The following is a 70,324-nucleotide window of genomic DNA, read 5'->3' on the forward strand; positions in this document are numbered from 1 at the left end:
ACAGTCAACGTTAATCCCCTCGTTAAACTCCAAACATCGTTCCTTAGACTCCGGCCAACTCCTCTCTCCCCTAGCCTCTCTTCCTTTATTCAAACTTCTCCTCTAGAGGGCACGCAAGCTCTATCTCTTTCGCGCCTCATTTTTGTTCGCCTTCACGCTTCATTCTGCGCACGTGCAAACTTCGCTTCCCTGCTGCCCGTACCTTCGTTTAGCAGGCTTGCACCCACTACGCCTGCGCACCCTCAGCCCCGCCCCTCCACCGCCGTCCCCGGAAACGCTTCCTTCCTACGCAGCCGCTACTGCCGCCGCCGTCGCTGGATCTTTGCCTCTCTAGGCCGGTAGGGCTTCTTCTCCATGGTCCTGTCTGTCAGCGCTGTTTTGGGGGTCTATCGGTGAGGCCGGGCCGCGCTCGGAGGCGTCAATCTTCGAGTCCGTCGCCCGTAAGTGAACTTCAGAGGAGCTTGAGTACGGGCGGGGGCCCAGCGGCTGGGACGGGCAGGCCATCCGCTCACCCTGGGAATGGGTCTGTCTGCCCTGCCCCCCCCCGAAATGGGCTCGCCCCTCCGTCCCTGTCCCTCCTCCCGGGCGGGGCGGCGTTGCCATGGTGACGACGGGCTGGCTGAGGCCGGGCGCTTGTCCCCGCAGGTCCCGGGGCGGCCCGGGGCCCATGGCGCGGCAGCTCTGACGGAGGCCCGGGTGGCGGCCGTGCCCCGTGGGCCGGCATGGCAGGCCAGTTCCGCAGCTACGTGTGGGACCCGTTGCTGATCCTGTCGCAGATCGTCCTCATGCAGACCGTCTATTATGGCTCGTTGGGCCTGTGGCTGGCGCTGGTAGACGGGTTGGTGCGCAGCAGCCCTTCGCTGGACCAGATGTTCGACGCCGAGGTAGGGACCCCGGGCCGGCGCGAGCGGGTCTCGGCCTTACCAAGTGGGCTTTGTTGTCCGACACTGGTGAGCTTTAGCCTCAGCTGGGCCACCTCGCTTTGTGGCTCTGAGAAAATGATTTTAGCTTTTCGAACTTCATTTCCTCCACCCACAAAGTTGGATGACTGATAACAGAAAGGCAGATTGGAACAAAGGAAAGGGCCTGGAGGTTATAGTAAAACAGGCCTGCATTCCAAGCATCTCTGATGCATCTTCCTGAGACTCTGGGAAAGTGACTTCACTTCACCGAGCCTCAGATTCTCGCGTGCCAAATTGGGGACTCGTTGCCATCGAGTCAGTTCTGATTTATAGCAGAGTTTATAGCGATTTATAGAAGAGTAGAACTGCCCCACGGGGCTGCTCCAGAGCAGCTAGGTTCAAACCACTGACCTTTTGGTTAGCAGGTGAGTGCTTTAACCACGGTGCCACTAGAGGGCAGGGGTAAATAAAAGAGCATTCATGGGGGTACAGTGGAAATAACCTGGACTTTGCAGTCAGTTGAAGTTTAACTTACTGTCTGTGTGACCTGCTGTCACCCTCTCAACCCCAGTTTCTGCATCTGCAAGATCCTGAGACCAGAAGCAGAGAAGTTGTTGGGTGCAATATGGAGAGCCTGCACTTTGCATTCAGAAGGCAGAGGGTCCAGGCTAGGCCCACACATAGCTGTGGGACATAGTAGCTTGTAGGTCTGTCTGGAAACAGAGTAATCCTACCTTGCTGTCATCAGCAAAATGTTATGAGACTCAGAGAGATCTAGAAATGTGAAAGTACTTTATAAAGGGTAGTGAGAGGCAGCTGTAGTGTGTGGTAATGAGCACAGTTCCTGGAGTCAGGAGATGGGATGGAGTCTTTGCTCCTGCTGCTTATTCTTTGTGTAGCCCTTGTGTGTTATTATCCAAAGAGAGATAATAATAATGAGTTTGGGAGGTTGTTGTGAAGATAATAAGAGATAATAAATGTCTAAGGTCTTTGTAAGGAGAAAATACTGTGCAAATATTTAGCATTCAGTAGTATTGTGTGAAGGGTGGTATAAAGTTGTATACTTAACAGGTGCCTTTTAGGAGTCTTTTTTCTTCTGGGAAGGGCATATGAAAATCCCTGGCTTTGTTAAGAGCCATCTGATGCTTGCAACCTGAATCCTAGAACAAGAGTCTGCAAACCTTTTCTTGAAGAGTGAGGTAGAAAAGATTTTAGGTCATAACTGCTCAACTCTCCTGTTGTAGCACAAAAGTAGTTGCAGACAATTTATAAACAAATAGATGTGGTTCTTTCAATAAGACATTATTTACAAAAACATGTTCTTGGCCCTCAGGGCCATAGTTTGTTGAACCCTATTCTAGACTTTACTATTGTTTCCCACTTACTGTATCATTTTGGACAAGTTATTTCACTTCTCTGAGTTTTTATTTCTTCTTCTATGAAATGATGATAATGTTTTTTGTCCTGCTGTGAGGGTCAAATGAGATACCATAATGATGCCTATGAAAGCTGACAGTAAGCTGCCATTCAGATGAAGAGGGTATTGTGTTTTGTGCTCTCGGAAGAATGCTCATTTCTTAGGAGCCCTGCTGGGATCCTACAGCTGGGGACTCTACCAAGTCACTTCTCTAGCATATTTCCGTTTGTGATTCCCCCTCAGATCCTGGGCTTCTCCACCCCTCCAGGCCGGCTCTCCATGATGTCTTTCATCCTCAACGCCCTCACCTGGTGAGTATCACCAGTTTTGCTGTTTGGCTTTTGGGATCTTAGCACTGTGACTCACTTCCTAAATGGGGAAATGAGACAGCCTGGGCACTTCTTCCTGGGGAGTGGTGGACTATAGTGGGTGGGAGAGGCCAATTCTAGGGCTGGCTCTATTATTGGGCTCCCTTCATAGCTGTCTTGGCTTAGCTGGAAAGGTCTTACGTCACTATGTGTGTGCTGCTGGTGGCACAGCTTCTGTCTTGGATCACTTGCATGATGTGGAGTGCGACGAGGAAAGGATTGGACTGGGAGTCAGGACAACTGGGTTCTATTCTTGATCTGTGTGTCATTGGCCAAGTTACTTCCCTCCTTTTTGGGTGTCAGGCTCCTCATCTGTACACTGGGGGGGGTGGGGGGGGAGTGTTGATGGGTCACCTCTCAGGTCACTTATGACCATTGCCTGTCTCTTGAGAAGCAATTTAGCACGGTGATTAAGGTCTCAGGCTCTGGAAACAGACTTACTTGGCTTTGAATCCCAGCCTTAGTACTAGTTTAGTGACTTAGGATGAGTTACTTAATCCGTCTAAGTCCCAGTTTCCTCATCAGTAAAGCAGGGCTAATAATTTTACTCACCTCTTAGTTGTAAGAATTAAATGAGTTAATTCATAGGAGGTACTTAAAGCAATGCTTTGCACATTATTACTATTCTTAACCTTACACAAGGGGTTGAAAGCTGGTGCTCTGACTTGGACCTAAATTTGGATCCTAGATATGTTCCATTTGGCTTACACAGATGTCAGCCCACATGTGATATTTAGAACATTTTTTTACTTAGTTGAAAATCGGCATATTTCATACAAAAATCTACATCTCTGGCTTCTCTTGAAAAATGGAAAGATCTGTTGATTGCAGGCCAGCCTTCCAGCTTGATAATATTTGCCTAGAGGCAAGTAGCTGCAGTCTCTCACTTTAGAAGTAACCTGTATACTTCAGGTTGCCACAGTCTCCACCAGGCCCTAGGACCCCCTGAGTGACAGTTGCTTGTACTTTTTACTTCTATCTGGCTGGATCAATTCTTGGCATCTGCTAGGTTCTCCAGCCATCTAACATTGTAACCATTGCTTTACACTTAAACCTTGCTCATTTCTGATCACTGTGCTGTCATCGTAATTGTCTCCACCCCCCAAATAAGCTAATCTTAGACCAGGACAACTCAGTGACAACTCGCTGCTGTCCTCTCCCCACAGTGCCCTGGGCTTGCTGTACTTCATTCGGCGAGGGAAGCAGTGCCTGGATTTCACTGTCACTGTCCATTTCTTTCACCTCCTGGGCTGCTGGTTCTACAGCTCCCGTTTCCCCTCGGCGCTGACCTGGTGGCTGGTCCAAGCCGTGTGCATTGCCCTCATGGCTGTCATCGGGGAGTACCTGTGCATGCGGACGGAGCTCAAGGAGATCCCCCTCAACTCAGCCCCTAAATCCAATGTCTAGGATGGGGCCCTTTGGATACCCTGCTGGGCACTTGGCCCCCCAACACCTTGGGTTACTCAGACTTTTCCAGATGAGGGCCAGCCCAGGTCTGAGAGGAACCCTGGCAATGTGAAGTCTCTGTTGGTGTGGGAGAGCTAGTGAGGCCCCATGAAGAAGGCAGGGAGCAGTCAGGATCACAGCTGCAAGAATGGTTTCTGTTTGCTGAAGCTTTCGTGTCTGAGAGGCCAGGAAGGGGACCTCTTTGAGGGTAATAACAGAATTGGAACCATGTCACTTTTGAGCCGCCATACCTGTCACCAGCCTGTTGTTTTAAAAAAGAAAAAAAATCAAGGATACGTGATTGGAGCAGATCACTCTCTTAGTCATCTGTCTTACCTCTCTGGGAGAGCTGTTACCTTCACCATCTTGCTGAACCACAGCTATTCTGTTTGGTGAAACACTTGATTTCTGGATCCACAGAAAGAGATGTAGATGCAGGTAGTAGGCTGCTGTCAGGGAGAGGACAGCAGATGGAGGCGTGAAGCACAAGGAAAATGCTCAGCCTGCGCCCCGCCACACGCATGTGCACATCCATGAACTCTTGACTAACTTTCTTTAGTTTCCTCTACTGAGTCCCCACCCTGCTGCCGGCTCTCAGTAAAGCAGGTCACAGAACCCAGAGAAGAATCCGAGCATCACTCCCAGTTTAACCCTCATAATAGAATCAAGGCCCGTTCCCAGGCACCGCAACTCCTGCTAGACCCCAGTTCTGGCAGCAGTTCCTTTTTCTAGTGGGAAGGGGTCTGATGGGTGGCCAGAGACAAGAAGTCCCACCCTCCAGCTCGGGCCGCTCTGGTAGCGCCAAGGGAGACAGGAATTTGCTGCTAAGGTTTTTCTGTGGGGTGGTGTTTTCTCTATAAGGGACTTGGAGCTGTCCTTCTTAACCTGCATAAATACAGTATTTTCCATGGTCTGCCTGTACTCATTTTGTAATGCCACAGTTGGGACCGTGAGAGATCAGCTGAGCCAGGCAAGGGAACTGTAAAGAGTGGGCCACCTTCTCCTTTCCTGGACCCCAGAGTTATTCCTCTGTTTGTTTAAAATAAATACTAAGTGCGGGGACTCTTGTGTCCAACCCCTGCACCTGCAGCCTCCTATCCTGCCCCTTGGGTAGACCAGCATGACCCTCTGGGTTCCTTTTGCACTTGCCTGTGGTTTCTGAACATGTTCGAATGGAGTGCACTGGTCTAGACCCACTTCTGCATTGAAACCGTCAGAGTTCCTCTTTGGTTCCTCCAGAACCTGCCCGAGAGAGCTGTCCTTTTTCAGCTTTCAGTGTGATGGCTGCACAGAAGAGTTTTGCTGCCTCCCCAGGAAGCTTTTTTTAGCCTCATGATTTTCAGCACTGCAGAGAAGGGAGTTGAGGCTGACAGATGAAGGTTTGCGTGAACATGCCATGTGCTAGGGTGAGGCACCTAAGTAATGCACAGTGTTCCGGCCAAGCTGGGAAGAAGCAAGTTATTAATGAGACCCCAGGGTTGGCTGCAGGGCCCAAGAAGCACAGCTGGGTTGAAGTCCCCTGGGTCAGTGGATTTCTCCCGAACACCACATACCCTGAAGGCATCAGCACACCGTCAGATGGATGCTGTCTCTTGACCAGCTGTGATGGCTGTTTTTGAGTTTCTTTCTTCACCTCTTTTCACTTGAAGGGCTGGTGCCTATTCTTTTGCGTATCTTTTGTGATGATAAATCTCTCTCCCTTGAGTGTTAATTTGATTTTTTTGAAATGCCCAAAGTCAGGGGAGCACTTTTTTTTTTTTTTTCCCCAGTAATGTAGTGACTGAGCTGAGTAACACTTGTGGGTCAAAATTATGTGACATTAATGAGATTTATATGACTTTTAACAATGAAAGCAGTTTCTAGAGGAGAGTTCCAGTGAGGACTGGGCAATGGCAGTGACATAAATGTATGTTTGCCATTTTAGTAACATCTATTGAGTGCTTAATAGGCGTCTAGCACTGGCCTAAGTGCTTTACGTCTCTTTTTTCATTCAATCCTCACAACAATCCTCTGAAGTAGGAAGTACCATCGTCTGTGTGTTACACATGAGGAAACTAAGGAACTGGCCCAGGGTTACATGTTAGGAGCTGGCAGTCAGGATTTGGGCTCCAGTAGTCATTACAAGAGCCCTGGTGGCTCAGTGGTTAAGGGTTTGGCTGCTAAGCAAAAGACTGGCAGTTCGAATCCACCAGCTGCTCCTCGGAAACCCTATGGGGGCAGTTCTGCTCTGTCCTACAGGGTTGCTATGAGTCAGAATCAACAGCACCTGTTTTTTGTTTTTTTTTTTTAGTGACATTGTAAGTTCATCCTGAAGAGGTCAGTGTTTTAGGAATGTGTGAGACCTGATTGGTTAAGGAGCCCAGAATCACCTTATACTTTCTTACCTTACTGTGTCGCTGGTTGCTGTTGAGTCGATTCCAACTCGTGGTGACCGCGTGTGTGTCAGAATGGAGCTGCTCCATAGGGTTTTCAGGACTGATCCTTTGGAAGCAGATTGTCTGGTCTGTCTCCTGAGTGCCTCTGGGTGGGTTCAAACCACCAGTCTTTTCAGCTAGTAGGTTCATGTGCGCAACCATTTGGAATACCCAGGGTATTTAAAAAAAAAAAATACTGAGGATATATGGCAATTTATACACACTACAGGCTTTTGAAAAAAGCTGATAAAGCATTTCATTAAATTTGGCCACAAGTTTCCAAGTGAAGGTAGGACTGTAGGAAATGTTTTCCTTTCTAAAGGGTAAAGGATGGTACCTAGGTCAGGAAGCTATCTCTAGTACACTTCTGAGTTGGCATATCTCTGAATTTTCTTGGGATCTGAAGTCTGCACTTCCCTTCATTCCACCCACCCCCTGAACTCGGACCGTTTGGGGAGACAAGTGGAGGCTAGTTTGCATAGCTGGTGCTCAGGAGCGCTCATAATTCCGAAGGAGGAAAGGAGAAAGCGATGTCTGACTGAGGGCATCTTTAACCCCTCGTTCTAGGCAGCCGGATGAAGGCCAGGCAGCAGGCACCAGCGGGTGAAATGGGAAGCTCCAGGTCTCCCTGGGAGGTGCACAGCTCAAATGGGCTCCCCTGGAAGCTGAGTTTCCTGGATTCCCTCAGCGACTTTTGGCCACCCCAGAGGGTGCTCAGTGGGCAGGCTTGGATTTCCCAATTACTTGCAGCCTGGTGACCACAGAGCCTCAGGGGTGTGGCCCCTGGGAACCTTGGGGCAGGGGGGCTGTGGTAGAGGCAGGGCACAGGAGAGGCCATCTGTGAAGAGGGATTTAAAAACCACTGTCTTGCTTGAGGTTTTCTGTAGCAGAGTGGTGAAAGTAGCATTGAGCCATGAGGAGTAGATGACGCTGAGAGTTTTAATACCTGTCCTGCTGCTACCTAGGCAAGTCAGTGAGAATTATAGGGGTCCAGTGCTGGAAGGCTTTAGAGAGTTGCTGTGGATTGCAGCTAAGTCATACAGCCCCCATTAATAGCTGCGAGCCTTTGGGTAAGCTACTTAACCTCCCCATACCCTTGTGTCCTCATTTATAAAATGAGGGTAATAATAGTACTTATTTTTCTGGGTTCTTGTGAGGATTCAGTGAGATGTCATGGGTAAAGCACTTAGCACAGTGCCTGGCATGTAGGAAGTGTTCCATAAATCTAAGCAGTACCATTATTAGGCCACTTCCCCATTTTACAGGGAAGAGGGGACCTTCCCTCTGCGTCTCAGCATTTTTGGTTGTATGGGGGATATGCTTGCCTGTGATGGAGTTACAGCTACCAAGTGTTGAGCTCCTTTGTGCCAGGCGCTACAAAGTGATATATGAATATTCTCACTTTACCCAGTGAGATTCACAAAACAAAAAAGAGTTCCAACTCATGATGACCCAGTGTGTTTCAGAGTAGAACTGTGCTCCAGAGGGTTTTCAATGTCCGACTTTTTGCCTTTCTTCCAAGGCACCCCTGGTTAGTAGCCAAGCCCTTCGCCACCAATGAGATAAATAGGTACTGTTATCTTCCCCATTTTGCAGGCGAAGAAATTAAGGACTAAGAAGTGAACAACTTTCCCAGCATCACACATTTGAATAGCTAAGCCTGTCAGCCTTCAAGCCTCATACTGTTTCCACTATGGTCATGTGTGAGTGGTACATGATCCAAACAATTGGAGAGGGACCAGTCTTGTAATCCAGATGCCATTTCAGCGAAAGGTTGTGTTTGTGAATGTAAGCTCAGCTTGTTAACAAGTAGCTACTTTCCTAATGATGGACAGTTAGACAGCTGCTCATTAGTGAGGAATGGGGCCAGCACCAGGCTGGGGGCTTTGTCATGGCACAGGGCCAGCCAGGGAGGAGGCGTGGAAAAAGGCCAAACATTTGTTCAGCATCCCACAAACTGGCTTCGCCTGCATCAAGCCTAATTTGAGCCTGATTGGCTCAAAGCCCCCTGGAGTGGATATTACCCCATTTTATAAACAGATGAAGTGGGCTTAGACATTTGTTAAAGTCACTTAGATACAAGCTCAAACACTTCAAAGTTAAGTTTCCTCCCAGGTAACTGTTAGGAAGCTCTTTCTGGGGGTGGTCTCCTCTTACCTCTGAGGTCGGCAGCAGCCTTCTCAAAGTGCAGGATCTTACTGAGCCCAGAAGAGGAGTCTCAGATTGAAGTGTTAAACACAGCAAGGATGGTGGGGGTGATTGTGGGTGCAGGATCTCCCAGCACAAGTGCAGGTGGGATGAGGCTGGGAGGCATGCACCGCTGGAGTGATCTTGCCTGCAGCCCTTGCTCTCTGGTGGCACCAGGATCCCAGTCTCAGCACAAAGGCTGAGAGGCCCGGTGTGCTTGATGGGCTTCTTCGTGGGTGGCAGAGCTGAGGGAGCGTTGCCAGTCTCTTCCAGGCCCACGCTTCTCAGCCCCCCACTTGGGGCTCCTAGGCAGTTGCCCATGATGAAGAAGAAGGGTCCCCCAGAAAGGCTTTGAAGTTGTGGTTGGGAGCGCTCCGCCCTGACTGCCTGCTGATAGCGCGCAGGACTTAAATCCACACCAAGGTTGATGGAGAGGAAGGTGCTCGGAAAGGAAGATCAGGAAGAGGTTGGTTAGGCAGGTTGTTGAGATTGATGATGCTCAGGCAGGGAACCAATATGGAGACTGAGAAATGGGCTGGAGTGCAAAATGAGCAGGAGGACAGCTTTAATGGAGGTTACCAAACCAAACCTGTTGGGGTCAGTGGATTCCAACTCCTAGCGACCCTGTAGGGCAGAGTAGAAGTGTCCCATAGGGTTTACAAGGAGCAGCTGGTAGATTCAAACTGCCGACCTCTTGGTTAGCAGCCGAGTTCTTAACCACTGCTGCACCAGGGCTGGAGGTTAGCAGAGAATGTGGAGGTGGCCTGGGACGCGGAGGCGGTGGAAGGAGCGAGGAGCATACCGCGGGGGCCTAGCGGCTGGCTATAGGGCCGTCCTGAGCAGTCCCCACTGGGCTCTGCGCCGGCGGGTCTGGTGCACGGTCTGTATTCTTTCTGCCCGTGCAGCCTGCGGCTGCCGGGTTACTGTGCGGAGTCCCAGGAGAAAGAGCAGTGCGAATGGGCGGGCTAAGGGGACCCCGTCCATTTTCCTCCTTCCTCCCAGTCTGGGGTCCTTCTTTCATCTCCGCCCGGATTCTCTGGGGGGAGTGGGGGGACTCTGCGCCCCTCGGGGCTCGGCTGCTTTGCCAAGGGCACCCACTTCACGCAGCTGCCTCTAGGGGAGTGCGGAGAATCAGTCTTCGTTAGGAGAAAACCCGGGCATCCCCTGCTTTCCTTTTCCCCGCTTTCCCTCAGATGCAAGATGAAGATGCATGTGACGTGAGCTGCTACCTACCGGGGGTGACCTGGGCCCTCCCAGGAAGAGACGCCCCCGCGTGCCCCTGGAGGGCAAAATGGGGTCGACCGGGGCTTGGGGTTGGAGGGTGGATGTGCCATGTCACACCGGAGTGGTAAGGATGCTGTACAGAGTCCCCTCCTGACTCCGTGTTTTCCCTGGTCCGCAACTCAGGCGGGCGCTGGTGGAGGCCCAGCCAGCTCCTTCATTGACAGGCTTCGCTGCAATAAGCAGGGCCTTTCCGCACGCAGTTTTTTTTCTGCACGCAGGACAGGCTGGACACTCAGGCCGCCTGACCTGGCGGCTTTTAGGCAGGCTCTCGTTGCGCCTTTTTCCTTTGGACAATGGGGTGGGGGGCAGTGGGTTCGCAGACAGGAGACCTAGGTTAGAGTCCGGCTCCGCCACTTTCGAGGAGCTGGGTGAGTCGTTTCCTCGTCTCCTTGGCTCTTAGGGCCATTGTGAGGCGGCTGGCACCCAGGAAGCACACTACAAATGTACGTTTTCTCTGACTTCATAGAGAAGAGTGAGCCATTCAGGAGGCCAGCTCGCGAGGGAGGAGGGATGCAGTTCGCTGGCCTCTTGGTCCGGAATTCTAGGCCGACCCTGGGGCCTGGGAGTGGGGGGTGAGTGAAGGCCGAAGTGGTGAACGCACATGGGCCCTCCCCACCTCCGCCGAGGGGCTCTTTCCTCCATCCTTCCCAGCCCCAGACAAACAGGCAGCAGTAGCAGGAGTAGTGTTCAGTGCCATATGGGAGATTTTATTTGTAGACTTGCGAATTTTCCCGCCCATCCCTCCCATTCAGCTGATTGCGTGATTTCCGCCCTCTGCTCGCCCCTCTGGCTCCCTTCCAGGGTCACACCACCTGCGAGCAGAGACCTCAGGGTTAGGCGCGAAGACTGCCTCCAGGGGGCGCTGCCGTTCGGGATCGGGGCGCAAGGACAAGGGCCCAAGGTGCCTGGTATGTTGGAGATGCTGGCTTTGCTAACTGGGAAGCATTTCAGCTGGATCCTAGGCATCGCCCCTTTCCTTTTCTGGGACCTCAGTTCTCCCATGGAGGGGGCTGGAATATTCTTTTTCCTTTTTTGCTAAGGAACTTTTTGTTTTGAGTAAATCTTGTTTGAAGCATGCATAAATAAAACATAAATGGAGAGCTGATTTGGTCTGAGAAGGCATGGGATGTGGCAGAGCCCTGCTTGACCCCCCACACATACACTTGAATCCACACCCACTTGATGCCCCCCCACATGCACTTGACCCCCAGCACATCTGACCTCTCCCCCACACCTACACACATTTAGAAATCACTAATTCTGTTACTCTACACACATGGGGTTGTCATGAGTAGGAATCCACTCAGTGACAACTAAGAACAACAAACCTGCTTACTTAGACCTCTGACTGTGAGATTGTGAGCCATTGCAGTTGCCACCCCTTCTGAGACCTCCAGACAAGGGATGATCCACCTGGGAACCCACACTTCCATTGCCCTTCCCTTCCCAGAGCCCCAGATGGATCTTGAGAGGCCCCAGGCAAGCCAGTGCCCTGCTGTGTGGCCTTGACCAATGGCTTCCCCCCTCTTTGGGCTGCCCTCTTGGCATGAAGGTGAGACCTCCTAGCCCTGCCAGCCACAGCCCCCCAGACCCTAGGACCCTGAGCCCTCCGAGCCTGGCGCCTGCATCTCACCCTGACCCGGCAGTGTCCATCGTCATGCCCTGTATGGATGGCACATAGGCAGCTCCAGCGTTGCAGAACAGTAGCGGGTGCAGCAGCGCTTGACCAAGCGCAGGGTGGAGGACCTGCACATCACCCGGGGCCCTGGGAGGTGGATGCGTCTGGGCAGCCCCTCAAACCAGATCCACTGGTCAGCTCCATCCCGCTGCTTCACGTCACCCGTGGAAGCTTTGAGGTGGTAGGTCTTCAGGAAGACTACCTGGGGCTCTCCAGTGGTCACTTGGCTCCCCTGGGCCCCAGGGAAAATGGTCAGGCCATGACCCCTTGATGTCCTTGGAACCTCCAGCTTCACCTGCTCTTCTTTCTGGGACACTGCTTCAGGTGACCGCTTTGCTTTGTCCCTTACACCTGACCCCACCTTGAGCTTTGATTTCTTGGGCTTCATCTCCTTAGGCTCTTCTGTGGACTCTAATTTCTTGGACTCCAGCCTCTCCTTGGGGCACCCAGCCTCCTGGAGCTCTTTCTTATTTTGTTTCGCTTTATAGCAGATGTTGTTGTTTCTGGGAGGGAAAGGGGAGGCAGTCAGCAGAGCAGGACTAGAGCCCTGGTCTCCTAGTCCAGTCCTGAGACAGTTGCTATGGAGCCAGCTCGGGGGAGTCTGTTACAGCTAGAGAGGACCTGAAGAGAATGTTCTCTACTACCCAGAGCCTTGTACCTGGTGGTAGGGAATGTGATAAGTATTGGCAGAAGGGTCGAGAGGTTGGGAAGGTAAAAGGCAGCACCTAGTAGTTAGAACACCTAGGCATTTATATTGTCCGCATCTGCTACTAGGTCAGGGTTCTGCCTCTCTGGACTTCCAGTGAGAGCAAGCTAGTCCAGTGTTGTTGTTGTTTTTTTTTTTCCAAGTTATCTTCCAAGAAGCCTTAAGAGTTCTGAGGATGGGCCTCCAATGTCCCTCTGTGGGGTGGGCACAGGATGAAAACAGGATACCTTCTCCCCAAAAACCACAACTGGGTTTTGGGGACAAATATTTGCTGCTTTAAAAAAGCTAGGAGTACCTAATAAATGTTAGCTTATTGTCCTGATCTGACATCTGAGGAAACAGCTTCAACAAGATTAAATTAATCCTCAGACCTCAGGGACTGGATCTACAGGTGAATCTCTGGGTTGTATTGACTTGAGAGGAAGAGGGGCAGGAGGAATGACCCTTCCTGCTCAGTGTCCCAGGTTGTGGTTAGTCCCATAATCAGATGATTATGACTATGGTTATGACCATGACTCTGATGTCACACAGGAATGGCCTCACATCCTACCTCTGTCACTTACCAGTTTCATTAAAAAAAACATTAGCTGGGGCAAATCAGTTTACCTCCTGAGGCTAAACTTCCCCATTGGTAAAGTAAGGCTAATAGATAAATACCTTTCTCACAGAGCCTTTGTGAAAATTAGACCTGTTTTCTAAATTTTTTAGCTTAATGCCTGTCCCAGTGAAGATAGCATTGTCACCATTGAGTCTACGGTGGAGCCAAGGATGGGCCAAGCTTACCCAGAGGAGATGTGGAGGACCCTCGGAACTATAAGCAGTGAATTCCAACACCTTTTGGCCAGGTTATACAGTTCTTGGATCCGGGGGTTTGAGCTCTTGAGTAGCTTCAACAGGGATAAATTTTTTACCACCTACCAGGGCCGAGAAACCAGAGAAACAGAAGTTTCAACTTTCCTGGCATAACCTCTCACTCCCCACCCTGCCTCTGGCTCAGCTCAGCTCTGGGCTGGGTCTGGTGACTCCTTCTGGGTCACTCGGCCTGGGAACCAGTAGCAGCACTTCATGGGTGCTCAGGCTCCCCTCAGCTGGGGCCAAAGTAGGACATCTCACCATTTTCAGTCGATTCCGCTCAATTACTTTGCTGACAGAATGCTGTTTAATGTCATATGCTTCCTCATCTTGCACCTGAGGGACAGAGAAAGAGCTAATGTAGGAGGAAGCCCCTCAAGTGTCTCCACCATGCCTATCCATTTGGCCGAGCATGGTTTGAACAACCCTAGACTGGAGAGTTCTTTCACCTTGGTTTGGGAGCAGAAATGGGGAGACCATTCTAAGTCTCCTGACCTCCCTTCACCCCTCATCTCTTCCTTTCCGCCCAGGCTCAAAGGCCAAACACTTGGTGTGGTTTGACTCTTCATTAAGGCTACCACTAGGAGGCTCATGCCCAGGGTCCAGTTCAAAGTCCAACCTTGGAAGCCACTCTATTCTTGGGCCTCTTCTTTGCTGATGGACTCATGCTGGGGCTGTGAGCCTTCAAAGACAGAGGGAGCAAGACTGGTACCAGGCACTACCTGCGCCCTGCCCCTCTCAGTTCAGCCAGTGCTCAGGCTGGGCATCAGGATGGTGGTGCTCGAGCTCCCAGTGAGGGGAGCTGTGACATCACTGAAATATGTGACAGCAGCAGGGCTGGGTCTCCAAGGAGTATGTGTGTGGCAGGGGTGGAGGGTGGAGGGTGAGGAGGAAACTCCCATCTGTGGAGAAATCCAGTAGGTGCCAGGCAGCAGCATCTATTGTCATAACCTCTCTATGAGGTAAGAGAATTGTTCCTTCTTTTTTAATGAGGAAGCTAGGGCTCAAAGAGGTTAAATAATTTACTCAAGGCCACATAGCTGGGTAATGGTGGAGCTGGAAAACTAACCAAGGTCGGACTGTCAACCTATGAAACCAGGGTTCCCAAACTATGCTCACCTATTTAGTCATGCTTCATATGTTGACTAGGTACCTGGCACTTGTCAGGTGCTGTTATAAGTGCTGGGATTAAAAAAAGTTCTTATCCTTAGGAACTTAGAGTTTTGTGGAGGGGAAACAAAACACTTGTTTAATAATTAGCTTTCTGAAAAAAGTATGTGTGTGTATGTACATTTATATGTTTATTATAAGTTTCACTAATATACATTTATAAACAATAATAAAATATACAGTACTCTTGATTGTAAATTCTGTGTAGTTAATTGATTCTTACAGAATGCTTTACTTGATTTTTGCCTAACTCTTGTATCCATAGCCAATGTATGGGTGTAACTGATAAACGAATACAGCTACAACATGAATGTTGGTATTTTCATTTACATTAACAAGTAAGAAGAGAGTGAAACAACAAAGATGTCAAGTTTACTCATTTTTCAATAACATCGATTTATTTATTGAACTGGATCATAGTTTTAGAATACTGGAAGTGTATTTTCTTTCAGTTTTTTGTGCCATTCACCATATAACAGCTACAGATACAACACATGTAGGTTTAATCTGCATTAACATTTTCTCCATTATTTTCTTAAGTGTAGGCCAAGGGTTGGCAGATTTCTTCTGTGAAGGGCCAGATAGTAAATATGTTAGGCTTTGCAGGCCTTATGGTCTCGACGGCAACGACTCAACTCTACTATTATAGTGTGAAAGCAGCCATGGACAAAATATAAATGAATAGGTGTGGCTGTGCTTCAATAAAACTTTATTTACAAAACAGGTGCTGGGCTGGATTTGGCCTGCTGGTTTTGCAGCGGTTTTGCCAGATTTTGCTGACACTTGGCCTAGACAATCAACAAAACAATAAATCAAACCTGATTAGTTGCGTTTGCCTATTTCACCGCAGCCAATTTCAAGCTACCAATGTGATGTCACCGAACATGGAGCTGAAAAGAGATGCACGGTTGCACGCCGTTATATATTTCCGCCATACAGATATACAGATAAATCATCTCAAGAGAATAAATAGTAGTAAAATGTAGTAAAAAAAAAAAAATTAGGAAGTGATCAGCTTGAACATTTTTTACTTTTTTTTTTTAATATTGTATTTATGGTGAAAATATATGCAGCAAAACGCTCTCCCATTTCAGTTTCTAGACCTAATGGTCAGTGACATTGGTTACATTCTTCACATTGTGTTAACCTTCTCGTTATTACTATTGTAGTTGTTTCACTCCCATTAATTTAAACTCCCCCCCCCGCCCCAATTTCTCAACTTTAAAATAGCTGTTGACCATTTGGTCTTGTATACTATTTTAAAAAGCAGGCAATACTCAAAGGTGATAATATTTACTTTTTGAATGAAACTGTTACTTAGTTTAAAGGTGACTACTTCAGGGAATAATTTCAATTCAGGGTTTCAAGAATAACTCAGGGCCATGGTCTTAGGGACTTCTCCAGCCTCAATGGCCTGGATTCTTTGAGAATTTGAAGTTCTGCTCCACATTTTTCTCCCTATCATTACCCTTGTTTTTAAGATTATTTATTAAATTGTGACTTTATATAATTTATTTTTTAATGGTGGCCGTACTTAACAACTAGCCTGCAGATTTCCTAGAAATGTAACGATTGTCTCTTGCTAACCATTGTGAGGCAGCTTCAGCAGGCCACTGTTTTGTCACCACTGTTTCGTCAGATGGAAATAAGTGCTTGGAGAAAAGTAAACAGGATAAAGAGGATAGGGAGAGCAAAGATGGGGGGTTGGTTTGGGAAAGATTCACCAACACGATGACATTTGAGCAGTGACCGGAAGGAAGCGAGAGCAGGGAGAGTGGTAGTGGTAGGAGATGAGGGCTGTGAGGGAGTTATGCTGAAGGGTTAGGAACAGATCACAGAGACTCTGTAAGGACTCTGGCTGCTCTGGAGCCCTTGTGTCTGGCTGGTTGCATTGGAATAATCTGGAGAGTTTGTGGATAACACAGTTTCTCGGGCAGCACCCCAGTACCCCAGTAGGTCAATCTGATACCCAGTCAACTTTGGGAACCATGCCATACCATACTGCTTCTAAGTGGGAGAAGTGTACATGAGTAGGGAGTGCTTAGTGCTGTCTTTTAGGGGTGACAGACCAAGCGTAGACTGTGGAAGTCTATAATGTGGCTAATATCCTTTATTATTAGGGTGAGAGTGGAGTGGGGAGTAAAGCTGCTGCTGTGGCCCAGGGAAGAAACCAGGGGTGATTTGGGAGGGAAGACATGGAGGATACTCCCTTTCCTTCCTGTCTACTCCAATATTCTTTGGCCTCTGTCTGCTTAGGCATTTCTTTCCTTGCTAGCATAATCTCAGCTCTTACAGCTGGTCTTTCCTGGACTCTGGCTGCTCTGAGGCCCTGTTGCCTAGTGGACTGCATCAGAATTATCTACACCTGCCACTGAGTGCTGGGGACCCACCCTGTGCTAGGCACTGAAGATAGCAACGTTATAGGCAGAGCATACCTCCCCTCGAGAAGTTCACTGGCCCAGGGAAAGGTACCACTAAAATATCAGCTCCTCGAGGACAGGGATTTTTATGTTTTACTTATTTTAAAGCCTAGAACCATGCCTGACACATAATAGATGCTCAATAAATGTTTGTGGGAAAATGATGTAAATAGCTTATTATAAATCTGTGATTAGGTAAAACACTGATGAAAAAAATCAAAGAAGACCTAAAGAAATGGAAAGATATAACGTGTTCAACAATTGGAAAACTCAGTATTTTTAAGATGCTAGTTTTCTCCATTGTCAATTCTCTTACAGTCAAAATTCTAAAAGGATTTTTACAGAAATCAACAAGCTGATTTTAAATCTTATATGGAAAGGTAAATAAAGTAGAATAGCCAAACCAGTTTTGAAAAAGAACAACAGTAAAGTTGGAGAATTTACACTATCTGATTTCAAGTGTTACTATAAAGCTGCAGCAATCAAGACAGATTACAAGACTTACTATAAAGTAATCAAGACAGTGTGGTATTGGCAAAAGGTTAGACATATAGATCACTAAAACAGAGTAGAGTCCAGAAATAGATCCACACGTATAGGGTGAATTGATTTTTGAGAAAAGTGCAAAGATAATTCAATGGGAAGAAAATACAGTCTTTTCAACAGATTATATTGAAACAATTGGCTGTCCATGGGCAAGATAAGAACCTTGATCCATACCTTACACTGTATTAAAAATTTAACTCAAAATTGAACATAGACCTGAATTTAAAAACTATAAAACACCTCGAAGAGAACACAGGAATAAGTCTCTGTGACTTTGGACTAGGCAAGTATTTCTTAGATGAATTATTAATATGAGGAATGCAACAGGGAGTATGCCTACAGACTCTGCAGACATTAAAATGATACTAAGGATCTACTACGAAGATGGTGCGGTCCCAGGCGACATTTCCTTCTGTTTTACGGAAGGTCACCACGAGTCAGCCAGCTCTGTGGCAACTGACAACAACAACAGGAACAGTCCTACACGGGTAAATGCAACAACTCGGATGAAAGTGCCCGGTTCCTCAAAAAGCACAAGCTTCCCCGACTCCCTCACTGTGAAGCGGATCATCTGAATAGCCCTGTAACTGTTAATGAGACTGGATTTGCAATTAAAAAAAAAAATCTTGAAAGAGAAATCTCCAGGCCTAGGTGGTTTCACAGGAGAATTCTACCAACATTTAAAGAAGAATTAACACCAATTCTATACAATCTCTTTAAGAAAATGGAACAGGAGGGAACACTTTCCGACTTAATTTATGCGGCCAGTGTTACCTTGATACCAAAACCAGTCAGTAACAAAACAAGGTTTCAAACTTGTGGGTGTAAAGTTGTTCCTAATCTTTTATTGTCCTTTTGACGTACCTGGGGTCAGTAGCGATGGCCCCCTTCGTTTCTGAGGTTGATGGTTTGGGTCTTCTCTTTTTCCTTAACCTTGCTAGAGGTTTGTCTGTTTTATTGATCCTTTCAAAGAACCAGCTTTTTCTTCATTGATTTTCTCTATTTTCAATTTCATTGATTTTACTTTCTTTTGGGTTTATTTTGCTCTTCTGAGTCTAGTTTCTGAAGGTGGGATTTTATATTTTTGATTGGGGATGTTCCATCTTAATGTAAACATTTAGTGCTATATTTTTCCCTTTCAGCACCAATTTAGTTGTGTCCCACAAATTTTGATGTTTTATTTTCATTCAGTTAAATGTATTTTTAAAAAATTTTCCTCGAGACTTCCACTCTGATTATTGAAACTTCCATGGATTATTTAGAAGTATGCTGTTTAATTTCTAAGTGGTTGGAAATTTTCCTATTATCTTTCTATTACTGATTTCTTGTTTGATTCCATAATGGTAAGGGAACACACTCTGTATGATTTCAGTTTTTTAAAATGTCTTGAGGTTTATTTTATCTTGGGGAATATTCCTTGGGCACTTGAAAAGAAAGTGTATATTGCTGTCATTGAGTGGAATGTTCTCTAAATGTTGATTAGGTTCTTTTGGTTAGTGATTTTGCTTTTATATATGTTTGCTGCTTTTCAGTCTAGTATTTTTATCAACTATTGAGACAGGTGTGTTAACGTCTTCAATTAGGATTCGTCTACTTCTCCTTTTCTCAATTTCTTTTTGCATCATGTATTTGGAAGATCTGTTGTTTGGAGCATACACGTTTAGGATTGCTACGTCTTCTTAATGGTTTGACTCTGTTATGTAATGTCTCCCTTTGTCTCTGGTGATTTTCTTTGCTCTGAAGTCTGTTTTACCTGGTGTTAATATAGCCAACTGTGCTTTCTTTTGATTAATTTTTTTTTGTATCTTTTTCCATCCTTTTACTTTGATTATATTTGAAGTGAGTTTCTTACAAGCAGCATGTTTTTTTAATCCATTCTATCAGTCTCTGATTTTTAATTGATGTACACGTAATCGCCAACTTAGGATGGGGTTCTGTTCCAACAACTCTGTCAAAAGTCGGTTCAGACGTAAGTCGAATACCTCATTTATTTTAATTTTCATTGTTATTGCCTTTTATTATCAGTGTCTTTATAAATCTTATCTTTGTCTTTGGGAGTTGGAAACATTACATATAAACTTACAGATATATTTTAATATATTCATACATACATACATAAAAAAAATACAGGTCCATAAAAAAATGGACAACATTGGAATTTTGTCAGTTACGGTAATAACTCCACCTGTGGAAGGTTCTGGATCATCTGTATTATTGGTGGGAATGGGAATGGGATTTCTAGTCAGAAAATTATCGAGAGCTGCCTATATGGCCTTTTTATGTGCTGCAATATTGTGTGTAGTTCATATTACTAACAAAAAGTTATTAAAGAGAAAGACAGTCATAAGTACAGTTCATTATAGCTCACATATGCAGTAAATCGGGGACTACCCGGATTTAGATCATTTATAGTTAATGTAATTATTGATCTATTAGGCCTTAAGTCTGCCATTTTATTGTTTGCTCCCTCTGTTTTTCACTAATCTGTTTCATTTTTCCAGCATTCCTGTGGGTTACTTCAGCATTTTTTAAAATTACATTTTTATTCGTCTGTGGTGTTTTCTCTTTATATAGTTTTTTTAGTGGTCGTTTTATGTATTACATTATACATACATAGTTTGCTACAGTCTGTTGGTATCAACATTTTGACACTTTGAGGTGTAGAAGCCTTACCTCTATTTAGGTCCCTTTACCCCCCCCCCCACCTTTTATAATGTAATTGTCTTTGAATATTTCTTCTATAAAAAACAAACAAAAAAAACCAAAACCCATACATTGAAAATCATATCAATGTTATAATTTTTGCTTGACCATAAAACATAATTTAGGAGACTCAAGAAGGAAAGGATAATTTACTATATTTATCCATATTTTTACCGTTTCCATTGTTCTTTCTACATTCCTGATGTTTCAAGTTTCCTTTTTCATTTCCTTTATGTTTCAAAACTTCCTTTAGCCATTCTTTTAGTGTAGGTCTGCTTGTGAGAAATTCTCTTAGTTTTTCCTTTATCTGAGAATGTCTTGATTTGATATTCATTCCTGAAGGACTTTTTTGCTGGGTATAGCATTCTGGGTTGACAGTCTTTTATTACTTAAAAAATGTCCAGATGAGAAATCTGCTGCAATTCAAATTGTTGTTCCCCTATAGGAAAGGCGTCATTTTTCTCTAGTTGCTTTCAAGATTCTTTCCTCGAATTTAGTTTTCAAAAGTTGAATTAAGATGTATCTTGTCATGGATTTCTTTGCTTTTATCGTGTGTGGAGTTCAATCAGCTTCTTATATCTATAGGTTTACTTCTTTCATCAAATCCAGGGAAATTTCAGCCATTATTTCTTGAACATTTTTTCGGCCCCTCTTCTCTTTCCTCTCCACTTGGGCCTCTGATAACACAAATGTTAGCTCTTTTGTAATTGTCTCACAGGAAGGGCTGGATTAAGGAATGTGAGGGCCCTAAACACTGATAATCTATGGTGCCCCCTCCCCTGTTTACTCATGTATTGGAATGGGATATGTGAGTTATATATATACATGTATATAATATGTGTGTGTCTTAGCTATCTGTCTTAGTCATCTAGCACTGCTGTAACAGAAATACCACAAGTGGATGGCTTTAACAAAGAGAAATGTATTCTCTCACTGTCTAGTAAGCTACAAGTCCAAATTCAGGGCATCAGCTCCAGGGGAAGGTTTTCTCTCTCTGTCGGCTTTGGAGAAAGGTCCTTGTCATCAATCCTCCCTTGGTCTGGGAGCATCTCAGTGCAGGAACCTCAGGGCCAAAGGATGCACTCCGCTCCCTGCGCTGCTTTCTTGGTGGTATGAGGTTCCCAACTCTGCTTGCTTCCCTTTCCTTTTTATCTCTTGAGAGATAAATAAAAGGTAGTGCAGGCCACACCCCAGGGAAACTCCCTGTACATTGGATCAGGGATGTGACCTGGTAAGGGTGGTGTTACAATCCCATGCTAACCCTTTTTAACATAAAATTACAATCACAAAATGGAGGACAAACACACAATGCTGGAAATCATGGCTCAGCCAAATTGATACACACATTTTTTGGGAGACATAATTCAATCCATGACACTATCTAAGATGTAACTTCTTTTTAAACACAACTATAATGTTAGTTGGAAACCCTGGTGGCATAGTGGTTAAGTGCTACGGCTGCTAACCAAAACGTCCGCAGTTCGAATCCACCAGGTGCTCCTTGGAAACTCTATGGGGCAGTTCTGCTCTGTTCTTTAGGGTCCCTATGAGTCAGAATCGACTTGACAGCAATGGGTCTTTTTGGGTTTATAAAGTTAGTGGCAATGGGCTTGGGTTGTTTTTGATATTAGATTAGCAATTGAATGCAAAAATGGCACATGCCATTTTAGCAGAATGAGATGAACTGGATTATAACATTTTTAGAGAATGTGAATGTCTTAGTCATCAGGTGCTACTATAACAGAAATACCACAAGTGGATGGCTATAACAAAGAGAAATTTATTTCTTCACAGTAAAATAGGCTAAAAGCCCAGATTCAGGGTGTCAGCTCCAGGGGACTGCTTTCTCTCTCTACCGGCCTTTTCGTCAATTCTCCTATGGACTAGGAGCTTCTCAGCATAGGGACCCCAGGTCTGAAGGATGTGCCCTGCTCTCAGCACAGTTTTCTTGGTGGTATGAGGTCCCTACTCTCTGCCTGCTTCCGTTTCCTTTTATCTCTTGTGAGATAAAAGGTGGTGCAGGCCACACCCCAGGGAAGCTCCCTTTACATTGGATCAGGGATGTGACCTGGGTAAGGGTGGTGTTACAATCCCATGCTTATCCTTTTTAACATAAATTACGATCACAAAATGGAGGACAACCACAGAATACTGGGAATCGTGGCCTAACCAAGTCAGCAGGTATTCTGGGGGGACACAATTCAATCCATGACAGTGGGGTACTAAGATTTTTATAGTGTACATTTTCTACAAAAAAATCCTACATATTCTGCAACAATGAAAATGAGTCAGTGAACTTAGTTGTTTCAACAATCAATATAAAATTTTTTTGATCTCCCACAATGAAAAATTAACTTTCACAAATTTTGCTTTAAATGGCTCATACTTTAATTTTGATGCTTGTTTCATAATAAATGCTATAATTATAAAAGAACAAATGAAAAGATGTCATTAAAGAAAATGATCAGAAAACAAGTGTTATAACGAATTACTATATTTTTAGATAGATCTTTCATCTCTAACATATTACAATTAAAAACATTTCTGTTCTTTGCTCTTACAAATTCTTCAATGATTTTATCACAGTTAAACTGCCAAACGACATCTACTTCCACACCTAAGAAGGATAATGAATCAAGTCTTTCTTGAATAGTATGCGGAGGGTTTTTGAGTCTTTTTCGGGATGAAAATGAATATTCTGTTGTACAGTTTGTGTTGTACAGTTAGAAATATCAGTAATGTAATTTCAACATAGGGAAAAACATATTTTATTTTCTGTTATGGAATCACACATGCCTGCATGAGTAAAATTTGTCTTCCCTGAATATGTAAACTTAGTTCTCATGTAAGAATGAAATTGTCTCACTGCTCTGTAAAGGTTTGTACGTAAGTCATCGGGATAAGTCTGCACTAATTTCTTGGATGTCTTCACGCATTCTTTGTGAGGTACGTACACATTGTTTAAGTGGGAAAATCTATTTGAAAGAACTTCATATGCTTTCGCCCTTCTTTTCACGCAAGGTTCAAGTGTGTCAATGATGGCATAATATGTGGTTCCATGAAATTGATCTCTGGCACTCAATACTTTTGGAGAACTTTTGGCATTTACTTTTTTCTCTCTAAGGCTTCTGTGACAGTGAGCTGCTTGATAATCAGTATTTGGCAATATTTGTTTTGTTGTGTTTTCAACATTTAAAAAATCTTCAAGTATATAAATACTCTGTTAATGACTGATTGAGACCTGTGCACATCTTTGAATTTACTTCTGAATCTTGGAGGCCTTGACTCGTCCGATGAAAAAGCTGCAATATATTATTCCACGCAACTGACATAAATTCATACTCTAGTGTTTGCATTTTGTTAGTGGTTTTCAGCTTCTCTTTTGGTATCTCCTTTTTGTGCCTGGTCTTCAGCAAAAAAAATTTTTTTTTTTTTAATTTTTATTGTGCTTTAAGTGAAAGTTTACAAATCAAGTCAGTCTCTCATACAAAAATTTATATACACCTTGCTCATATAGTTGCTCTCCCTCTAATGAAACAGCACACTCCTTCCCTCCACTCTCTATTTTCATGTCTATTCGGCCAGCTTCTGACCCCCTCTGCCCTCTCCTCTCCCCTCCAGACAGGAGCTGCCCACATAGTCTCATGTGTCTACCTGATCTAAGAAGCTCACTTTTCACCAGCATCATTTTCTATCCCGTAGTCCAGTCTAATCCCTGTCTGAAGAATTGGCTTTGGGAATGGTTCCTATGAAAAAATTAACTTAATGGTCTGACCATTAAGTCTGGTCTTTTTATGAACATTTGAGGTCTGCATTTCACAGGTCTCCTGTTCCCTCGGGGGTTCTCTGTTGTGTTCCCTGTCAGGGCAGTCATTGGTTGTAGCCGGGCACTGTCTAGTTCCTCTGGTCTCAGGCCGATATAGTCTCTGGTTTATGTGGCCCTTTCTGTCTCTTGGGCTCATAATTACCTTGTGTCTTTGGTGTTCTTCATTCTCCTTTGCTCCAGGTGGGTTGAGACCAATTGATGCATCTTAGATGGCTGCTTGCTAGCATTAAAGACCCCGGATGCTACTCTCCAAAGTAGGATGCAGAACGTTTTCTTAATAGATTTTATTATGCCAATTGACTTAGATGTCCCCTGAAACCATGGTCCCCAAACCCCCACCCCTGCTGCGCTGGCCTTTGATGCGTTCAGTTTATTCAGGAAACTTCTTACCAGCAAAATATTTTAAGGCATCTAAAATCTGAGTGTACAATTTCATGATTGCAGTCATTGCTGTAGCATGCGCTTCCCAACATATATTAGAAAGACATTTTAATTCTTGATCGTTACCTAAATATGTTTTAGGAACTGCCCATCGGTGAGTAGAGGCAGCAAAAATACGCAGAGTAACTGAACAGTAGGAAAAAAATCAACTGCTTCCAGACAACAATCTACTTGCAGTACATCCTACAAGATTAAGTGAATGTGCAGCACATGGTATGAAAATGTCATTCATTGCATTCTAAAATTTTTTGTTGCATGCCTTTATAATGCCCAGACATATTGGCAGCATTGTTATAGGACTGGCCTCTTCACTTAGAAAAATCAATTTTTCAAACTTCACGTAAATGGTGAAGTATTCAATTCGCAATTTCTTCACCAGTATGACTTTTTCAGCTAGTAAATGTGATAAATTGCTTGACAGGTTTTCCATCTGTTGGAGATAAGTATCTTAAGACAATACTTAGCTTATCTGTATGAGAAAGATTAGGAGTAGAATCTACAAATTGAAATATTGAGCTATACTTATTTCACTGAAAATAGTCAATTGAACTTTATCAGTTATCAAGTTTATTAATTTTTCACATGTTGTTTAGACATGTACGATGGGTAGCCCTTTCCAGTGCTACCATATTTTGAGATGTGATCTGCTAAAAATGGATCAAACCGAGTGTCAAGTTTGAGTAAACAAAAAATTTCCATTTCATGGGGACCCAAACACTTCATTTCTTCCTTGAAAAGATGGTCCACATTCAGCATTTATTACAATGACAACCATAATGTATTGCAAAATTGCTTTCCAATACTGACATTCTTCATTAATTTGTGTTTCCAGTTCATGAGTTAAGCCAAAACCATGTCTTCGGTTTAAATATGACAACTTATAATCTATGCAAATTGAACTGTTTTCATGTTTATCAGTCATATCCATTTTGCACCAATCACTAAATCCATCTATACCAAATCAAAAATTAAATTATTAGGAATGAATAGTTTGCAAACAAAACAATTACAGAGCCAAATAATGGAAAATACAGTAGCCATTCCCTCTTGTAATTTTCATCATTAGATTTGCTCCCTAGCAATATATTCTGGCTACGGAAATATCCAGAAATTTTCAACATGAATTTTCAAATGGTTCTCTGTGATGTTAACAATCACTTGGCCCTCTTTTGATTCAATAATTTATATCATTAGGAGAAAAATTATTCCAGAAACAGGATCTGTATTTCTCTTATTTATGGGGTCTATAAATGTAACAATATCAGATTCTAAAATAGTTTTATTTTCTACACCATTTTTTTTTTTTTTACTACAGCAAGGAATGGATGCAGAATTTGGAACAAATTCTGTTGTATTTGTATTGCTATTAGAAATTTCAGCACTAGCGGTACTAATACAATGATTTGCACCCATTAAGCCTGAGCATTGAATGGGAGAAGTCTCTTCTAATTCATTACTTTTTAAAAAGGAAGTTAATTTTGGAATTGTCTTCAGGGGTTCACAAATCTTTGTCTTTTTATCTTCTGTGAGCTTTTGATTTTGTGCTCTACTTAGTTGTTGCAGTTTTATTTTACCTGGCTATAAAATTATGTCACTTTTTAAAGTTGGTTCTACCATGGTAAATAAATTTGAATAGTTGAAAATAAATAAAATGTATAAAATAAGTAAAATGTATAAAATAAAATTTACATTTGAATTTGGATGTTAACGTAAAAATTTATATTTGAAAATTAGTAACTAAAAAATTGATTTAGAACATACAATTTTGTTCTTCAGGTCTCACGTAGTCAATAGTACTTACAAGGCAGTCAGAAATAATTTCATTCGTTTGTCAAACAATTTGTTGGTGGGCCCTTCGCAGATCTCTGTGTTTTTCATCTTGAAGTAATAGTTAAAAACTTATGCACTCACTTCCCGTCCTTTGATGCTGCATCTTCACAGTTCACTGGACTACTGCTGATACCGGACAGGGACAAGAGTGATCACAAAGAGCATGATACAAATACAAGGGTATGCTCAATCTGAAGATGCATTTTTGTTCGCTTTGTGCAGGGCAGGACTGGATAGATCATGAGTCATGTGCTTATAGTGCCGCTGGTGGGTTCTTATGTGGTCGATTAGAGAGAACTGAATGTAATGTTAGACCCAATTGGACTGAAATGAAAAGGAAAATATAATTGTTATCATACACAAAATTTATAAAATGTATATTTTATTTCTTTGTGGAATTGTTCAACTTCTGTATTTGGAGATACATGCAAAATTGATGTTAACAATAGTACCACTTCTTAATAAACAAGTATGTTTTGCAAGTCATAATAATATGAATTTCTTAAAAGAAAGTCAGTCTGAAGGGAAATGGAAAATAAAATACATTCATAAAATATTTATTACCTAAATATTCATTTAATTTATTTCCTTGAGGAATTGCTCAGTTTGCTTACATGGAGATATGTAAATATTCTGATAAAATATAAATGTAATGTTCTGATAAATGCCCTTTGTTCCTTTCTTGGAAGGTGAATTTAGAAACACACTCATTGTTGCAAAATAGAAATATATTTTGCACGATAAGTAAATATTGAATTTTATGCCCTCTTAATGCCTTAATAGAACCCTGGTGGCCCGGTAGTTAAATATTCAGCTGCTAACCAAGAGGTCAGCAGTTCAAATTCACCAGCTGCTCCTTGGAAATCCTATGGGACAGTTTTACTCTATCCTATAGAGTCACTATGAGTCACAATCAACTTGATGGCAGTGGGTCTGGTTATGGTTTTGGTAATGTGCCTAATATCTCTTTTATTAGCATGCATTGAGTAATATCAAGCACTATGTCCATGCAACACACACACACAAAAACTTGATAAATAATTTAAAACTTTTTGTGTTAGATAAATATTAATATTTCCAGTATTTTTTGGACATTTGCTATGTATTAAATTATTACCCATGTTAGTTTTATATTAAATGTATTCTAGATTACATCTGTGTATGACAAACATATTTTAAAGTTAAAGTTATAAATATTATTTACAAAACTTAGGACATAACTCTGTACGTAAATGCTATAGTTAAAAAGTAACTTAATTGAATTCATTGCAGTGGTCACCTTATTTAAGTTCCTTGCTTTTGTTCATCATCTGGGCCTGGAGTTCCCATTGGATGTTTACCACAACGTGCACAAAAGCATACTCTTTTATTTGTATAATGACAAAGAACATTGGTGATGCTCCTGGCTGGAGCTGCTGGATTAGCAGACATGGATGTACAAGATGGTTCTCTAAAAATGGATTATATCTATTAATACAATCTGTCCTTACCCATGTTGGATCCACTCGCATATTGGGTGAATGTAGCAAGAGTTAGACTTGACATTCCACCCCCACCTCGTTTATTAAAAAGAAATCGTATACTCCCAAGAGACCTGCTGAGATGAGGAGTTTCAATTACACGGGAGGGGATCGTAGGAGACAGATGTCAACAAAGGCGTTGTAGTGGTAGGGGCCTCATAGCTTAACCAACTTTGTGCACGGGCACCCTCGTGAACTTTATTTCCGGCCAGCACGTTCTCACATACTGGAGCTGGTATCAACTTTATTTAGTTCCCTCACAGTTCCCGTCTACTACGGTGCTCACTTTTCCTTGTGTCCGGTCTGCTTGACATTTATGAGTCTTTGCTTTGGACAACTGGTGTCCCTGTTTTGTTGATGCTGTAAGCACATGATTCCCTTGCTTATTGGATAATCTGTCCATGTTCGTAGGTTCCTGAGGTGGTGTTTTTTTCTTTATCAGTCCAATTTCTCTCTATTGTTCAGGGTAGATAATTTCTAGTTTATCTTCATGTTCACTGATTTTTTCCTCTCTTATCTCCATTCGTCTCTTGAGTCCATCCAGTGATTTTTTTTTTTTTTTGGTGGAGAGAGAGGCTTACTTATTCTTCAGTTCTAAGATTTCCATTTTTTAATTCTTTATACTGTCCATTTCTTCTCATTTTCTTCTTTTCTTTTCATTTATTTCAAGAATGCTTATAATTGCCTGTTGAAGCATTTTTATAATGCCTGTTTTAAAATCCTTGTCAGATAATTCCAATACCACCGTGGTCTCAGTGTTGGCATCTGTTGCTATCATTTCTTGTTCAAGTTGAAATTTTCCTGGTTCTTGTATGCAAGCTGTAACCTGGACATCTTGGGTATATGAGACCCTGGATCTCATTAAAACCTCTGTTGTAGCAGATCTCTGCTGAAACTGGGCCAGTGAGAAAGGAGGGCACCAACTCTTTACTGCTGGGTGGGTATGAAAACCCAGGCTCCCCACATGGCCTCCACTGTCCCCACAGAGGTGAGATGGGAGGGATACCTTGTTTCTACTGTGCAGTGGTGAAAATCCAGGCTCCCCACTTGACCTCTTCTGACTTCACCTTGTAGGGGAGATGGGAATTGCCTCATTTCTGCTGGGCAGGGTTGAAATTGTAGGTTCCCCACTTGACCTTCTTTATGTTGTGGTGAGTGGAAGAGTGCCTCATTACTGCTAGATGGGAGTAGAAGTCCAAGCTCCCCACCTGGTGTCCATTGACACCATGGAGGTGGTGGGGAGGGGCACTTTGTTACTGTTGGGTGGTGAGGAAAGCCCCAACCCCCCATTCAACCTCCTGTGACACCACCGTGATGGTGATGGGTAAGGGATGCCTGGTTACCTCCAGGCAAAGGTTGAAGTCTAGGTTTTCCCTTTACTGATGGAGCTTGAGGGTGTGGCTTTTTCTTTAGTATTTTGCTGGAGTAGGGTGTTTCATGTAAAAAAAGGTTTCTGTCTGACTAGGGTGCCCCTTTTCCAGTCCTTTAGCAAGAGAGAGCAGGCTTTTAATGGGGGGGGGGTTGTCTGCATCTGTTTAGCCTTTTTAGGTTGCACACTTCTCCAACACACTAGCATAAAAATAAAAAAAAAAAAAAACCAAGGACTCACTGCTGAATCATTCCTTGAGTACTGTCCGCCTTCAGTCTTTTTCTGTTTGTTTTATATATAATGTCCAGCATTTTAAGCTGTACTTACTGGGAGATATAGAGAGGAATGAATCTACTGCATTTTGTCCAGAACTGGAAATTCTCTTTTCATTTTGTACTCTCTTTATCCCTATTAACCCAAGCTGGTGATGTTTCTGGATATACAATTTAGAAAACCTGTGGGTCTCTCTGAATCGTATTCAGGTCCACTTTACTAGACAAAAGTCATACCCACAAATTTCTTTGCAATTAGCCCTTCTTTACCTTGGGCTTCTGCTGAGATGGCTGAGGGACAACACCCTTAAGCTTTCTAGAATCTCTGTTGTTTGATTCAGAGGATCTGTGAGGCATGCCCATAATTTCTTTGTGGTGGTTGGTTGCCATGGAGTCGATTCCAACTCATGGTGATAATTTCTTTAGAGGTCTTTTATCTGACTGAATAGTACTCTGAAGCATGGCTTTAAATCTCTGTGAGATGTAACAAAAGATTTCACAGTCACATTCTGAGTTTCACTTTTGGACCATGTTTTCCTGGCAGTGCCCTGGATTTGAGATTTGCTCAGAAGCCATTTCTCCATTTTAGCATAATTTGTCATTTGGAGAAGCTGAGAATTTTCTAAACATGAAGGCCTAGCTCCTTCATATTTAACAGTCCTTCCTTTCAGGTCAGGGTTTCTCAACCCCAGCACTATTGACATTTTGGGCCAGATAATTCTTTGTGGTGGGGGTGCTGTTTTGTGAATTGAAGAATGTTTAGCAGCATCCTTGGCCTCAACTTCTTAAATGCCAGTAGCAACTTCCCTCGTTTTGACAGCCAAAAATGTCTCCAGACATTGCCAAATGTCTTCTGGGAGGCAGTACCACTCTCACATGAGAAACACTGCTTTAGTTTATCAATCTCCCCTTGCATTTTACTATAAACAGTAAGAAGGAACCAAGTGGCACCTTCTAGATCCCAATTCATTAGGCACATTTTCTACTTTCCACTTTATTGCAGGTAAATCTTGTGCTACAACGTAACAAGGATCTCCCTTCCTCCAGTTTCCAATAACGTTTACGTCACTTTCCTGTGTACTTTCACACACTCAACCTTACCAAAGTCCGTAAGGCTCCTATTAACAACTTTGAAGCACTTTAGGCTTTCATCACACTCTTCTCAAATCCTAACGTCCAGTTCTAAAACCACTCTCATGTTGTAGAGCACTCTACCCCAGTACTAAAATCTATATGTTATCTATTGCTGCATAACAAATTCCCACAAAATTTGGCAGCTTAAAACAAGAAACATTTATCATTTCAAAGTTTTTAAGCCTGAGGGATTCAGGAGTGGCTTAGCTGAGTGGTTCTTGCTCGGAGTCTCTCACGAGGTTGCAGTTAAGCTGTTGGCGTCATTTCAAGGCTTGACTAAACCCAAACCAAACCAAACCTGTAACTGTTGAGTCAATTCCAACTCATAGCAACCCTATAGGACAAAGTAGAACTGCCCTATAGGCTTTCCAAGGCTGTAATCTTTACGGAATAAGACTGCTGTGGTCTTTCTCCTGTAGAGCAGCTGGTGGGTTCGAACCGCTAACCTTTTGGTTAACAGCTGAGTGCTTAACCACTGCACCACCATGGCTCCTTAAGTCTTGACTAGAACTGTTGAATCTGCTTCCTTGTTTACTCATGTGGTTGCTAAGCAGGCCTCAGTTCCTCACTGGCTGTTGGCTGGAAGCTTTGGTTTCTATTTGGGCCTCTTTGTAGGGCTATTCACAGCATGGCAGCTTGCTCTCCTCAGAGTGAGTAATCTGAGGAAGAGAGAGTATGCACCCAAGATGGAGGCTGTAGCCATTTTTTAACCTAATGTTGGAAGTGACATATTATCATTTCTGCCATATCCTATTGGTCACATAAAGTAACCTTGATATGATGTAGAAGGGGTGACTAAAAGAGAACATTGGGAACCCTCTTGGTGGCCAGCTGCTGCATTTCACTTTTATTCATCTTTCTAATTTCCTTTTGGACTTCCTTTTTCAAGTGTTGTATTTAGTTTTCAAGATATCTTTCTGTTATTGACTCCTAGTTTAATTTCGTTACCTTTGTAAAACATTTTGTATAATTTCAGTTCTTCTGAATTTGTGTTATCTTTGAAATACACCAGGATGTGGTGTATCTTAGTGAATGTTTCATGTGCAGTTGAAAAGAATGTGTATTCTGCTATTATTGGGCAGAGTGTTACAGAAATGTCTCTTAGGATAAGTTAGTTTGGTAGTTTTGTTCAGGTTTTCTGTATCTTTACTTTCTTTTCAGTCTTCCTGATTTACTGATTACTGAGAGAAGTGTTGAATTCTCCACGTATAATATAGATTATTCTAGTTCTTCTAATTAATAATTATTATTGTTAATAATAATTATTATTATCAGTTTCTTTAACTTTTTATTTTGAAATAATTTCAGACTTATACAACAGTTGAAAATAGTATGGAGAATGTGCACAAATAATTTAACCAGTTTTACCAATTTTTAAAGGAGCCCTGGTGATGCAAATAAGTGCTCAGCTACTAACCAAAAGTTGGGCAGTTTGAACCCACCCAGTGGCTTCACGAGCCCTGGTGGCGTGGTGGTTAAGCATTTGGCTGCTAACCAAAAAGTCAAAAGTTCAAATCCACCAACTGCTCCTTGGAAGCCCCATAGGGCAGTTCTACTCTGTCCTACAGGGTCACTATGAGTCAAAATTGACTTGACGACAATGGGTTTGGTTTGATTAGTAGCTTCATAGGAGACAGACCTCACGAGGTGCTTCTGTAAAGACTACAGCCAAGAAAACTCTATGGGTTCTGCCCTGTCACATGGGGTCGCTGTGAGTTGAAAACAACCCAATGGAACCCAACAACAGCCAATTGTTAACATTTCGCCACAGTTACTTTATCATTCTCATAGTCGCACTCTCTCACTCTTGGTTTTTACTTCATGTATTTTGAAATTCTGTTATTAGATGAGTACACATTAATGATTATTATGTCTTCTTGGTGAATTAAACCTTTTATCATTATGTAATATCCCTCTTCATCCCTGGTAATATTCCTTGTTCAGCAGTGTACTTTGTCTGATACTAACATTGCCACTCCAGTGTTCTTTGATTAGTGTTTGAATGGTATATCTTATTCCATCCTTTTACTTTTAACATAGTTCTTTATATTTAAAGTGAATTTCTTATAAACAGCATATTTTTTTTGTCTTTCTTTCCTCCTACCCCCAATCTGTCACTTTCTTTTAATTGGCTGTCTTTTTATTGATACCGTTGTATTAAAATCTCTCAACTTGGCAGTTGTTTTCTATTTTTCCATCTGTGCTTTGTTTATTCCTCTTTTAATTCCTTACATTGGATATTATAGAGAAAGGCAAGGAGTAACCTGTTACCACTCCATAGGCATCAAAAGTAGACAAGATTTATTTAGGCAGAGCAGGAGAATTTATTACTTACAGCGCAACAAAGAACATGAGCATCAGTGTAGTTGTGTTGGTTCCCCGGCCCTGAGTCCAACAGGCAATGCACTGGGCCCAGATGCATAACACACAGTGGTGTTGCATTGTAGCCAGGGAACCCAGGCCCAGCACTTTTTATAGCAAACTGTAAGTAAGCACATCTTTGTTTGGAGAAAGACATTACCTCATCTCTCAAAATTGCCAGCTGTATTAACAGCCCTGAGCAAGGGCCCAGTAGCAAAAGAGGTCAAGACCTTACAATCCTGCCATACTCAGTAAAATGTCTGAAACACAAGAGACCAGTGAGGACACCTCCCAACACTTTTTTTTTTTTTTATCTCCACTATTGGTTTCTGTTTATATCTTAAAAAAATTTTTTTTAGTATGTTTATATGCATGTGTTTTTGTGTATTGATACATAATCATTTTGGGATTCTGCAAGTTTTTTGGTTTGATATCTGCAATTATTTTTGGAAAATTATTGGCTATAGTCTCTAGATTTTATTTGCCTCATTCTCTCAATCTCCTCTCCAACTCTTGGATGTTCTGTTCTTTCCTTCTTTTTGCTTTGTTTTGTTTCACTATTTTTCCCCTTTCTGCTTCAGCTTGGCCAGTCTATATTAACCTTTTTTTTTGTTTCCAATTTTTTTTTAAATTGAACTTCAGATGAAGGTTTACAGAACCAACTAGTTTCTCATCAAACAGTTAATACACATATTGTTGTATGACATTGGTTAACAACTCCACGACATGTCAACACTCTCCCTTCTCAACCCTGGGCTCCCTATTACCAGCTTTCCTGTTCCCTCCTACCTTCCAGTCCCTGCTGCAGAAACTGGTGCACCAGTTTAGTCTTGTTCTGTCCCATGGGCCTGTTCAGTCTTTGGCTGAAGAGTGAACCTAGGGATGGCCTCATTACTGAGCTGAAAGGGTGTACGAGGGCCATGCTCTCAGGGTTTCTTCAGTCTTTGTCAGACCAGCAAGTCTGGTCTTTCTTTTTGAGTTGGAATTTTGTTCTACATTTTCCTCCAGCTCTGTCTGGGACCCTCTATTGTGATCCCTGTCAGAGCAGTCAGTGGTGGTAGCCGGGCACCATCCCGTTGTTCTGGACCCAGTCTGGTGGAGGCCGTGGTAGATATGGTGCATTAGTCCTTTGGACTAATCTTTCCCTTGTGTCTTTAGTTTTCTTCATTATTCCTTGCCCCTGAAGGGCTGAGACCAGTGCAGTGTCCTAGATGGCTGCTCACAGGCTTTTAAGACCCCAGATGCTACTCACTGAAGTAGATGTAGAACATTTTCTTTATAAACTCTGTTATGACAATTGAGGTAAATGTTCCCTGAGACCATGGTCACCACAGCCCTCAGCCCAGCAATTTGGTCCCTCAGGGAGTTTGGTTGTGTCTATGGAGTTACCATGGCCTTGCCTTGTACAGGTTGTGCTGGCTTCCCCAGAATTGTATACTGTCTTACCCTTTGCCAAAGTTACCGCTTGGTAATATAAGTTATATTCACCTATTTTTAAATGCACAAATTCTTTCTCAGCTGTATCTCTGTTAAGTTTTTTTTATTTCCAGTATTTCCATATGACTCTTTTCTCAAAGCCTCCATGTCTTTGCTGAAATTTCCCTTCTGTTCATGCATGTTGTCCACCTTTCCACCAGAGCTTCTAACATATTTTAAATTGCCTGTCAGATAATTCCAACATCTGAGTCATTTTTTGTGTGGTCCTGTTAATTCCTTTGTTTCTTGACAGTAGTTTTTTTTTTTTTTTTAAATAGAATTGCTTTATTGCGATGTGTCTTGTAGTTTTTTATTGATTTCTGGACACAGTGAGTAGAACAGTAGGGACTGAGGTCAATATTATTTATGCCTGGAATTGGTGCTCCTCTTCTTTTGCTAGGTCATTAGTATGGGGAGTTGAGTCAATCTTGCCAGGAGTTGCACTAAATTTGGGCTTTGTTGTTTCTATGGTTACTTTCAGTGTTTGCAGCTCCCAGGGATTCCATACTCTCACCCCAGTTATACTGGGCCTTTAGCAGTTCAATCCATATTTTAGCTGAATTCTTCTTACCCACTTGCATGGAGACCTCATCTTCCTCCTGCTCCACAAGTGAACCAGTGCCTGCGGGTATCCTATCTCTCCTTGAAGGCTCCTGTCCTTCCTTGGAATTCCGGTTAATTGGTTGCCCTACAACCTCAGCTCTCTGAAGCATTCAACAAAAAGTATTTTATCGATTACCTGATTTGTTAGTATGGGAATGATGCTCTTCCCAGCTTTCTACATCCTACATGGAAGCCAGAAGTTTCAAGCCATCAACCTTTGCAATGCTCCCTTTGACTCCTTTGGCTGTCCCTTCGGAGGTCCAGCTCCCTGGATCTTTCTCTTTGCTGACACTCTTCCAGCATAGCCCCTAAATCTTTACAGCTTGGGATGCTTTTTTTTCCTCTGCACTCCTTCTTGCAACAACTGTCTGAGAAAGGACAGAGATTTCTCATCTGTCAACACCTTGGGAACAGCTCCAAGTGACCCAAAGTAATCCTGTTCCCAGGGATAAGCCTGCACTGCGGATTTGGCCTCAGTCCTTTCTGCTAGGAAATAACCCAAGTATCTACTCCAACCATTAGTGAGGAATTAAACTGACAGTAGCATTTCTTGGGAGATGAAAACTGCAACAGGATAAAAGGAGAACAGGCTGGGAGTAGTGGTAACAAGCACAGTCTCTAGAAGCATCCAGCTCTACCACTTACTAGCTGTATAACCATGGGAAAGTTCCTTCACCTCTCTGTATCTCAGTTTCTGTATCCGTAAAAAGGAAATAATAGTGCTCACCTCACAGGATTGTTTAGAGGGTTAGAAGGGTTAATATATGTAAACTACTTATAAAGTGGTTGGTACATAAGCTCTGTAGAAGTGTTAACTATTAGGGCTTCCTATAATTTCAGAAATTAGTGGAACAGAGTAGTTTTTTCCCTTTCTGAGAACCAATTACAATCAAAACAGCTAATGTTTATAGAACATCTTCAAGGTGCCCAAGTCCTGTATTAGGGGCTTTATCTGAATTATCTCATAAGAGGTAAACCAAAAACACATAAGAGGTAGGGATTAATTATTCCTATTTAATAGTTTTTTTTATAATAGACATGGAAATCAAGGATCAGAGAAGTAAATGTTTACACAGGTGGCTAGAGGCGGTGCTGGGTCTAAAATCCGAGAGGGTCTGATTACAATGCTTGTGCTTTTAACCACCACAGTTATTGCCTCCCACAAACTAGTTTCCATGCTTGTAAATTAGTGAGAAAGCTGCTTGCTGTATTTATTTCACAGGGTTCTTTGGAGATCCCAGTAATAAACTAATTAGAATAGAGGCAGTGCTTTAGTTGTGTGCACAGATTGCTGTCCCCTGACAGGGATACCTGACTGTGTCATGACTATTCACACCTCCATCCTTTGCACAAGCTCTGTGCGGCACCCCCCGCCTGTTCAGCTCATTTCTTCAAGGCTGAGCGCAGCTCTGACGGCCTGGATTTTATTTTGACAATGGAGGAATTTGTGCAGGGGGTGACACATCAGAACATCAGACTTGCATTTTGAAATGACGACTGACTGCTGTGTGGAAATGTAGTGTAGCCGGGCCAGAGTGACTACAGAAGCCCAGATAGAAGGCTAATGTAGGACCCTAAGCGAGAGAGGGCGGTGGGGATGGAGAGAAATGGTGTATTGGAAAGATACATAGAAAAGAGAACCGACAGGAAATGGAGGTGTCTTTTAATGTGGGCGGTGAAGGAGGGAGAGGTGCCAAGGATGACTCCTAGGCAGTCTTGCTAGTGGATGTTTGTTAAATTACTGAGTGACCCCACTGCGGAGGCATCTCAGGCCGACGCCCCATACCCCCAGTGCGGATTCCGGATTGTCGAGCTCCTCCGAGCGCAAGGGGACGGGTGGAAGGGAGGAGGAAGACGATGGGCACACTCTTAGCCCAGGAACTGCTATATTTGAACACTTCTGGCACTGATCTCAGCCAGGAGGCACTGCAAACGGGGCAAACACTTCCCCCTGGGTCCTGCACCCCACCAGCCTGGAGGTGCAGCGCCCCGTTAGCCCCATGGAGGAGTTGGCTCCTAGCCAGCGTCTGGGGGCGCAGCGCAGCGGCCCCCCCTCCAGGCCTGACCCGCCAGTCCAGGCGCCCACCCCGCCCAGTGCACTGGAAGGCTGGGCGGAGGCTCTGTCCAGTCCCGGAGCCAGGAACCAGGGCTGTCGGGTGAGTTCCAGGGCCAGGGGTTCTCCGCCGCAGTGCACCTGCCCTGATGGGGTACCCAGTCAAGTCTCCCTCGCGCCGTAAGGCAGGCGCCCCTCCCCTCCCCAGGGTGCCTCTCCTTGAGAGGTGCACGGGGCAGCGGGGCCAGCGTGGCCGAGGGGCCGAGAGGCAAGACTGCCCTGGAGTCCCAGCGCAGCAAGTGTGCGTGGGCCGAGCGCCCGCGGGTCCCCGCAGCCGGGCGGCGAGTGCGGGTGCATAGAGTATCCCATCGCCGAGCGAGGGTGGCCGGGCGAGGGCGGGGTGCGGGAGCCGGCTTGCAGGAGGATGTGTGCGGGAACTTTCCGCCGGCCGGGGGAAGGGGGGCAGTGCGCGGGGCCGCGCCGGCAGCGCCGCTCTGGCCGCGGGCGGGGGCCGCCGCCCCTCCTCCACTTCCGCCTCCCGCCGCCTCAGCGTCCCAGCTCCCAGGGGCCGGCCGTCCTTGGGGAGCCCGGCGGAGCCCCACCCGCCGGCGAGGGCCGCTCCCACGCCCCCGTCGCGGTCCGGCCGGCGCGAACACACCGAGGCAGGGGCGCGGGCGCTGCAGGTAGAGCTCGGCGTCGGCGGCGGTGCAGGTGCACGGGAGGGCCGGGGACGTGGGCAGGAATGGAGCGGCCGGGGGCTCCCACCCAGCGGACGCGCTGGTCCTTTTTAGGGAATTCTCTCACTCGCGCTTATTCCGGTGCGGGTGGGGCTGAGACCGAGGGAGAGCCCCATTCTGCTGGCTTGCGGCCTGTTCGAACGGCCCCTACTCGCAAATATCTGCACCCCCTCCCTAGCACCTTTTGTCTCGTAAACAACTGCTCCCCCTCATTCCTCCAGCAGTCGACTCCGGGGCCCCCCGGGGCAGCCCCTTAGATCTCATGAGTCCCGTGGGGCTAGGGGGAGGGGAGGAAGAGGGGTCCTCCCGGAGCCATGGCCCCCCCCTCGCCCATGGTCCCTCCCCCACCCCGCTGCAAGAGCCTACCGCCCCTGGAGCCCTGGGTATTTTTAGCGTGGTGACCTGGGCGGCAGCTCTGAGAGCCTTTCCCAGGGATCGGCGTCATCGCTTCTTCTTCGCGGCCCGACCGGCTTGTGGCCACACAGTCTCCCCGCACTTCTTGGCCCTGCCTCTCCTGCCCCAGCGCTTGTGAAGCCGGCTTGGGTCTCGGTTGCGCGGAGCCCAGATGTGGGTTGGGGGAGGCAGCCTGCTGAGGATGCCGATCTGGTCCTCCTGCTACCTCTGGTGACCGGCTCAGAGCTGAACCCAGGAATGAGATTGAGTGAATGGGGGTGAATGCATAGGGCCTGGCGGGCGCCCAGCTCTGGTGTTTTGGAAAGCTTTCAGCACCGGGCCAGAAGCCCTGGTCTGACTTGGACCAAAGACCCCATCCTTCCAATTGCTGCTCATAAAGAAGGTGTGTCACGGGAGAGGCAAATAAAGAACCTGAATGGCCCCTGCATCAGAACTTTGAATTTTACAGAGCACCTGCACAGGCAGTGCCTTGTGTTTAAGACAGGTAGGATGATTCTGCCATTTTCAGATGGGGAGACTGAGGATAGAAAGAGGACTTACCCAGGGGCAGAGCCAAGTCCGGACCTCATGTCTTGTGACTTCAGAGCAAGGGTTAGAGGGGGTGTGAGTGCCTGTAGGGAGAGAGAGGAGGGCCAGGGGCTGCATTAGCGTTTGGGCTTGGATGGATGAGCAGGAACCAGAGTTGCAGCAGTAGAGGAAGATGACCTCCACCCAGAGGCCTCCATCCCCTCTTCCCTTCCCTGGGAGGCTGGGTCCATTAAGTGGAGAAAGTGCCTCCCCATTTGGGCTGGGCTAGCCCCACCAACCCCTCTCAAAAGGGCATAATACTGGGACTCGGCCATTGACTGCATTCCCTGAATACAGAGGAGCCTCTTCTGCAGTGCCTGGAACTGGCATCCCCTTTGTGGAAATAGGGCCAGCCCCTCCTCTGCCTGAGACTTGAAGTTCCTGGGATGGGCTTGGTTTCAGGGAAGGGCAAGGAGGTACCCGAGCCCAGAAATGTCCAGGTAGGAACCAGAGGATTCAAGAAAGTACTGCTGGGATGCTGGCTGCAGTGGGGCTCCCCAAGCCGAGGCTCCCCAAGCCGAGGCTCCCACTGTATTCTCTCTCGACTTCACAGCCGTGTTTGTCCTGCTCTTCCAACCACCAGGAGCTGACATGGACCCAAATCCTCGGCCAACCCTGGAGCGCCAGCAGCTCCGCCTTTGGGAGCGGCAGAAGTTTTTTGAGGACATTTTACAGCCAGAGACAGAGTTCGTTTTCCCCCTGTCCCACCTGCATCTTGAGTCACAGAGACGTAAGTCTAAGCCCTGAGAAGAGGGGAGGACTTGAGGAGAGGGGCCTGGGATGGGGTAGAGGAAGTCTTGTGGATCTTGAATCTTGGGGGACCCCTTGCCTCTTGCTTTCTCGGCCCTCTGAACTTCTGTCGTGGGACCAGGCAAGTATCTTAATCATACTCTGGCCCTGGGGCCTCCTGACTTGCTCCCTTCTTGATCTGCAGCTCCTATAGGTAGTATCTCCTCCATGGAAGTGAACGTGGACACACTGGAGCAGGTGGAATTTATTGACCTTGGGGATCAGGATGGAGCAGATGTATTCTTGCCTTGTGAAGATCCTCCACCAACCCCGCAGACATCTGGTATGCCGTCTGCCTTGGAGACGTGGGCACCAGTTAGCCAGAGCAGGGTGGTGGGGTCTCTGAAGTGAGGCTTTGAGGCTAAGCTGGGGAAGTGCACAAGCAGGGGCTGGCAGTGGGTGGCTCCATCAACAAAACAGCTGCCTGTTCAGATTTGAGGGAAGTGGACCCTGAGGGGTCCCCAGTCCAAAAATCTAGGAATGTCCAATCTCTACCTTTGTTAATTTTGCATGTGTAAAATTAATATAATTAATGTAAAGATGTAATTTTTACATTAGCAATTTAAGCAGTTTTAGCCGTAGTAATTATATTAATATTTGCTGAGTGCTTATTAGATGTGTGATACTGTGCTAAAGTACATATGTTGTTTCAGTCTTCACAACGTCCTGTCAGAGTAGGTGGTATTATTTGCATTTTATAAAGAGGAAAATTAGGCTCTGAGAACTTCAGCCACATAGCTGGAAAGTAGAAAAGCTGGGATCCAAATCATGTCTGTCTGATTCCAAAGCCCATGTGCTTAACTTGTAAGATAGATGTTCGTTCTTATTCAAAACAGTTACTTGTTCTTTTTGGCCTACTGTGTGCCAGACATTTTATAAGCATTCTTAGACTTCCTCCTCAAAATCCTTCTGGGATATAAAAAAGCAAAACAAAAAAAACCAAACCATTTCCTTTGAGTCAGTTCTGACTCATAGCTACCCTATAGGACAGAGTAGAACTGCCCTGCCCCATAGGGTTTCCAGGGAGTAGCTGGTGGATTCAAACTGCTGACCTTTTGGTTAGCAGCCGACCTCTTCACTACTGTGCCACCAGGGCATATAAAAAAAAATATAGATATCCCTTTTTTAGGAAAGGAGCAGAGTCCTTGAGAGGGGAAGTGACTTTCCCAAAGCTACTCAGCACCAAGTAAGTGATTTAGGTTGCACTTGAATTCTTCAATTGATTGCTTCAGAGCCCAGCCATGGTGTAGTGAAGTGGAAGGAGCTGGGTGTCAGGAGACTGAGGTCTTAATTCTGCCTCTTTACTGGACTGGCTAAGTGACTTTGGACAAGTCCCTGCCCCTCTCTGGGCCTCAGTTTCTCCATCTACAAAATGAGGAGGCTGACCAGATAATCTCTAAGAGTCCTCTGAGTTCTCCTGCTCTCTGAAGCCCTCTCTGTGGTCCTGACCAGCTCTTGTCTCTGGGCAGGGGTGGATGACCATCCGGAGGAGCTGAGTCTGCTGGTGCCCATGTCCGACAGGAACACATCGCGGACCTCGTCCTCATCCTCTGACTCCTCCATCAACCCGCACAGTCCAAATCCGAGTGACGGTGGCGCAGACACACCCTTGGCACAGTCCGATGAGGAGGACGATGGGGGTGGTGGAGGGGCAGAGCCTCGGGCCTGTAGCTAGCGGTGGGCCCCTGCCTACAGACTGACTGGTGGAGCTGGTCATCCTCCACGTTGAGGCCTCAGGCCTAGCCAGAGCCCTTGGGGAGAAGACCAGACTCTGTACTTGCAGTAGGCACCCAAGGGAAGGAGCGGTGGTGGGATGGTGTACCTTTTTGGAAATTAATCCTCTCCTGCTTTACTGCTAACCTTTTCCTGCTGTAACCCTCCCACCAATTATCCCTGAGGTGGGGCTTGCAAGCAAGGAGACGAATGCTCCCTCCCGCAAACAATCCCGTAGTCTGCTAAAAGGCTCCCCTGAAGCCTAGTCTCTAAGTGGACTTGAACTTATTAGCATCCTCAGTGAGGTGGTACTCCAGCCATCCTGCCTCCTGACATCTTTTTGGAAACAGGTCACGGTACAAGTAATAAACAAGTTAATACACTAGGCATTTCACTTCATTGTTCACATTGCAAAGATAGGAAAGTCCCTGTGGTTCTTTAGCTCTCTGACCAGTAGCATTTCCCCATCACTTGTTTACTCCATTTATTGAAGAAATATTTACTGAATGCCTGCTCTGTGCAAGGCATTTAGAATACAGTTTTGAACAAGACAAGCTATACCTCTGCCTTCATGGAGGTTACAGTCTATGGAGGAGAAAATCAAGTAAATACCGTAATTCACAGTGTAACTGTAGCACGACAAGGAACTACTCTGGTACCAGAGAATAGGGGCTTCTTAAACCTAGGCAGTGTGGTCACTGAAGAGCTGATTTCTAAGATGAGATCTGAAGAAATGAGTAGGAGTTAGGCAGGAATTGTAATTCAGGCAGAAAGAGCAGTTTGTGAAAAGACTTTAAATGGAGAGAACATAACCCTGAGGAAATGAAAGATGCTCGGAACAACTGATGTGAATTTGAGGAGAGTAGGTGGCTCAGTGGTTAAGCCCTCAGCTGCCAACCAGAAGGTCGGCGGTTCGAACCCACCAGCCACTCCATGGGACAAAGATGTAGCAGTCTGCTTCCGTAAAGATTACAGCCTTGGAAATCCTGTGGGGTAGTTGTACTCTATCCTCCAGGGTCACTATGAGTCAGAATGGATTCACCTACAATGGGTTAGTAAGACGTAGGGAGAGGTGAGATCAACAAAGGGTAAGCCATGAAATGCTTTGAAGCCTGAATCAGATTTTGATTTGACTACTAAGTTAAAGGGACTGGAAATAATCAGTAGCTTATGGTATAAATTTATTTTCTCATATAAAATCTGAAGATAGGCAATATAGGGCTGTATGGCAGCTCCATAGTAACTGGACACACAGGCTCCTTCTTGGCTTATTTTGCTTGGCTACCCAGGGTACATAGCTGGCATTCTCATGGATACCTAATGCCTAGGATGGGTTTTGGAACCCCAACTATCATGTCCCTGAACCTGGTAGAAAGCAGGAGAAGAGATGAGGGGTGGGCAAAAAGGGCACAGCCAGCTGTCTTCCCACTTGGCTTTTTTGGAAGTTCTAACCAATAGCATCCACTTTCATATCCTTAGCCAGAACTTAGTAACATGACAGATGTTTCTTTTGGAGACATTTTGTAGACACAGGGAGATAGTATTATTTAGAAGAAAGAAAATTCTGCCTTTGGTAAGGATAGTAATCCTTTCAGGTCCCAAAATTTTCAGTGTATCTGATTTCTTTATCACCTGTCAAACCTTGGGAGCATGCTCGCTCCTGGGGAAGCTGGGATGTAGAGTCCTTTGGCAGGGCACTGCAGAAGTTGATAAAAACCTTCAATTTCTTCATCTGTGGCATTAGTGCTTGGTGCATAAATTTGAATAATAGTCGTATTAACTGGTCTTCCTTGTAGGCATATGGATACTATCCTATCACTGACAGCATTGTATCTCAGGATAGATCTCGAAGTGTTCTTTTTGACAATGAAGGTGACGCTGTCCCTTTTCAGTTTGTCATTCCCGGCACAGCAGACGATGTGATGGTCCAGTTCACAATGACCAATACTAGTCCATTTCAGCCTACTAATGCCTAGGATATTGATCTTCAAGCATTCCATTTCATTTTTGGTGACTTCCAACTTGCCTAGATTCATACATCATACAGTCCATGTTTCTGTTATTAATGGATGTTTGCAGCTGTTCTCATTTTGGGTAGTGCCACATCAGCAAATGAAGGTCCTGAAAGTTTGACTCCATCCACGTCATTAAGGTTGTCTCTACTTTGAGAAGGCAGCTCTTTTCCCCAGTCGTATTTTGAGCGCCATCCAACCTGAGGGGCTCATCCCTTGGCACCATATCAGACGATTTGCTGCTATCCATAGGTTTTCACTGGCCAATTTTTTTCAGAAGTAGATCACCAGGTCCTTTTTCCTTGTCTGTCTAAGTCAGGAAGATCCACTGAAACCTGTCTACCATGAGTGACCCTGCTGGTGTTTGAAATACTAGTGGTATAGCTTCCAGTGTCACAGCAACACACAAGCTACCACAGTACAACAAACTTGACAGACGGGTGGTGGAGGACAGCTGCCTGGCCAACAGGGTCGAAGAGATCTGTATCCGTGCCCTTTCCAAAGAGGGGTGATAAAATGGAATGCAGAACTTACCAGACAATCAGTGTCATACACAAGGAAAATTTTGCTGAAGATGATTAAAAACCGGTTGCAGCAGTACATCGATATGGAACTGCCAGAAATTCAAATCGGATACAGAAGAGGATGTGGAACAAGCGATATTGTTGCTGATGTCAGATGGATCTTGGCTGAAAGCAGAGACTACCAGAAAGATGTTTACCTGTATGTATTGACTATGCAAAGGCATTTGACTGTGTGGATCATAACAAATTATGGATAATAACATTGTGAAGAATAGGAATTCCAGAACACTTAATTGTGCTCATCAAGAACCTGTACTTAGGTCAAGAGGCAGTTGTTTGAACAGAACAAGGGGATACTGCATGGTTTAAAATCAGGAAAGGTGTTTGTTAGAGTTGTATCCTTTCACCATATTTACTCAATCTGTATGCTGAGCAAATAATCTGAGAAGCTGGACTATATGAAGAAGAACGGGCATCAGAATTGGAAGAAGACTAATAAGTAAGAACCTGCGATATGCAGATGACACAGTGTTACTTGCTGAAAGTAAAGAGGTCTTGAAGCACTTACTGATGAAGATCAAAGACTACACCCTTCAGTGTAGATTACGTCTCAACATTAAAAAAAAGACAAAAATCTTCACAACCGGACCAATAAGCACATCATGGTAAGTAGAGAAAACATTGAAGTTGTCAAGAATTTCATTTTACTTGGATCCATAATCAACACCCATGGAAGCAGCAGTCAAGAAATTAAATGACATATTGCATTGGGCAAATCTGCTGCAAAAGATCTCTTTAAAGTATTAAAAGTCAAAGATGTTGCCTTGAGGACTAAGGTGCACCTGACCCAGCCTGTGGTATTTTCAGTCACCTCATATACATGTGAATGCTGGGCAGTGAATAAGGAAGACAAAGAAGAATTGATGCATTTGAATTGTGGTTTTGGCAAAGAATATTGAATTATACCATTAACCACCAGAAGAATGAGTAAACCTGTATTGGAAGAAGTACAACCAGAATGCTCCTTAGAAGCAAGGATGGCGAGACTTTGTGTCACTTAACTTTGGACACGTTATAAGGAGGGATCAATCCCTGGAAAAGACCATCATGCTTGGTAAAGCAGAGGGTCAGCGAAAAAGAGGAAGACCATCAGTGAGATGGATTGACACAGTGACTGCAACAGTGGCCTCAAACAGCAATGATGCAGGACTGAGCAGTGTTTCGTTCTGTTTTACATAGGGTCACTATGAGTTGGAAGCAACTCGACAGCAATTAAAAACAACAAGCAGGGCAAACTGTTGTCTTGGTAGAATCAGGGTTCTGTTACTAAAGAACAAGAGTACAGAAGTCACTGGGTAGATAACTAGCAGTTTACATGTTAGAGGCTTTGTTAAGGAATTTGAACTTTACTGCAAGTAATGAAGGGTTATAAGTGGTTGGATTTAAAAAGACAATTCTGGCTGTAGTATAGAGAATATACTGGAGGACAGGCTCCATCCAGACAAACAAATGATAGTAATCCTTGCAAGAGAAATGGTGGCCCAGAAGACAGTGGTAATTGGGTCAAGGCAGGGTACAGATAAATGACATTATTCATTCAATAAATATTAAATATCATTGTCTAATGTGCAAGACACTGAGCATGGCCTTGGAGGGGTGCAGTGGTGAGCAAAAAAAAGGACACAGTCCCTGCTTTTACGGAGTTTACATATAGCCTAGTGGGGGCCCAAATGTAAAACTGCAACTATGTGGAATGCTAAGAAGGAGTTAATAGCTTTCTCAGAGAGGCTACAAGATTTTTCGCTTGAGGAAGTGGCATTTGAGCTGAGATCTGAATGTCGAGTAGGAATAAATTAAGGGAAGAATGGCTGGAAGGGCTTCTTGTGGAGTACTGATTACAGGGGATCCCAGTGGATACCAGGCAGCCAGCAGATGATTGCAGCTGTCTTTTTTTTTTTAGGTACGAGGTAACTGGCTAGGATGCTGGGGTGGCGGGGAGAGTTTGTGGAAAAAAGTAGACAGAATAGAGAGATGTTTAGGAGACAAATTTGTAAAGTCTTGATGGTTGTGCAAGAGGAAGGGATCAAGTGTACCACCATTGTTGCTGCCTGGTGCAACCAGATGATTCAAGAGCTCTTCACCCAGATGGAGAACTAGGAGAGAACCAGGTTTGGGGAGATAATATATTTAGTTTGGGCCATGGTGAGTTATAGATGCCTTTGAGACATCCAAGAGGACATGTCGAGTAGGCACTTGGATCCATGGGTGTGGGACTAAGATGAGAAAGGGCTGGAAGAATAAACAGATGAGTCATCAGTATATAGGTGGTAACTGATGCCATGGGTGTGAATGACCTTGCTCAGGGAGAGAGGGTTCAATGAAATTATAAGGGGCTCTAAGACCCAGCTTTCATGAACATCAACTCATTTCTTACATCAGGGAAAAAAAACCACCTCCCTTTATACATCAAACACCAGCCATGGGATCAGTGACCTCAGCCTAAATCCCAAAGCTCTTGGTGCTACCCAGGCTGAGTGACAGGGCCGCATTCTTCCCATAATTCTATCCTGCTTCCACCCCTGCAGGGGGCCGTTGTGACTGCTGCTAAGTGCTCTTCCTAGTCCTAGTGAGAAACTTGTGGGAGCTCCAGGGAGGTGGATGCGTCCATTGGCAGAGCTCACAGACTTTCCCTGTATCCAGGAAGTTTGTGAATGCCTTTTGTTCCTAATCCTCTGTGTCTAGGTTGAGATCATCCACCAAGCTGGGCCAGGGTCCAGTCTCATGTTAACGTTTGGGGATTTTCTGAGTTCCTTTGGCTTTGCTGTACACAGAGGACATGGTCTCTGTCCTCTTGTGCCTTCTCCACTCCCCTCCTTTGGAGAAGAAAGGCATTCCTGCCTGAGTGTGGCTGAACCTTCTCTTGGGGTGCAGCCCCCTATAGCTCTGCTCTGCAGGCTTCTCAGCTCTCAGGCTCACCCCACTTCTCTCTGGAGTGAATGATAGGAAGTTGGAGTAGCTTGGTGGTTGTCATCAACATGTTAATAAATCTCTTAGTACCCCAGGCACATGGTGCTAAGATTTGGGGGAATAGGGATATACAGCCCTCTTGAGAGGTAGAATTGTTTGTGAGCCTATGGGGAGTCTTCAGTTCAGCTGCCATGAGAAGTCTAGCGTTAGGTCAGACCCCAGGACTACTTCCTGGTTGGGACAATGACTTCCCCCTGACAAACCACAGGGGCTTGGCTGGCCGTCAGAGCCACCATCTTCAGCTGACTGGTTTTTGAGGCCACACAGTGTCCTTGGAGATGGAAAGATGGTTTGGAGCCAACTCCTAGGAAAGGAGCCCAGCTTTCAGCCTCTATAAGCATGGCATGGTGGGGGCATCGTCAGACCTTTGTCTGACTTCTCAAGGGGGAGGAGAGAATCAAGATGAACATTAGCCCAAGGCTGATTCCTATGAGATGGAGCCCTGGTGGTGCAGTGGTTAAGGTACTCAACTGCTAACAAAAGGTTGGCGGTTTGAAACCATCAGCCAGTCCCAGGAGAGAGATGTGGCAGTCTGTTTCTGTAGGGACTTACAGCCTTGGAAACCCTGTGGGGTCACAGTGAATTGAAACTGACTTGACAGTGGGTTTTTTTTGTAGGGGGCGGGGAATGTTAAACATACCTCCAGCCTTTTTACCAATTCAGACACCAGCTGTCCCTCCCACCACACTCTACTTCTCTGCTGGGTTCTGGGGGTGGGGGGTGGGGGCGGTGAACAGACACTTCACCAAAGAAAATACACGAATGGTGAATAAGCATACGAAAAGACACTCAACATCACTAGGCACCAGGGAAATGCAAATTAAAACCACAATAGGATAAACACCACATACACACCAAATGGCTAAAATTGTTAAGGGCTGTTGAGTCGGCTCTGACTCATAGCGACCTGACTTGTATAACAGACAAAACGTTGCCCAGTCCTGCCTCATCACAATTGTTATGCTTGAGCCCGTTGTTGCAGCAACTGTGTCAATCCATTTAATTGAGGGCCTCCTTCTTTTTCACTGACCCTCAACCAAGCATGATGTCTTTCTCCAGCGATTGACAAAAAGACCAAAAAGTTAAAAACACCAAATATTGACATCCAAGGATGTGGAGTAACAGGAACTGTCGGTGAGCGTATAAAACGATAGAAACATTTTGGAGAAAGGTCTGGCAGTTTCTTATAAAATTAAACGTACAACTACTCTTAAGCCTAGCAGTTCTACTCCTAAATATTTACCCAAGAGAAGTGAAAAACATACGTCTACAAAGTAACTTGCACAGCAGCCGTGTTGATAATAACCAAAATCTTTAAAGTGCTAGCCTGTAAGGCAACAGAATGGATAAACAGTGGTATCCATACAATGCAGTACTGTTCAGCAGTAAGAAGAAACAAACTGTTGATACATGCAAGAACATGGATGGGTCTCTCAAATATTCTGCAAATGAAAGAAACCTTACACAAGAAGTGTACGTTACAATTTCATTTATCTTAAGTTCTAGAATATGCTAAATTAATCTATGGTAGATAAAAATCAGGACAATGGTTGCCTCTGGAAGGTGGAACAGAGAGAGGAATTGACTGGAAAGAGTCCTTAGAGAACTTTCTAGGGTTTTAGTAATGTTCTGTATCTTGACAGGGTATGCGTTATGCAGGTATGTGCATTTGTCAAAATTCAGTGAATGTACACTTCAAAGTTGCATTTCATTGTAAATTCTACATCAAAAGAAAAAATGTAAACAAATATTGAACTCTAGCTAATCGTATGCACGCTTAAGTATTTATGGGGAAATACTCATGTCTGCAATTTACTTTGAAATGCATCAGAACATAAGATGGAGTCACAGATGTACAGACGGATATGATAAAACAAGTATAAAAAACAACAACCCCGTTGCCGCGGAGTAGTTCCCGGACTCACAGCGACCTTGGTAGACTCAAACTGCCGATCTTTTGGTTAGCAGTCAAATGCTTAACCACTGCAGGACCAGGGCTCCCACAGCGAGCAGAGTAAAACGTTTAGTGGTGGAATCTACGTGGTGGGCAACAGGTGTTCACTGTTCTTTCAACTTTGAAAATATTCATAATAAAAGGGCAGTGATTTGGGGGATTTTGCAGGAAAGCTCTGCCACTGGAGGAGCTGGATGGGCTTCCAAAACAAACAATCCGCTGCTATCGAGTCTTCTGACTCACAGCGACTCTACAGGACAGAATAGAACTACCACACAGGATTTCCAAGACTTAAATCTTTACAGAAGCGCGCTGCCACATCTTTCTCTGGCTGGTGGGTGCCAACCACCGACCTCTCGGTTAACAGCCAAACGCTCAACCGCTGTGCCACTAGGGCTTACATGGACTTAGAACTGAGCAAATGGAAATACCGGAAGTAGAGGGAGGCAGAAGCCTGGCGTGTGACCTAGCAAAATTAACCTTTTTGCAGTCTTTGTTTCCCAACTGTCAAACGGGTATAGTATTGCATCCGGGTTTCCGGGACGGCACCGGAAGCTGCTTATCAATCGCTCTTCCCATTGGATGCGGGCCTTTCGTGGGGCGGGCGCCGCTGGGAGGTGGAGGCAGCCGCAGGCATGGCGGCGGCTGTGCCGCTGGCTGTCCTGGTGCTGTTGATTCTCTGGCCGGGCGGCTGGGGCCATGCAGAGCCCCCACGCGACAGCCTGCGAGAGGAGCTCGTCATTACCCCGTTGCCATCCGGGGACGTAGCCGCCACATTCCAGTTCCGCACGCGCTGGGACTCGGAGCTGCAGCGGGAAGGAGGTGAGAGGACAGGATCTGACCCGAGAAAGCTTTCCGTGGCACCTGCTGGGGGGTGAGGTGAGGCAAGATGTGGGTGCGGAGCCTGACCCCAGGGTGGGGTTCTGGCTCCTGGGCTTGGGGACTAAAGAGCTGGGTCGTTGGGGAAGGACGGGGTGGTTATTAAGAAACCCCATTGTACCGACAGCGAAACTGAGGCCTGGATAGGGACAGTGACTCCTGATTCCTAGTCCAGTGCTCTTTACACAGCTCCAGGCTGCCATTCTAAGTCTTTAGTCATCTGTTGGCAGCAATGATGCTACTGCTGCCGTTGGCGGTTTTCATTTATCCTGGATGCTAGGCACAGTTCTTAGTGCTGTAAACGACTACAAGGAAGAAATTGAGGTGTAGGGAGGTAAAGGGACTTGGCCAAGATCACATCGCTGTTAAGCAACGGTCTGGTCTGGAATCCAGATCTCGTTGACTCAGATCCTGGGATCTGCTGCTTCTTTGGGTTGACAGAGAGCCCTGCCTTTGGGATCTTTACCCACTGCTTCCCCCGCCCCCCAGTGTCTCATTACAGGCTCTTCCCCAAAGCCCTGGGGCAGCTGATCTCTAAGTATGCTCTACGGGAGCTCCACCTTTCCCTCACACAAGGCTTCTGGAGGACCCGATACTGGGGACCACCCTTCCTGCAGGCCCCATCAGGTGCAGAGCTCTGGGTCTGGTTCCAAGACACCGTCATTGAGTAAGTGCCCACCTTGGGTCCTGTTGAGCATGGCAGGGAAGATGTTGTCATCCTGCACTGCCCATAGGGGCAGTGATTCCAGCAGGCAGCGGTTCCAAGGCTGCTGTTGGAAGTCAGAAATGATATTACCACTGAGTGGTATTCTTTACTGAATACACTTCCTTCGTCTAATAACTCCCAGACCTGAGATGGCACATGTACATCCCTGCAGAGACAGAGAACAAACTGTGGCAAACCGGAGAGCTTTTAAAAAGGCACTCAAATAATAATAATAATAAATACCATGAAAGCCAAACAAAACAGAGCTGTGGACTAGAATTGTCCTATAGGCTGGCAGTTTATGATTTCTGTATTAGAGGAATGGCTTTTGTTTGGGAGAAGCATGGGTCTAGTCACTGTTGTTGTACCACAAAAACGATTCCCCAGTGGCTGCTGTGACTCTTCTACTTAGAATAGACCCTCTGTAAGCCAGACAGGGTTTTGAACTCATGTCTCCTGGGGACAGGCAAGTAACATCAATGAATAAAGATGTAAACATTTTTATAGAGACACAAAACCAAAAAACCAAACCCTCTGCATCGAGTCGATTCCAACTCATAGCGACCAGGGATGAGAAATATGTCTCATTTCTCTCTTAATTCTGGTGTAAGAAATCAGCAGCACAAGTATGATAAACACTTGTAGGGCAGTAATAGGGAATGGTGGGGACTGTGGCAGGCTAGAGGGCTCATACCAATCTAGAGGACAGCTGCTGTTAAGTTCCCATGGATTCTTGCCATGTGGGAATAGAGGCTCAGTGTCATCAGATACTCTCATTTTTCGGAGAGACCAGAAATCTGGATTTTTGTGTGAAAATTGGTGGATTTACATATCAACAAGTAATTTAGAAATTCAAGAAATGCTATATGAGGCAGGATAGAGCTTTCAGGCTTAGTGTTTGCTTTCTTTGTTTGGGGCTTATGGATTGGAGCAATTGAAGAGCTAGGAGCAGTAGATTATCAAAAAGTCCCAGGACAGCACTAAGAGGATGCCAGACGAGGAGCAAGCAGTGACCCTCAAGCTTGCCATGGCTTCCTCTCTTGCCTCAGCTCTGCTTTCCTGCCTTTTTTTTCTCTCTGCTTTGCTGTTTCTGTCTTTTCTCAGCCCGTAATTGCCTATAATGTAGAGCTGATGTTTAGAATTTTAGTATTTATTAAATTTTATACCTTCAGTTAATATGGGTGCCCGGGTGGCACAGTAGTTAAGCATTTGTCTGCTACCCAGAAGGTCAGCAATTCGAGTTCACCAGCCACTCTTTAGAAACTCTATATGGCAGTTCTCTGTCCAGTAGCGTCACTATGAGTTGGAATTGACTTGACAGCAGTGGGTTTGGTTTTTTGGTTATTGTTAATATGAGTTCCCTGGGTGGCAAGAAGGGTTTGAGCTCGTCTACCAATCGAAAGATTGTTGGTTCAGACCCACCCAACGGCAGCACGGAAGAAAGGCTTGGCAATCTTCCTTACAGGTTACAGCCAAGAAAACCCTATGGAGCTCAGTTCTACCCTGTAACACATGGGGTCACCATGAGTTGTAATTGACTCAACGGGAACAGATATTATTAATATAGAAAACCAATCTGTTTTAATGTTTTTCTAGGAAAATAACCTAATTTAATTTGATATTTTTGTGGGGTCCTAGAATGGTTGTTTTCTCTGGTCCAGTGAGCCTTGTGGATATAAGTAGAAACAGAACATATGTTCAGGCCCAGGGTGTTCATAGAGCAGAGTGTGTCGTTTTGCGAGGCTGAGCAAATCTCAGGGTGGATCAGCGAGCTGTCTGCTCAGCCCTCTGAGGCGTGAGGCACTTTGCATGGTGTTGTGGGAGATACATGGATGACCCAGACTTGTTCCTTGTCTTCAAGTTGCTCACGGCCTAGTTGGGGAGAAAAGGTGCTTAGGACCAGATGCCTACCACCTAGCCATCTCCAAGAGGGGCCTGGTGAGAGGCTGGGGTAGTCAGAACCACGGCAACATAGAGGAGGCTGTGGTTGAGGGGGGCAGGAAAGGCCCTCTGGGGGAGGGGCCAGGCCTGGAGCTGGACCTTGACTTTGGGCAGAGAGGAGTGAACTGGTGTCCAGGCAGGAGGACTTGCCTGAGTGGAGATGCGTGGGCATTCAGGGACATCCAGAGGAGTGTGCAGGGGCTCGGCTGGGACCGTGATGGTGTCTATCCTGTGATTAGTTGTCTGATGGTTAAGGACATAGCCTCCCTCTCCTGTGAGTGTGGCCAGGGAGGGTGCAGAGGCAGCCCCACGACAGCACATGGGTTTGTGTCTCCCTCCAGCGTGGATAAATCCTGGAAGGAGCTCAGCAACGTCCTCTCAGGGATCTTCTGCGCCTCTCTCAACTTCATCGATTCCACCAACACAGTCACTCCCACCGCCTCCTTCAAACCCCTGGGGCTGGCCAATGGTGAGCATGCCCCTGCAGCCCTTTCCCCTTCCTGACTTCTCTTACCCTGACCTTTGCCCCTCGCCCCTCGGCTTCCTCCCTCATTCTGGGCCAAGTCATGGTCCCCTGGTGTGTATGGGCTCTAGAAGGCCATTGTCCCCTCCCAGGGCGAGGAAGGGCCCTGCCCTCTACCAGACTGTCAAAGCTGTGTGGGGAGCAGGAGGGGTTGTCTCCATCTCTCCAGTGTGAGTCTGAGGAGTGGGACTCCCAGGCCCAACCCAGACTGGCCTCCGCCTCCCACAGGCACTGATCACCACTTCCTGCGTTATGCTGTGCTGCCGAGGGAGGTTGTCTGCACTGAGAACCTCACCCCATGGAAGAAGCTCCTGCCCTGTAGCTCCAAGGTGAGGTGGGCATGGTCTGTATATGGGTGGGATCCCCAGGGAATGCGTGGAGCTTGCAGCTGCCCCCTCACTGCTGGCCAGACAGGGTGCTTGTAGAGACAGCCTCGGTCCCAGGCCCAGATGCTCCAAGCCGGACACTGAGCCTCTGTCTCCTCCCACCTCCTCCAGGCAGGCCTCTCTGTGTTGCTCAAGGCCGACCGCTTGTTCCACACCAGCTACCACTCCCAGGCAGTGCATATCCGTCCTGTTTGCAGAGTAAGTCTTGGGGGTTGGGTGTGGTTACCACCCAGGGGCCCTGAGAGAAGGTTCAGGTCAAGCACGTGGTCCAGTGTCTGGTGCGGGCTGAGCGAGTGCTAAGTGGCAGAAGTGATGCTGATTATTCAGGGCATTGGCTCTGCACCAAGGAAACTGAGTGGTTGCCTGGCGAGTGCCCAGTAGACATTTGTCACAGAGCACAGAAGGGAAAGCAATGTCTGTGTGGCAGAAGTGTTAGCTCAGTTACCCATTTCACTTCCCTGAGCCTTGGTTTCCTTATCTGTCAGGTGAGTAATAGTGTCAGCCTTCTAAGGTTGTATGATAGGTCATCAAACCATGCACGTCAAGCTTTTGGCACAGAGTTTGGCTCAGGATTAGTGCTCGGGAGCCACCAGCAGCAAGTCGACGGGTGGGACGATACATAACAGACAAGGGATTGAGTCCAGGTTGGCTGTCCTCGAGGCAGTGCGACAGTGAGGCACGATGCCCACTCAGCACTACCCGTCGGCCCTGGGGCAGGATGCACATTGTACCAGCATCTCCTGGGAGCTGAGGCAGACCCTAACAGTTGTGTTCGACGCCTTCATCACAGGGCAGGGGAAGAAGGGTAAGCTGCCTTGGTGACTTCTCTCTACCCACCCGCCCCCAGCCCTGCCCTGCCTTTGGGGTCCAGGCCTGGCCCTAGTCCTTGCTCAACTCCGCTGTCTGCTCCTCAGACTGGTCCCTCTTCCGGATGTTCTCCCGAACCCTCACGGAGCCCTGTCCCCTTGCTTCAGAGAGCCGAGTCTACGTGGACATCACCAGCTATAGCCAGGTACCAAAAGTCTCCAGCCAGCCTCCTCCTCCATGGACCAGACTGCCCTTCTGCCCACCTGTCAGCCCTGCCCTTGTGCCCCCAGGACAATGAGACACTGGAGGTGAACCCGTCCCCCACCACCACATACCAGGACACTGTCCTGGGCACCCGGAAAACCTATGCCGTCTATGACTTGCTTGACACTTCCCTGATCACCAGCTCCCGCAACCTCAATCTTCAACTCAAGTGGAAGAGGCTCCCAGAGAATGGTGAGTGGGTGCACAGGCCGCCAGGCCACAATGGGCTACAGAGGTCATTCTCCTGGTGGTTGTGATTAGACCCAGGTCTCTGAGTCAGACACTCCTGGTTCTAAGTCCACCTTGTCTGAGCTTGATGACTTGGCAGATGCCTAGCCCTCTGGGCCTTAGTCCCCTCATCTGGGAAATGGGGACAGTAATATCTGGTGGGTTGGACGAGATAATTACTGTAAAACACAGATTTCATTCATGCATTCATTAATCAACACATAACTTTTTTGAGTCCATACTGTGTACCAGGCATAGCGTGGTAGGTAAGACAGAGAATGCCCTGCATTCAAGAGATGTGTCTCCTGGCCAAGGCAGCCACCAAGCAATACATTAATAAATTATGTCTGTGTTCAGCACTACCAAGGAGGGGTGCAGAACACCACCAGAGCATCTGGTTTAGGTTGGAAGGGACACAGTGGTTCCTGAGCACATGACAAAAAACAGAAAACCAAACCTGTTGCCGTCGAGTTGATTCCAACTAATAGTGATCCTATAGGACAGAGTAGAACTGCCCCATATAGTTTCCAAGGAGCAGCTGGTAGATTTGACCTGCCGACCTTTTGCTTAGCAGCCGAACACTTAAGCACTGCGCCACCAGGGCTTCCAGCACGTGACAGGTACTTACCAAATAACAGTAATTTTGTTATCATCCTTGCTTGTGGGCTGGGGAAGACCAGATGCTTCCAGAACCTGGGTTCCCAGTTCTGATGGCAAGCTTACAGCATCTACTCCCTGGCTTTGGGACATTGAACACTGTCTGGGGAGTGGGGAGTGTCACTTTCCTTTGTTGTTGGGTGCTGTCAAGTCTGTTCCGACTCATAGCGACCCCATCTCACAGAGTAGAACTGCCCCATAGAGTTTTCTAGGCTGTCATCTTTATGGGAGCAGATCGCCAGGTCTTTCTCCCACAGAGCCACTAGGTGGATTCAAACTGCCAACCAGTTACCAGGTGAGCACTTAACCATTGCACCACCAGGAGTCATACCCTTTCACTTAGGAGTTATTAATGGTTGATTTTCCTCCCTGCAGAGGCCCCACCGGTGCCCTTCCTGCATGCCCAGCGCTACGTCAGCGGCTACGGGCTGCAGAAAGGGGAACTGAGCACGCTGTTGTACAACACCCACCCATACCGGGCCTTCCCCGTGCTGCTGCTGGACACCGTGCCTTGGTACCTGCGGCTGTATGTGCACACCCTCACCATCACCTCCAAGGGCAAGGAGAACAAGCCAAGTGAGGAGCCAAGTCCCGGGGCAGGCCTCCATCCCGTCCCACCCTGGGTACCCTAACCCCTCATTTCTCAGGGTAATCTCTGACATACAGCTGCAAAAAGACACATGCATAAAGATGACCTCACTGTGCAATTCGTAAGTCATTTGTAAAAAAAAAAAAAGAGAGAACACATTGCCCTGGTGACTCTTACTAGAACTGTGGGAGGCAGTAGCTTCCTTTTTTTTCTCACTGAGTTTGTCCAGCCCCGGGCACATCCTTGTGTTTTGTGATGATTCGCAGACTCTAGGATAAAGAAAGGGTTGACAAGATAAACTGGGTTTTGGAAGCAAAGAAGATCACAGCACTGGGTAGATGGCTTTTGCTTCCTTGAAAGAGGTGAAGAGGCGCAGCTTTTTTTCTTTTCGAGGAGGAGTTTGTATTTACTGAGTGTTCCCATTAGGTGGTGTGCACAGCACCAAAGCACTTTTTCTCTCGGGTGTGGGTGGAAGATGGGCGGAAGATGGGCTAATAATAAAGAAGAAGACTCAGCAAGAGGTTAGATCATACCCCGAACAGCCAAACTTAAATGTCTTCTTTAAACACCTCTCTTGTTTCTCAATAATTTCAAGCTTTAGTTTTAGTTATTCTCAGCACCACTGTTTTGTACCAGCTTCAGCATCTCTACTTCAAACATCCTACCTATGTTTTCTGTAGGTTTTCCTGTATTTTTTTTCCCTTAATCTTTTATTTTGGAAAATTCCAAACACATACTCAAATAGAATAGGATCGTAACCTTTCTGTGTGCATCACCCAGCTTTAGTAGTCTCCACCTTTCTGGCCTTCTAGTCCCCCCCTCATTTGTTTTTGGTTTGATAATTTTTCTGTGGGAGTGTTTTGTTTTATTATTTTTTTAATTTCTAAATTTATTTCTTTTTTGTTGTTGTTAAGAATATATACAACAGAACATTCACCAATTCAACAATTTCTATTTGGGAGTATTAAAATAAATCCCAGAGAGCGTATCAAGAGTGTATCAATTCCGCTTTAATTACTTCAGTATGGGTCTTTAACAGATAAAAGGACTTTAAAAGATATAATCATGCTGTCGTCACTCCTGTCTTTCCCAGTGATCTTAAAAATAACTTTTTATAATTGATTAGTTTGAATTGGGACCTAAACAAGGTCCTCACACTGCATTTGCTCGATATGCCTCTTAAGTCTTTTTTTACTGATATAACAGTGCCTGCTTTTTGTTTTTTTCAAAATGTCATTTATTTGTGGAAAAAGCTGGGTCATGTGTTGTTCAGGATCTCCTACATTCAGGAGTTCCTCATGCTGGTGTTTAGCATGTTCCTCCATCTCCAGTACTTCTTGTATGTTGGTGGCTAGGTTTAGAAACTTGATTAGATTCAGGTCCCAAGAAAGCTTCTCAGGTGGTTCTTTGAACTTGCTGTTGTGTCCCATCAGGCAGCTGATGTCTGGTGGCCCAGGTGTGGCGATGTCAATGTTGATTAGTGGCCTCTGGCACTCTTGACAGCCTCTCCTGGAAGCTTCCTCTCCCTTCCCTGGGCTTGCTGACTCCTGAGATCCAGAACCAACCCTCTGGTTCCCCATCTCAAAGCCCCAAGGCAAGTGGGAAGGACCAGAGGTATGGGTAGTCTGACCCCAGGAAGAAGGTGTGAGTGACCCTTGCCTGTGTCTCAGGTTACATCCACTACCAGCCTGCCCAGGACCGGCTGCAGCCCCACCTACTGGAGATGCTGGTTCAGCTGCCGGCCAGCTCCGTCACCAAGGTCTCCATCCAGTTTGAAAGGGCTCTGCTCAAGTGGACTGAGTACACCCCAGACCCCAACCACGGCTTCTATGTCAGGTGTGTCCCTCCCCGACATGCTGTCCCCTCCTTCCTGGCTCACTCTCTCTGCCACTTACCCTGTGGTAGAGAAGCCAGTGAGAAACGCAGACCATCTGTCTTCTTTTCTGCAGCCCATCAGTCCTCAGTGCTCTCGTGCCCAGCATGGTGGCAGCCAGCCCAGTGGCCTGGGAAGAGGGCCCCCTCTTCAACAGCCTGTAAGTGTGCCTGCACCCTTCTCATACTACAGAGTCCCTGGGTAGTGCAAATGGCTAATGTACTTAGCTGCTAACTGAAAGGTTGGAGGTTCAAGACCAGCCAGAGGTACCTCAGAAGAAAGTCTTGATGATGTATTTCCAAAAAATCAGCTTTGAAAACCCTGTGGAACCTAGTTCTGCTCTGACACACATGAGGTCACTGTGAGTTGGAGTTGACTCGATGGCGACTGGGCTTTTTCTTACAGCATATCCTCAGCTGCCTACTTGAGGCTGGAGCGTTAACACAGACAGGCAGCTCCTGCAGGGTAGCTTGTCTCTTCCATAGTCATGTGTAGATTTAACGCAATCCTAGTAATTCTAGTAAGCTACGGCATTTCCAAAGACTTTGTAAAATGATTCTAAGGTACATCCAGAACAGTCAATAGGTGAGAATAGTAATGCTTAGAGCTTACATTTATCCACCAATTCTCTTAATGCATATTTAATTGAACCCTTATTAAATGTCAGGTACTTCAGAGAGCACTGATGAACAACGGTAAACCAAACAGACTTGTCCCTGCCTCCCCTGAAGCTTACAGTCTAGAGGGGAGATTCCGTTCTAGAGAATACTGGGGTGGGGCAGGTTGTTGGGAGGTAATGTAGTGGGTTACCCAGAAAGGGTTACTTGAAGAGGTGGCATTTAGGCTGAGAGCAGAAGGCAAGAGAGAGGCAGCCAAGGCAGGGCCCGTCTCTCTACCCAACCGCAGCTGCTCTCCTTTTATCAGGTTTATGTATTGAGCTTTCACGTAACGTGTCTCCTGTTAAAAATATGAGGTCCCTGGATGGCGTACACGGTCTGCACTTGACTACTAACCAAAAGGTTGGCTGTTGGGATCCACCCAGTGGCACTGTGGAAGAAAGACCTGGCGTTCTACTTCAGTAAGATCACAGCCATTAAAAACCCTATGGAGCACAGTTCTACCCTGAAGCACGTGGGGTCGCCATGAGTTGGAATGGACCTGATGTTAACAGGTTTGGATTGAAAGGTTTTGAGGCTGAGAAAACTTTGAAAACTCTTACCAGGGCGCTTTGGCCCAGTGCAGCCTGGGTGTGGGGATGGGGTGCGATGGCAGCAGCAGCCCAGTCTTGCCTCACCACTCCTTCCCTGACCACAGGTTCCCCATCACTGATGGCTCTAGCTACTTCGTGCGACTCTACACAGAGCCGCTGTTGGTGAGCCTGCCCACGCCGGACTTCAGCATGCCCTACAATGTCATCTGCCTCACATGCACTGTGGTGGCCGTGTGCTATGGCTCCTTCTACAATCTCCTCACGCGGACCTTCCACATCGAAGAGCCAAACAAGGGCGGCTGGGCCAAGCGGCTGGCCAACGTCATCCGCCGTGCCCGGGGTGTCCCTCCGCTCTGAGGTGTGCCCCCTTCAGCAGCTAGAGCTGCTGTTTCTGTCTGTGGCAGGGGGTGGTGACGCCAGGGGTTTCTTTGACACTTGCTTTTCCCGTCACAGCCCAGTGGCTTTTGAGCCAAACTACCCCCAGGTCAGCCAGGGCCTAGAACTGCACTGTCCAGTACAGAAGCCTCTAGCCTCATGTGGCTGTTTGACTTTGCATTAATTTAAAGTAGAAATTCATTTCCTCAGCTGCACTAGCCACATTTCAGATGCTCAGTAGCCCCAAGTGGTTAGTGGCTCCTGTACCGGACAGTGCAGAAAATACGTTTTTGCCATTGCAGAAAGTTCTGTCGGACAGTAGTGCTGGCCTGCAGACTTGGGTGTGCCGAGGAATTTGTATCCTTGTGTGGTAGGTGGGATTCACTGGTCGTGAGTAAAAAGTGGCTGCTGCTTTGATTCTTTGCCTCCTGTCCTTGAAGCCTGAGAAGAGTTGGGGACTAGGGCTTGTTTGCTGGGTATTTGAACAGGAAAACCTCCCCTCAGAAAAGAACCCCCCCCCAACTTCCTCCCATTCCAGCCAGAAATTCTTCCTCAACTCCTGCACCACCACCACCACCCCTGCCCCCGTCCTTCTCGGCATGTATCCCCAAAATGCTTTGGGTTTGGCGGGGACAACGCCTCCTCAGTGTTCCTGGAAACATAGCCCTTGACCATGAGAATGAGCCACCCCTGCCCTTTAGCGACCCTGAGAATCGTTGCCCAATCACCCCAAACCAGAGCTGGAGAGGCAGAGAACTCAGTGTGGTGGGTCTCAAACTAGTGTGTATAGGAGTCACTTGGTACTCTTGTGGAAAAAATGCAGATTGCTGGGGGCTAGACTGAAGTGGTCTGGGGTGTAGCCCAGATGGAGTTCATCAGGCTCCTCAGCAGCTTATGTTGTGGGTGGTCCTAGGACCACCCGCAGGCTTTGAAGGCAGGCCCATTAGATCAGGTCATGCCCCTCCCTGTCTTTTCTCTCCCTTGTTATACACCCTGGACTCCTTAGAGCCTTAGGTGGCTGGCTCCCCCTGCCCCACCTCTGTCTTATCCTCTGGCACACTTGGCATCAACTGTATAAGTTACTTGCGGCTTCCCACCACCATTTTCCAGACTTTCCCATCATAGTGGTTTGGCTTAGAATACCCTGCTGCACCACTACACACATCCCTCAGTGGCTGGCTCACTCTTACTTAAAAACCAGATAAGATGGTGCTTCCTCCAGGAAGTCTCTTGACATCCCAGACTTCACTAGGTGTCTCTCCTCCTGCTCCCACAGCTCCCTGATCTTACCTGGACATGCTCCCTGGTACCCACTGTCTTTTCCCTTCTGTTAGACTATAAGGTTCCTGGGGGTATAGGGGCTGCCTTTCATCTCCTGGACCTCACCTAGCTTACAATGGTCTGTAAGTGCTCAGTAAGCAAATGGTATATGAGTGGGCATGTGCTTTCCCGGCATGGGATCTGGATCCAGGGGTAGGGGTGGGGGTGAGGGCCTTTCTGGAGCCCCACAAGTCTGAGGGCAGCAGCTGTTAACTCAGCCAACATAGGTGAGACTGTCTTGGTTGCCCCCCAGAACTTGCAAGTGATATGTGTGCAAATGTGTGTCAGAAGGGAGGTGGTGAGCTAGTCGAGAATAGCTGTGCGCTTTGCCCATGGACACGTTGCTTTTATTGAGTTTACTCCAAAGCAAAAAATGAGAAGATGTAAATGAGATAATGTGGTGGGTGGAAGTCTTAAGCTGAGTGGTCTTGGCAGCCTGAACGGGTGGGATGTCTTCCAAGTCAGAAGGGCGTGGATTGTGGCCTGGCTGTCTTATATCCTCATCCCCTTTGGTACCTAGAAACAACTTCTGCTGCTGTATCGTATGCAATCTGTAAGCCGACAGCACCCATGGATCTCTAGTTCATGCCTCCTCCCAGATTCCTGAGTCATTGCCCACCCGCCCCCTCCACTTGGTGCCCAAAAGCATCTCAAATTAGTATCTACAAAACTGAGCTTCTGACATTCCCCACCTCCTCCCTGGATTTGCTCATGCTGTGGTTCACCCCTCTCTGTGAATGGCAACTCTCTTCTTCCAGGTGCCCAGGCCAAAAATCTTGGTGTCATCCTTGATTCTTCTCTCCCACATGCCAGACCCACCCCGTCAACACATCTGTTGGCTCCAACCCGTTCTCGCCACTGCCACTGCTATCAAGGAGGCCTTCCCTAGCCACACTCACTTTAAAGTCACAACCCCAGCCACAGGCTCTTTCCTTTCCTGTTTCATTTTGCTCTGTAACACATAACACTATCTAGCATACTTTGTGTCCTGTTTATCTTGTTTATTATTTATTCCTTCTCACTAAAATATAAGCTCCACGAGGGCCAGGACTTCTACCTTTGTAGCTGCAGTGTCTCAAATAGTGGTCAGCATGTAGTTTGCATTCCAACAATGAATGAATGGATGGATATCACACAGTAACTTTGCTGCTAAGTTCGTCAGGTCACTCAAATGTCTAGGTTCTGAGCGTGGAAGTTCTTGCTGTGCCAGCACTAGGACCATCTTCCTTTGTCCCTGCACTCAATTTATGTCCATTTAGGGATTCTCTAAGAATAGGCCTGGTCATGACCTTCTCCAGGAGGGTTGGCACTAGGCGTGGTGCCTGGGGAGAAGGGCCAGGTCAGGCAGGCCCCCAGGTGGGAAGTGGGTCCTCTCTCCACATGGCTGGGGCTGGGGCTGTCTGGTGGAGCTGCCCTAGGGATAGTAGAATTATTGAGGATGTGAAAAATAGGAGACTCACTTTTTAAGCTGACACATTTATGTATTGTTTGCCTTTTTAAAACAAAAAGTATGTGTTGATTTTGTAATAAAAATGAAAATTTGATGAAGATTTAGTTAAAGTGAAACAACATCAGGTAGGTCTGCCCCCAGGTCTGCCCCAGGCTGGTTGGTGACCGCAGGCAAGCCCCTTCCCTCATTTGCGCCTTAGTTTCCTCCTGAGATGGACGTGAACAGGTGGCCTGTTGGAGCTGCACCCTACTCCGCACCTCATAGGCTATGGGTCTCGGGGATCCTCTCTCCCAACCCCTCAGCTCATGTGTGGACTTTGCCAAGCTGGCCATGCCCGACAGGTAGAGGGTGAGGCAGAGGCTGAGGGAGCTGCTGAGCTTCATGAGGCCAGTGGCTGAGAGTTCTGGGCTGGGCCTGGGAGCTGGAACTGTATACCTGCAGCTGCAGGAGAAGGGGCACTGTCCCCTGGGCTGAGGGAAGTGTCTTGGCTTTTTATTACTTGGAAGAGGAAGTACCTTGGGCAGAGGGTATGGTTAGAGGAACTTGGGGTAGCCACGCTCACCTTAGAGGGGCTCTTGGGAGGTACTGAACACGTCCCCTAAGTCAGTAATTTTGCCACAATGGACCTGAGTGTACATGATTATGGACTGGTAAGTCACCCCTCGGGGCCTCAGTTTTCCTAGCTGTAAAAGGAGTGGGCTGCAGAAATGTCCCGAAGGGCCCAGCCCAGCAGTTCTCCATTCTGTTATTGTTGGTTCCCATCCAGAGTCTCCTAGCTAGTTTTCTCAACCTCCCAGGAGAGAAAACATAGCTCTTTGTTCACTGGTATATTTATTTAATTTTGGAATAGTAAGTTGATTGTCGTATATAAATAACCATACTTATTTTAAAAGATCAAGTATACTGAATAGTACAAACAAGAAGCAAAAATCCCTCCCCAGATTCTACCACGATGATGTGCAGTAGGAATACAGTGCCAGCCACAGATGTAATTTGAAACTTTCTGTGCTACCACCGTTTGCTGTCGAGTTGATTCTGACTCATGGCAACCCCATAAGCTACACTTAAAAAAAGTAAAAAGAAATGCGTAAAGTTAATTTTAATATAGTTTATATAATTCAATATATCAAAAAATAATCACTTCATATAATCAACATGCAATAAAAATATTAATGTGGAAATGTGGCAGTATTTTATACTTACAATACATTGCAATTCATACTAGCCACATTTCAAGTGCTTAAAAGCCACAGGTAGCTGTTACTGTCGTTACTGTATGGGATCGAGTCCATTCCGACTCATAGCAGGCCTATATGACAGGATAGAGCCGTCCTATAAGTTCTCTAGGCTGCAGTCTTTATGGGAGCAGGCCGCCAAGTCTTTTCACTTGCGGAGCTGCTGGTAGGTTTGAACAGCTGACCTTTAGGTTAGCACCTGGTGCTTTACCTTTGCGCCATCAGGGCTCCCTCACATGTGGCTAGTGGCTACCATATGGGACGGTGAAGTTCCACCACATGAAGTAACTATCAGTAACTTCAGGATAACCTCATAAACATTTCATTAGATAAACAAAAATAATTCCACAAAATGGTTTACAGGTATTGTTCCCCCTGAATTTTTGCATATCACCTTTATACTTGTAGGACTAAAAAAAGAAAAAACAAACCCGGGTCATACTTTCTTTTTCCCCAGAGTAATTGTGGACTTGGCTCCATTGAACTCTGTCATTGAGTGTTGCTATGAAACAGTTTAAATGTTTTTCTCCCTTGTAGATGACTTTTTCCCCTGCATGACTGATTAAAACCATCTTTACTTATTCAGGATAAGTTATCCTTGAGATTTAGCAACTTAACAAGGACATTTTGGTATCATTTTGCATCATCTCTTTACTGGAACATGGAGTGCTTTTTCAAACTGCAGATTTTTTTTTTAGGAAATTTTCTTTCAGTGTATGTTTAGATAAATTTTCTATTCCAATTGTTGAGTTTTCTATTTGAGAAGCAGCATTTTATGTCAGATGCTGGAGACAAAGTTTGAATCCAGCTTTGGCATTCACTCTCTGTGTGACAAGTTATTTAACCTCTGTGTACTACAGTTTCTATTCTTTAGATTGGAGATAACAACAGAAACTGTGTTGGGGGTCCCCAAGGCCATGCTCTGGCTCAGTTTGCTAGAGGTCTCACAGGACTCAGAAGTTGTTATACTTAAGATTGTAGTTTATTACAGCAAAAAGATGCAGTGGTATTTTCAGTCACCTCATATGCATGCAAAAGCTGGACAATACATAAGGAAGAGGAAAGAAGAACTGATGCCTTTGAATAATGGTGTTGGCAAAGAATATTGAATATGCCGGAAGAACAAACAGGCCTGTCTTAGAGGAAATAGAGCCAGAATGCTCCTTAGAAGCGAACATGGTGAGACTTCATCTGATGTAGTTTGGACATGTTATCAGGAGGGACCAGTTCCTGGAGAAGGACATCATGCTTGGTAAAGTAGAGGGTCAGCAGAAAAGAGGAAGACCCTCAACGAGATGGATTGACACAGTGGCTGCAACAATGAGTTCAAACAGAAATGATTGTGAGGGTGGTTCAGGACTGGGCAGTGTTTCATTCTCTTGTACATAGGGTCGCTATGAGTTGGAACAGACTTGACAGCACCAAACAACAGCAGCAAAAAGGTAGAGAGTAAAATCACAAAGGGAAAAGATGCATGGGATGAAGTCCAAAGGAAACCAGGCACAAGCTTCCAAGTGTCTCCTTCCAATGGAATCATAGAGGATGTGCTCAAGTTCCTCCGGCAATGATGTGTGACAACATATGCGGAGAGTTGACAACCCAGGAAGCTCACTGAAGCCTGTGTGGACCTCTGGCAACAGGTGCACAATTGGAGTTCAGAATGGCCATGGATTGGTGATTGCTCTGAGCTCCCTGTTTCCCCTTTTAAGCAGAAGTGTCTGTGGTGGTCTCCTGTGCCTGTCCCACCATTTCAGTTTTGGTGTATGTGAGGCAGATACCGTGTTTCTTTAGTCTGCAGGTCTTCAGCTGGAGAGGAACTCTGCCCGTGACACACAACCCAAGGAGGCTATTTGTTTCTGGACTTGATGGAGAGGAGGAGATCCTGGACTTGAAGCCTGAGTCTGATGTCAAAATAGGATGAGATTTTTGGGAAATCTTGGAAGGGGATGATGTATTGTGTATAAACAAATTTTTTTTTAGTATTTTAAAAATATTTTTGTTGATAATGTTCAACAGCAGAACATAGAACAGTTCAACAATTTCTACACGTACAATTCAGTGACATTGATTACATTCTTTAAGTTGTGCAGCCATTCTCACCCTCCTTTTCCTAGTTGTTCATCCCCCATGACATAAACTCACTGGCCCTTAAGCCTCCTGAGTTGCTATTGTCAATTTGATCATAAAGGGAAAATTTTCCTAATACATTGCAATCTGAAAATATTCCTGCAAGTTCTTTGACAGTCATTCCACTGAGGATTAGGGTCTGTGGCCGCCCCCCCGCCCCCGCCTTGAGTCAGGGCTGGCCTTGCTGACTCAATCATAGTGGAATGCAGTGAGAGAGATGCTGTGTGATTTCTGAGGTCAGGTCAAAAAAGCCAGGCAGCTGCCATCTGGTTCGCTTGGGATGCTCACTCTGGGGAACGCTGGCTACCAAGTAAGAAGTCCGATTACCCTGAGACCGTGATGTTGGAGAGCACGCGCGCCTTCAATGTTCTGGTCACCAGTCCCAGCTGTTGTTTAGCCTTTCAGCCATCCTACCCAGGCACTGGACTTGTGAGTGAAGCCTTCTTGGGCCCTCCAGCCAGCCCAGCCAACAGCTGAGCACCACTGAGTGACCTCAGACAATGCCCTACCTGAATTTCAGACCTACAGGATCCCTGAGCATAATCAAATTGTTTTATGTCTGTGAGTTCAGGTTCATGTTAGGCAACAGTAGTTAACTGGAACAATTGGGTGACAACTCTCAGGATTTTTGTATTATTTCCAGTTTCCCCTGCACCTCTCCTGGGGACAAGCCCTCTGGGAGTAGGGACTATGCTGAACCACACAGCAGATAGTCTTTTTCTTTTGCTACTGCTTTTTGAAGTTTATGGAATGAGGTTCCACTCTTCTCTGTGGTGTATGCTGCTGGTGATTTTTTTTTTTGGAGGGGGCTTTTTTTTGTTGTTTGTTTTTCGTTTTTCTCACTCCAGCAAGTATTGGAGGAGGAAAACTCTTCGATATTATCCCACTATCTGGATCTTTACCCAGAAATCTGTTTACTTTTTTCCAATAAAACCAATTTTATTAAGTACAAAAATTTTTTTCAATTTTATTTTTTTTAATTATACTTTAGATGAAGGTTTACAGAACAAACTAGCTTCTCATTAAACAGTGAGTACACATATTGTTTTATGACAGTGGTTAACAACCCCGTGACATGTCAACACTCTCCCTTCTTGACCTTGGGTTCCCTATTACCAGCTTTCCTGTCCCTTCCTGCCTTCTGGTCCTTGCCCCTGGGCTGGTGGGTCCCTTTAGTCTTGTTTTGTTTTATGGCCCTGTCTAATCTTTGGCTGAAGGGTGAATCTCGGGAGCGACTTCATCACTGAGCTAAAAGGGTGTCCAGGGGCCATACTCTCCCGGTTTCTCCAGTCTCTGTCAGGCTGGTAAGTCTGTTCTTTTTTTCAAAATTATGTCTTAAAGCTTTCTGTTTTCTTCACTATAAAAAGAACATAAGAGAAAACAACAAAACAAAACAATGTCCAGCAAAGAAACTAAAGCACAATTTTCATATTTATTTGAACAATTCTTTGTGTTTGATTTTTGTGTTCCTGAATGAAATATGGGAAAATAATTGTGTAACTTCATGGCTTGCAGCCTTTGGAGTCTTGTTTGACATAGTGAAAAGTAATCAAGTGAATAGAATTAACACGTTTTTGTTGTTAGGTGCTGTCGAGTTGGTTCCGACGCATAGCGACCCTGTGTGCTGCCCGGTCCTATGCCATCCTTAAAATTGTTATGCTTGATCCCACTGTGGCAGCCACTGTGTCGATCCACCTTGTTGAGGGTCTTCCTCTTTTCTGCTGACCCTGTACTTTGCCAAGCATGATGTTCTTCCCCAGGGACTGACCCCTCCTGACAACATGTCCAAAGTATGTGAGATGCAGTCTCGCCATCCTTGCTTCTAAGGAATATTCTGGTTGTAGTTCTAAGACAGATTTGTTCATTCCTTTGGCATTCCACAGTATATTCACTATTCTTCACCAACACCACAATTCAAAGGTGTCAATTCTTCTTTGGTCTTCCTTATTCACTGTCCAGCTTTCACATGCATATGATGCGACTGAGAATACCATGGCTTAGGTCAGGTGCACCTTAGTCTCTAAGGTGACATCTTTGCTTTTCAACGTTTTAAAGAGGTCTTTTGCAGCAGATTTGCCCAGTGCAACGCGTCTTTTGATTTCTTGACTGCTGCTTCCATGGGTGTTGCTTGTGGATCTAAGTAAAATGAAATCCTTGACAACTTCAATCTTTTCTCCATTTATTGTGATGTTGCTTATCAGTCCAGTTGTGAGGATTTTTGTTTTCTTTATGTTGAGGCGTAATCCATACTGAAGGCTGTGGTCTTTGATTTTCATTAGTAAGTGCTTCAAGTCCTCTTCACTTTCAGCAAGCAAGGTTGTGTGATCTGCATAACGCAGGTTGTTAATGAGTCTTCCTCCAATCCTGATGCCCCGTTCTTCTTCATATAGTCCAGCTTCTTGGATTATTTGCTCAGCATACAGATTGAATAGGTATGGTGAAAGGATACGGCCCTAATGCACATATAGCAGCACAATTTCCTCAATAAAATGACATCTGACAGTTAAAAAAAAAACAAAAACATAGGGGATAAAATAAGCTGTAATAAAGAAAGAAAACAAACCTCCCATGGTCTTACTACCCTGTTATAACTGTTACCATTCTGACTTTCATTCCCTCCCATCTTCATTCCTTGTTTACTGGATATTTGTTTTATCCCCAAAGTATTTCTTGTTAATTAAGTCAAGCAATAAATAATGTTATTAATGTTAGATGCTGTGTCAGGTGCTGGAGATACAGTGGTGACTGTGACACATAGAGTCCCCACCCTCTTTGACTTACAACCTAGCTGGGGAGAAGGACATTTATCAAATGAAGATATATTGCCAATTGTCGGTTGCCTTCAAGTCAATTCCAACTCACGGCAACCCTATGCAACAGAGTAGAACTGCCTGATAGGGTTTCCAAGGAGCAGCTGGTGGATTCGAACTGCTCTTAATCACTGAGCCACCAGGGCTCTGAAGATGCATAATAAATAATTTATTATGCATTTAATTAAACTATATATATATTTATTTATATTCTATAGTCCCTGAGTAAACACGGTTAGGTGCTTGACTTCTAGCAAAAGGTTACAAACTCACCCAGAGGCACCGGGGAAGACAGGCTTGGCAATCTGCTTCCAAAAGGTCACAGCCTTGAAAACCCTTTGGAGCAATTCTACTCTGCACACATGGGGTCGCCGTGAGTCAGAGCTGATTTGATAGCAACTAACAACAGCAAGTGTATAGTACAAGTTGTGGTAAGTGTTACAAAAAGAAAAGATACTCAGAAATAATGGGGGGGACGCAATGTAGATTGGGGCTCAGGGACAGCCTTTGTGAGGATGTGACCTTTAAGTAGAGGTTTGAAGGCTGAGCACCACCAGCTGGCAGGAATGTGGAGGGAAGAGATTTCAGGTGGCGGGCCAGCTCTGAGGTGGGAAAGAGCCCGGGGAGGTAGAGGAAACAGCCACGTGGCCAGAGCTGGTCAGCATAAGAGAAAAGCCAAACCACACCTATTGCTGTCCAGTCAATTCCGACTCACAGCGACCCTACAGCATAGGAGAGGGTAACATGAAGGACCAGTGTGGCCAGGGTGAGCCCAATTGGAGACACTGTGAGCCTGATGAGGAAAACCAGGTGAGCCAGGTTAAAGAAATATAAATTTCACAAAGAACAATCAGAAACCACTGAAAAGTTTTAGGCAGGGTGAGGACATGGCTAATTTCCCTTCCTTCCTCCTTTACTTACTTTTCATTGAAGTACAATGTGTATACAGAAGAGTGTGCATAAATGCCCAACTCAGTGGAAGTTACAGAAATTTACATTATCAGCACCCTAAAAGCCACCACTCCCTTCACCAGGTAACTGCTACCTTGGCTCCCAACTGCACAGATTCTATTTGCCTGTTTTTATACTTTATATATAAATGAAAGCATAGTGTGTACTGTTTTCTACCCGGGTTTTTTAACTCCACATTGTTTGTGAGGCTCATTCGTTTGTGACACGAAGTTGTGAACCACATTTACTTTGTGCGAAGGTCACGCTGGCTGTAATATGGAGAATGGGTTTTCAAAATTAAGCAAAATAGGAAATGAGTAAGAATGGAAATAAAATTCGAACAATTTTAAAAAGAACCCCAGAGAAATAGGTTTCCTCAGACACCTGGGGTGTCTTGTTCTTTATTGTACTTCCAGAATTTCCCAAAGGCAAAAATAGAAACAAAAGTTGCTGAACACTAACGTGTAACATTTACAGCGTTCTCTACAACAGTTTTCAAAATGCCTTCATAGTCATTTTCTGCTCTGCATCTGCAACATCTTCTGAGGTAGCAATTTTATTTCCATTTTACAGAAGAGGAAACTGAGGCTCCAGACAGTGGGGCAGGACTTGCAGCGGCTGTGAAGGTTCCTAAAACGTGCCCTGAGCAACCATCTGAGGCATCATCAGCACCACCCCCCGACCCCTGCACGAAATGAACTTTCAGGTGAAAAGGAGCTGCAGGCCCTGCGGGCAAACATGTGCCCCTCGCCCTCCCCTCTCCTCCGCCCTCTACCCCTCAGTCTCCACCACAACTCGCCCTACCTTACCCCACCCCACCAAGGCCCAAGCTTTCCAGTGGCACAAGCAATATGCCATTGACCGCTAACCTAAAGGCTGGCAGTTAGAACTCACCTAACAGAACTATGAAAGAAGGCCCTGGAGATCTGCTCCCATAAAAGGTACAACCATGAAAACCCAAGGAAGCACTCTGTATCACACGGCGTTGCCCTGAGTTGGAACTGACTCTATGACTGTATTTTTTTTTTTTTAATAATTTTTATTGTGCTTTAAGTGAAAGTTTACAAATCAAGTCAGTCTGTCACATATAAGCTTATATACACCTTACTACTTACTCTCCCCCTAATGAGTCAACCCACTCCCTCCTTCCAGTCTCTCCTTTCGTGACCGTTTTGCCAGTTTCTAACCCTCTCTACCCTCCCATCTCCCCTCCAGGCAGGAGATGCCAACACAGTCTCAAGTGTCCACCTGATACAGTAGCTCACTCCCAGCTGGGGG

General features: G+C 45.6%; 3 protein-coding genes across 16 annotated transcripts; 2 read left to right on the forward strand and 1 right to left on the reverse strand.

The window, feature by feature from the left end:
- The first annotated feature begins 327 nt into the window (after window positions 1-327).
- On the forward strand, window positions 328-41,583 carry SYS1 (SYS1 golgi trafficking protein). 12 transcript variants are annotated; one of them, XM_023550285.2, is made up of 7 exons: window positions 328-440; window positions 646-884; window positions 2,563-2,630; window positions 10,820-10,926; window positions 39,280-39,426; window positions 39,631-39,768; window positions 40,955-41,583. In XM_023550285.2, exons 2-7 carry the CDS (start codon window positions 723-725, stop codon window positions 41,158-41,160), a joined length of 828 nt encoding a protein of 275 aa, XP_023406053.1. In that variant the 5' UTR covers window positions 328-440; window positions 646-722; the 3' UTR covers window positions 41,161-41,583. The 12 variants fall into 12 exon arrangements, 10 of the variants coding, with proteins under 10 accessions (XP_023406053.1, XP_010590027.2, XP_010590028.1 ...); XR_002786215.2 differs by lacking the exons at window positions 10,820-10,926; window positions 39,631-39,768; window positions 40,955-41,583 and adding an exon at window positions 24,442-24,573 and having other exon boundaries at window positions 39,280-39,393; XR_775763.3 differs by lacking the exons at window positions 10,820-10,926; window positions 39,280-39,426; window positions 39,631-39,768; window positions 40,955-41,583 and adding exons at window positions 24,442-24,573; window positions 26,302-37,056.
- On the reverse strand, window positions 11,674-12,974 carry TP53TG5 (TP53 target 5). Its single transcript, XM_064276460.1, has 2 exons — window positions 12,966-12,974; window positions 11,674-12,297 (listed from the first exon to the last, which is right to left on the reverse strand). The coding sequence occupies exons 1-2, from the start codon at window positions 12,972-12,974 to the stop codon at window positions 11,674-11,676; spliced, it is 633 nt and encodes a 210-aa protein (XP_064132530.1).
- A 7,250-nt stretch (window positions 41,584-48,833) lies between the features above and the next one.
- On the forward strand, window positions 48,834-59,570 carry PIGT (phosphatidylinositol glycan anchor biosynthesis class T). 3 transcript variants are annotated; one of them, XM_010591727.3, is made up of 12 exons: window positions 49,313-49,537; window positions 50,084-50,261; window positions 52,583-52,710; window positions 52,993-53,093; window positions 53,262-53,348; window positions 53,844-53,955; window positions 54,065-54,162; window positions 54,248-54,413; window positions 55,482-55,682; window positions 57,366-57,531; window positions 57,645-57,728; window positions 58,883-59,570. In XM_010591727.3, exons 1-12 carry the CDS (start codon window positions 49,351-49,353, stop codon window positions 59,133-59,135), a joined length of 1,761 nt encoding a protein of 586 aa, XP_010590029.1. In that variant the 5' UTR covers window positions 49,313-49,350; the 3' UTR covers window positions 59,136-59,570. The 3 variants fall into 3 exon arrangements, with proteins under 3 accessions (XP_023406057.2, XP_010590029.1, XP_003411784.1); XM_003411736.4 differs by having other exon boundaries at window positions 49,314-49,537; window positions 53,868-53,955; XM_023550289.2 differs by lacking the exon at window positions 50,084-50,261 and having other exon boundaries at window positions 48,834-49,537.
- Window positions 59,571-70,324: the final 10,754 nt, after the last annotated feature.

The sequence above is a fragment of the Loxodonta africana genome, chromosome 24 (genome assembly GCF_030014295.1).
Source record: "Loxodonta africana isolate mLoxAfr1 chromosome 24, mLoxAfr1.hap2, whole genome shotgun sequence".
Classification (NCBI taxonomy): Eukaryota; Metazoa; Chordata; class Mammalia; order Proboscidea; family Elephantidae; genus Loxodonta; species Loxodonta africana.

Excerpts from the sequence above, each read along its gene's own strand:
- SYS1 (XM_023550285.2), top strand. The coding sequence starts at position 723 with ATGGCAGGCCAGTTCCGCAGCTACGTGTGGGACCCGTTGCTGATCCTG. Across the intron at positions 39,427-39,630 it reads GCATCTTGAGTCACAGAGAC|CTCCTATAGGTAGTATCTCC; the intron begins GTAAGTCTAAGC and ends CTTGATCTGCAG. Across the intron at positions 39,769-40,954 it reads ACCAACCCCGCAGACATCTG|GGGTGGATGACCATCCGGAG; the intron begins GTATGCCGTCTG and ends GTCTCTGGGCAG.
- PIGT (XM_023550289.2), top strand. The coding sequence starts at position 49,137 with ATGGAAATACCGGAAGTAGAGGGAGGCAGAAGCCTGGCGTGTGACCTA. Across the intron at positions 53,094-53,261 it reads TCCTGCCCTGTAGCTCCAAG|GCAGGCCTCTCTGTGTTGCT; the intron begins GTGAGGTGGGCA and ends CACCTCCTCCAG. Across the intron at positions 54,163-54,247 it reads ACATCACCAGCTATAGCCAG|GACAATGAGACACTGGAGGT; the intron begins GTACCAAAAGTC and ends TTGTGCCCCCAG.